The sequence below is a fragment of the Rattus rattus genome, chromosome 15, assembly GCF_011064425.1.
Source record: "Rattus rattus isolate New Zealand chromosome 15, Rrattus_CSIRO_v1, whole genome shotgun sequence".
Classification (NCBI taxonomy): Eukaryota; Metazoa; Chordata; class Mammalia; order Rodentia; family Muridae; genus Rattus; species Rattus rattus.
Genome location: NC_046168.1, coordinates 8,491,391 through 8,558,669, shown reverse-complemented (window position 1 = coordinate 8,558,669; position 67,279 = coordinate 8,491,391). Strand labels below are relative to the sequence as shown.

At 53.0% G+C, this 67,279-nt stretch overlaps 1 protein-coding gene across 4 annotated transcripts; it reads left to right on the top strand.

Annotated features, from left to right (window-relative positions):
* Positions 1–9,789: 9,789 nt before the first annotated feature.
* On the top strand, positions 9,790–40,959 carry Cxxc5 (CXXC finger protein 5). Of its 4 annotated transcripts, none has more exons than XM_032885646.1 (4): positions 9,790–9,860; positions 21,324–21,405; positions 37,664–38,741; positions 39,929–40,951. In XM_032885646.1, exons 3-4 carry the CDS (start codon positions 37,824–37,826, stop codon positions 39,971–39,973), a joined length of 963 nt encoding a protein of 320 aa, XP_032741537.1. In that variant the 5' UTR covers positions 9,790–9,860; positions 21,324–21,405; positions 37,664–37,823; the 3' UTR covers positions 39,974–40,951. The 4 variants fall into 4 exon arrangements, with proteins under 4 accessions (XP_032741537.1, XP_032741535.1, XP_032741538.1 ...); XM_032885644.1 differs by lacking the exon at positions 9,790–9,860 and adding an exon at positions 10,025–10,113 and having other exon boundaries at positions 39,929–40,959; XM_032885645.1 differs by lacking the exon at positions 9,790–9,860 and adding an exon at positions 10,172–10,270.
* The last annotated feature ends 26,320 nt before the right edge of the window (positions 40,960–67,279 follow it).

The following is a 67,279-nucleotide window of genomic DNA, read 5'->3' as shown; positions in this document are numbered from 1 at the left end:
TTCTGCTTACGGGTGAAGATACAAGCTCTCAGCTATTGCTCCAGAACCTGCCTGCTTACCTGCTGCTTCCATACTCTGATGGCTGTGGACTCCAACGCTCTAAAATGGTTCTCAGGGAAAGTTTCCTGATTTTTGTTTTAGCTAATAGAAGAGAAACCATACTACCCTTGATCAGGAACCCTGAAGAAGTAATGTGCCTAAGGGGAAACATGGCTGTATCCGAGGCAGGAAGCCAGTGGGCTTCCAGAACACGAGTCAAGGGTGCTGGGAAGAAGACAGACAAATGTAGGCAACCCAACAATGCCTACCATGAAAGCGACAAGAAGAGCATCCCTAGAAGTGGCACCATTGCTAGAGAGGAGACCATCGAGGCAGTCAAAGACTCTACTGGATGTGCTAAGAGATGTAGGGACACAACAAAACAAAAACAGGGCAAGTCGGGGTTGGGGATTTAGCTCAGTGGTAGAGCGCTTGCCTAGCAAGTGCAAGGCCCTGTTCTGTCCCCAGCTCGGGGAAAAAAAAAAAAAAAAAAAAAAAAAAGCTGAAAAACAGGGCAAGTCATAAAGGAATCATTTTCTCTGGAGAATTCATAATAAGACATCATTGAAAAATAAAATTAAAATCTTGTCCAGATGGTGGTGGTGCAGATTTTTAATCCCAGCATTCGGGAGGCAGAAGCAGGAGGATGTCTGTAAGTTTGAGGCCAACTTGGTCTAGAGAGTGAGTTCCAGGACAGCCAGGACTACACAGCAGAAGGGGAGGGAGGGCACAGCAAAACAAAATTTAAATCTTTCTTAAAAAAGACACAGTTCACAACCAACTGTAAATCCAGCTCCAGAGTATCTGATATCCTCTCTGGCCTCTACAGATGCCTGCATATAGAGACACATACACATAAATAATAAAGTAAGCCTTTAATAAAAAGTCCAGGGCCTGCACTAGAGAAATGCCCCAGTGTTTAGGACACTGGCTGCCCTTCCAGGGTGGATTCCCAGCACCCACGTGACAGCTCACAACAGTCTATAACTCAAGTTCTGAGAGGTCAGATGTGTCCCCTAGCTTCCTCGAGTACCAGGAATACACATAAAATAATTTTCTAAAATCCAGAAATCCCGTTACACAGAGTCCCAGGGTAAGGAAGAGTGTGTCTGGAAAATGGGCAATAGCTTTGTAATCAGAGATGGGCCTAGTAAGCCTAGGAGGCGCAGGCAGCAGGCAGCTTGAGGCTGGGTTCTACAACAGTGCCTCTGCATGGCCTGGGTGGAGTCCAGGTCACCCACAAGGCAGCATAGCCACTGCCATCTAATCTAGCTAAGGTTTTTGCCTTTCCTGATGATTAGGCAGTGAAGGAGGCAGTTGGGCCTTAGGAAAGGGAGCCAGGTAAGTACCACTGCAATCCCCTGGACCATTGGTCTCTCTTGTCATCCTCTGCTGGGACATGAGATAGTTATAGTTCAGGGCCATTCCTCCTCTAAGAAACGTTAGCATCAACTGGAGGCCAGACCCTGGTCAGAGATGGAGATGTCTGAGGCCTGATGACAGTCCTGTGGGTTAAATAAAGAGCAGAAACATGCTCACAGACTGCAGAGGAGACCCCAGGAACCCTAGCTGGCACCCGGGAGCCTCAAGGGGACTGACTGCAGTGGGAGAGGAGGGTTCTCAAAAGCTGTTTGTCTCAGAGCTTCCCCCAGAAAGTTCACATCCTGTTTGTCCTGGAGGAGAACAAAGAGAATGACCCCTTCCCCATCTCACTCTCCAGGCCTGGACCTCAGGTGAAGCTTCAGGACTGTATTTTGGAGCCAGGTATGGTGGAATGAACCTTTGAGCCCAGCACTGAGGAGGTAGAGGCCTGCAGAACTTTGTGAATTTGAGACCACCCTGGTCTACATAGCTCCAAGTCGCCATAGCTACATAAGGAGACCTTCCCTTTCGAAACCAGTAGTTTTGAAAGAGAGTGGGGATGGAAGATGGTTCAATGGTTAAGAATATTTTCTGCTGGGCTGGAGAGATGGCTCAGCGGTTAAGAGCACCGACTGCTCTTCCCGAGGTCCTGAGTTCAATTCCCAGCAACCACATGGTGGCTCACAACCATCTGTAATGGGGTTGGGTGTGTCTGAAGACAGCTACAGTGTGCTTATATACATTAAGTAAATAAATAAGTCTTTAAAAAAAAAAAAAAAGAATATTTTCTGCTCTTGCAGAGGAGCCAGCACCCACCTGTAGCACCTCCTCTGGTCTCTGCAGGTATCTGTATGCACAGGACATACATGTACACATGGCACATGCATAGACTAGGCACACATACATACATAAACAAGCCTTTTATTTGTTCTTATTTCATGTACATTGGTGCTTTGCCTGCATGTATGTCTGTGTGAGGTGTCAGATCCCCTGAAAGCTGCCGTATGGCTGTTGGGGATTGGCCTTGGGTCCTCTGGAAGAGGCTACGCAGTCCCATCCTGCCCCCAGATTAGCCTTTACAAAAATAACTGTAGTGATCTTCCCACCTCCTTAGGCTGACCTGAGAAATGGGGTTTTTGTTGTTTATTTTTGAGACAGGTTCCCACAGTGTAGTCCTTGCTGGCCTGGAACTCACTGTGTAGGCCAGACTGGCCACAAACTCACAGAGATCTTCCTGCCTCTGCTTCCTGAGTGCAGGGATTAAAGGCTTGTGTGTGTGTGTGTGTGTGTGTTTTGCACGTGTGTACACACGTGTGTCTCCATGGAGACCAGAAGAGAATGTAAGATACCCTGGAATTGGAGTTACAGACAGTTGTGAGCCACCATGTAAATGCTGGGAATCACTTTTTTTCCTCTTTATTTTATTTTACGTGTGTGAGTACACTGTAGCTGTCTTCAGACACACCAGAAGAGGACATCAGATCCCATTACAGATGGTTGTAAACCACCATGTGGTTGCTGGGAATTGAACTCAGGACCTCTGGAAGAGCAGTCAGTGCTCCCTCCTGCCCCGAGTGCTAGGAATCAAACTCTGACTTTCTGCTCTTAACTGCTGAGCCATCGCTCCAGCCCTTTGTTTTGTTTTTTGAGATAGGGTCTCACTATATTACCTTGGCTGGCAAGGAACTCAGAAGTCTACCTGCCTCGGCCTTCTGAATGCTGGGTTTAAAGATGTGTGCCATCACACTCAGACCTTCTCCAGTGTTTGACAAGAGCAGTCACCCTGCAGCTCCCTGTTACACCGGAGACCAAACAGTTTCCAACAATAGAATGGTCGTCTATTTCCTGTCTCACTTTCCCTTGCTGGAATTTCTGGGTCTCTGGGCAATGGCCTTTAGTGCCAATCAGGTAGGGTTCTTTCTCTCCCTGGCTCTGGACTGGAGCCAAGGCAGCCCAGAAACAGATGCTCTCTCTAGTTGGAGTAGTGGCCAGCCTTCCTGACAGAGTCATGTAGACCATTGTGTGTATTTTAATGGCTTCTCAACAGCCCCTGATTGAAGTGTGCCCAATTTAGCCATGCCGTAAGTAACTTTTTATATTTCCTTAGAGAGTCATTTCAGTATGAATCTTTTCTGAATCTGCAATCTCGATTAAAAGTTGATGTTGGCTTTTTTTTTCTTTCCGTCTCCTTAGTTTCTAAGACACCTCCCTATCAAAAAGGGGTGGCAACACCATTAATCCTCCCTCACTGGCTTGTCTGGAAAAGGCTTCTTGGGGATGGAGGTGGCACTTGAGGACGTGCTAGGGAGGGGCTCCCAGAGCTGGTGGAGGACGTTGATGGGATACATCCCCTCTTTATTCCCACATCAGAACCTCCCAACAGCATTATAAGTGAGATACAGGGCTGACTGTGTCTTCTCACCTAGAGCTTCAGAATAGGAAATGTCGTAGACCCCGCCTCTAGGGTCAAAATCCAGGCTCTGTGAGTCTGGAGAGCGAGATTAGGGTGCTTCCTGTTCCTTCAGAGGCCCGTCCGCTTCTACACCTACATCAAGAGGCCGCTGACCACTGACCACCTGTCACCCAGCTCCAGAGGATCTGATGCCCTCTTCTGGCCTCTGCAGGCACTGGCATATTTAGACCATAAATAATAAGAGCTGGAGAGATGGCTCAGAGCTTAAGCACACGTCTGCTCTCGCAGAGGACCTGGGTTCAGTCACAATCAGCCATAACTCCAGTTTTAGGGGATCCGACATCCTCTTCTGACCTCTGTAGGCACCAGGCACACACATGGTACACAGACATACACCCAGGCAGAACATTCATATATATATAAACAAATCTAAAAAATAATAATCGGTCCCCAGCTCCGAAAAAAGAAAAAAAGAAAAAAGAAAAAAAAATAATAAAATATGCTGGGCCTAGTGGCCCATGCTAAAAGATTACCAACCATCTTTAATCCCAGCACACTGCATGCAGAAGCAGACGGCTTTCTCTTGAATTCCACGGCAGTCTACATAGTGAGTTCCATACCAACCAGACTCTGTCTCAATAAACAAACAAACAAACAAACAGGTTAAGTTTCTTTAAATGCCTCAAAAAAGGCAGCCATTACTGTTCTCCTCAGAACTGGAGTACTGAGGGACTTATCTCAGTTCAGGGCAGTATCTGCTGGTTTTCCTCATCCCATTCATTATCTAGCCTTGAACACTCCTTTGAGTAGGTGGGTCTGGAATAATTATCTGGGGCTGGTAGGGCTAGGACTTGCCCAGGGGTTGTCTGGAGGCCCACCCAGAGTTCCTCAAAGACAAAGGTCAGGGCTGCAACCGGAAGACTAGAGGGCAAAATGGAGACAGCTCTCAGAATTTAGAGGAAAGGACTATTCCTAAAGACATGCCCCTGCCCTCTGAGAGTTTGGGGGAAGGACTTGCCTAGGTGCTGTGACCTCTAGCTCTGACCTCTGACCTTTGACTTCTGGCCTGTGGGTGAGCACTCAGGGCCAGAGTCATGACTGGGGGTGGGGCCCAAGGGACCCAGTGGTGGCTGTGGGAGTTAACGATTTACGAGAGGCCCCTTCCTGAGGCCTCTCTCCTTGGCCCAGCAGGCAACCCGTGACTGCCCAGGTGGCTAGACACAAAACCAGTCCCACCAGTTCAAAGAGCAGTTCATCCAGACCCCACCCCAGGAACAAACCAAGCACCCCATTCTCTGGAGTCTGAAGAGGAAGACAGTGCAGGGGTTGGTGGATGAGGTCTTTGAGCCCCCTTGTCTAATGAGAGGCCGGGTAGTTTTTAGAAACTTCAACGTGGACCGCAGCCAACGTCCTGCTTTATCCTCTGGGGCCCTCTCTGAGAGAAGAAGTCCCACCTGCAGCAGGTTTCCCCGTTTCTACTCCACCCTAGCCTTCAGGCCTCAGGCAGAACACTTACAGGCCAGACTGGCTTCTCAATGCCCAGGGCATCCTCCCCAGGCATAGGACTCTGCCCTCCCCTCCACCTCCCCTAGGCCTCTCCTTCAGTTATTCCTTCCTGACCTGGGAGCCCAAGAAACAGACTGGCCTCTGTGAGCACTCTGTCCTATTCCTACTGGACAGATAGTTGACCCATGACTGTGCCTGGGGAGAAGTACAGGGATACATGCTGTCAGGAGCATGAGAGTCATCAGACTGTCCGGTCTCCCTTCCCCCCGCCACATATACAAAGCTCAACTCCCAGTTCCTGGTAGGGGTGTAGCACTGTGTCTGTGCTTATTTACACATGACACATGTGCGTAACTGTGTCCGTGGCTGTGGGGGACTGGCTAGTCTGTCTCCAGAGCTGTTCTGTTCTGGGGCTGGAGCTCCTCCATTCTCTTCTTCTCCTGTTTTTCCAGACCAGGACCGGGTGAGCCGCCAGACTGATTTTAAAGGAGTAAGCCCAGGCCACGTGGGAGACAGGGCTGTCTTGTTTGCCATTTTCCTTTGGTTTTATAGCTCTCTTATTGTTGGTTGTCATAGGGTGGGGTAACAGAGGTAACACAGACCAGTAGTCAATGTGATGGTTGAGACTCTTCTGTACCACATTGGGATTTTGGCTCCAATCAGAATCCAGAGTGGCTTGAGGGAAAGGGAGGGAAAGAGGGAGAGAGCACAAGTGCAAGTACCTAGTACAATCTGATAGACTCTCAAAGAGGCACCATTTCCAAGGAGCACAAACACTATTGCTGGCCTTGTAGGTATGGTCCAAACTCAGGCTCGGAATGCCTCCTACACAGGGTTCTCAGAGGGGTTATACTGGGTCTAAAACAGGGCCTTCTGTGGTAAGTTTGAATCAACTGCTCTACACAGAAGAAAGTATATGGAAAGTCCTGGGTTGTAGCTGATCCCGTGGCTGTAGGGAGCCACTGCAGGCAGGACAGGAAGTATGTGAGCCCCACAATGAGTCTGTATGGAAGAAGCCTCGGGGCAGCGAAGCTCACTCCAGGTTAGAGGACAACTTTGTTACCAACCATTCAGTTTCTTCATCTGAGAAATGGCCATGATCTCAAGGAAAACCCTGATAAGCAAGGATATTTAAGAATGGGACTCGAGGGGTTGGGGATTTAGCTCAGTGGTAGAGCGCTTGCCTACCAAGCACAAGGCCCTGGGTTCGGTCCTCAGCTCCGAAAAAAAGAAAAAAAAAAAAAAAAGAATGAGACTCCAGAGGGTATGATTAGGCTGAGGTTAGCTGGGAGGTCTGAGAGGAGGAGGAAGAGGGAGGGAGAGAGACACACACAGGGTTGGGTGAGGGTGGGCAGGGACACAGTAATCTAGGGTCCTAGACTGCTGTATTCCCCCTGGATGGGCATGGTGGGTATTGAGGTAGGGGTCGATCCTCACACAGGTGCTGGAGACTTGAAGGCTGATTGGTTGAAAACTCAGTAGAAACTTCAATAAACAGTGAAAACAATATTTTTCCGAGGGGTACAACAAAGGTGGCTTCCCTCCCTCTCAGAGTGGGTGGTCTTCCCTGCCCCGCCCTGTCTCCATGTTCTCTTCTTAAGCTCCCACTCACAGGATAGATGTGTTGCAAGTAGATGGCTTGCTTGCGACAGTTCCTGTTCATATTGTATTTTCTGTGGGAACAATATTCTCTCTGGCTCCCAAGTAGATTGGACAGGTGAGGATCTGGATCTCCCAGTTGCTGAGGTACAAAATGGGAAGGCTCTGAGATCAAAGGAGGCCAGGCACTCATTTCCTCCCAAGAAGTCAAGCCCATTGGGATACCTGGCTCCCTCTGTCACAGCCCCCTTAGCCTTGGGCTTCTTCAGTTTGCTGGGAGTCTCAAAGAAAAGTGCCTAATAGCAGTTTCCCTGGCCAAATAGTGTCTGGCAAGTTAAGGACTAGATAGACTCTGCTTCAGTGTTTTTTTCTTTTAAATGCATATGGATTCATATGTGGAAGCCGGAGGCTGGGGTGCACAGAGGTGTGTGAACTAGAGGACAACCTCAGGAGTCATCGTTAGGAGTGGCTGTAAACCTTCTCAGGGTTAGTTAGGGCTTCTCACTGGAGCTCACTAATTAAGATGGCTGGCTTGTACGCCCTGGGGATTCTTCTGTCTTTGCCTCTTCAATGTTGGGTTTACAAGCCCAGGTTCAGGGGATCAAAATCAAGTCTTCCTATTGGTAAAAAGGAAAGCACTTTTGTTTACCGAGTGACCCAGACTCTCTGCCCTGAGACCTCCCAGCACAGACACCCCACCCTACCCCTCCCCCGTGTACAGGGCTTGATTCTGCACTGGTTTTAGGCTTCAAGGATGGGCAGGTTCTTTTACTTCTTGGGTCAGGGTCTCAAGCTTGCTGCTCACCCTTAAGGAGCAGGTCCCTCCTCACAGTCAGTGTCCCAGCTTCCCCAGTAAGGAGGGGTAAGTGTTAGGGCATCCTAGAACACAGAGACCCAGGATTCTGCCTCCTTTTTCCTTGTATGGTCTGTGCCAAAAAGCGCCTGGCAAGGTGAGGACCAGAATCGCCAAGTCGTCTGGGGTTTAGAATAGCAGTGTGTCCACTGCCTTAGGACTGTTTCCAGACAGGCCGTGGTGACGTACACCTTTAGTTCCAGCACGCAGAAGGCAGAGGCAAGTGGATCTCTCTGAATTCATGGCCAGCCCTGTCTGTGGAGTGAGTTTCAGACCCACCAGTACTACGGAGTGAGGCTCTGTGAGGAGAAGAAAGAGACAAACAAAAGAACTGTTTACATGGCAAGCACCTCTTTACCTCGCTGTCAGGCTTACTTGGGGCGACTGTGAAGAAACCAGCTAGAGGTTAAGGGGAGCTAAACACCTCTGGGAGACCATTCTTTGACAGTAGGTAAGAACTGGCCAGGGGATGGACTCACTCCTTGTGGTCTGGATGTCAGGAGTAGGAAAAAGGTAACACAACCCAGGTGAGCCCTGCCCTTGAACATATCACCACGCCACTCCAACTGGCCCATACGTGGTCCATACACCGCTGGCTTGGAGGGTGGCTCTAGGGAGACCCACAACCAGAGAGGAAGCAGCTGTGGGAGGCAATTTCACTTCTCCCATAGAGGCCAGACTCTGTGGCTGGCGGCACCCGGGTCACTGCAGTTAACTCTCTGTTATCTGGACTCCAACTGATTTTAGACTGTAATTCGTAGCACCAAGTTGATGCCTCTATTCCTCACTGCTCCTTCCCCACGGGTCTAGAGGCTGTGTTTTCTCTGGCCTGAAGGTCTGACTACTGCAACCCTGACCTCCCGATCGAATCCCTCGAGACTGCATAACTATCACTCCAGGAACCATAGGAGGCTCATTCGGTAGTTCTGAGAAGGCATCGGATGTAGGTAGGATTAACCCAAGCTGGGCAGATAAGGGAGGGGACTTTGTCAAAGGGCAGAGGCACAGATGGAATAGGTGCAAAGAAATGCTGTCTCAAGTCTGCTGTTCCCACCAGGCACTGACTCTTCTGCAGGGCTGAGATTTAGCTAGTTATCTACTTAATGTTGCTTGGTTCCAGGTACTATTACAGGCTCCCGGTTCATAGGCCACGGCTCTAGAGCACCAGTGTAAATATGCTTTAGCTCCGGTGTTGTAGCCTGCCTCCTAAAAAACAAAAACAAAAACAAAAAGAAAAAAAGAAAAAAAAAAAACTCCAAACAAACCAAAATGTTCTCTTTCTGATTAGTTTCTTCATCTGTGAAATGGGAACAGGACTCTGCCTCCTTTTCTTCCGGTGGAATTAATATCTATTGAATGCAGGAAAGTGTTTTTGGGAAGGGTGCGGTCTTTGAACTGAGAGTCTGGCAGACTGTACAGCACCTGAGCTGGGGGGTGGGGGATGAGCAGCCAAACCTTCCTTCTCAATCCCTGTAGCTTGTTGCCCCACTGAACAGTTGAGCAGGGAGCAGAAGGTCTGTGGATTTTCCACGGAGGTGCGTCTTCAAGTCCAGGCATCGCTTACAAAAGGGCCGTGTGGTATTTATTTATTTACTTATGTATTTGTAAAGTTGCATGGAAAAAAGGTGCAGCTTGACGCGCGAGGGAGCTCAGCCTGGGAGGCCCTCGCCAGGACGCGGGGATCTTGAGGCGCAGCGGCTGCGACTCCTGCTTCAGAGCCTGCGGCGTCCAAGTGGCCAAAGCTGATCTGGGAGGGAGGCCGCGGAGGAGGGAGGGAATCCGAGGTGGAGGGGGGGTGTGAGGGAGCCGCTAGTCCGGTCCGGGTTTTGCCGGCAGCCCCCGGGCAGCGTTCGGAGCTCCTGCCCGGGCGGGCGCGCGGCGCGGCGGCAGAGGCGGCGGAGCCTGAGCTGGGATGTAGAGGCGGCGGCGAGAGCAGGCGTCCGAGCAGAGCCAGAAGAGGAGAGCCTCACCCCCCGACAGCCCGGTCCCGCGTCCCAGCCAGCGCCTAGCCATGCGCGCCGCCTGCTGAGTCCGGGCGCCGCACGCCGAGTCCTTCGCCCGCCGCGCCGCGAGGCGCTGCGCTCCGGGGTGATTAGTTGCTTTTTGTTGTTTTTTAATTTGGGCCGCGGGGAGGGGGAGGAGGGGCAGGTGCTGCAGGCTCCCCCCCCCTCCCCGCCTCGGGCCAGCCGCGGCGGCGCGACTCCGGCTCTGGCCCCGGGCGCGGCGGGCGACTGGAGCGGAGCGCACCGCGGCGGTGCCCAGAGCGGAGCGCAGCTCCCCGCCCCGCCCCTCCCCCTCGGCCTCGCGGCGACCGTGGCGGCTCGGACGACTCGCGGAGCCGGTAGGTGTCGGGCCCTCCCCCGCCCCCCCGGGAGGCCAGCCCCCTCCCCTTCCCCGCCTCCCTCCCTCTCCTCCCCCGGGGCTCCGTGCGCGGCCGGGGCCGGAGTTCGCCGCAAGTCCGCGGAAAGTTTGGCGGCGCGGGTTCCCCCGAAGTTCAGGTGCGGAGAGCCAGGGATGGGGAAGGAGGGGTCGGTGTTTGGGAGGGGCGGGGGACGCCCGCAGTCTGAGCCGCCGGGGCCTGGGAGACCTAGCTCCGGTGATCGCTCGGTGGCCGCTGCTATATCCAAGCCTTCCCAAGCCGCAGTATGCTCGGTCGCAGATCACTGAGTTCAGACAAAAAGAGGGGTTTTAGGGTCGAGGACGGCGGGCTGGGAGCGGAGGAGCGGGGCCGGGGCTCTCCCTGCGGGGGACGCTTCCTTCCCCATCGCTGTAGCTCGCGGGCGCCGGGGGTCCTCACCTCGCAGTGCTGGGCGGGTGCTGCGCCTGCGGGGGCGGCTGCTTGCAGGTCTGCGGCGCACACTCCCCGCATCAGACCCCACTCGCTGCCCTGTTTTCAGGGACGATCGTAATTGCCCCGAGTGCTTCGGACCACGAGTGGCCTTGCCTCCCCTTAGACTTTGTAGAGGTAGCGGCTACTTCTGTTTTCCCCCTCGGGCTCCTCGCCCCCGCTGCCTGCAGGGTGCCTGGCGGGCTGATCAAGTTTGACCTTTTTTTTTTTTCCCCCGTCAAAGTATATCACCTCCACCTCCGCCAGCTAGGCCTCCTCTCTCTGTCCTTTACGGCCTTGGGAGTCTCAGGACTGCCTCTCCGCGTGTGCCCAGCTGCGTGCAAAGCCGGGGACGCAGAAGCCGGGGGGGGGGGTGTTCCTCAGCTGCAGGTCTGCAGGGGGCGGGCATCCCAGGCTCCTGCCACGCTGCTCTGGCCCCGAATTTACCCTCGAAGTCCCGCCCGAGCCCCCTCCCTTTCGCATCCCTGGAGCCGGGGTTGAACTGCCGCGAGAGGAATGTGTTAATTTTCTTACTGGGGGAAGTTGTCCTCGCCCGGAATGGGCTGTTTTCCGGCGGGGAGCACGGGGTGCGCCTGGCTTTGTTTATGAATAGGTTGGACCGAAAGTGAGGGTCCCTGTTTCTAAAATAGGGGACCTGTCACAAGTGCTAGGGCGCACCGGAAAGAGCAAGCAATTTTTCCTTTTTTTTTCCTCCCTGGGGAATCGTAAGGGGTGCGCAGAGTTGGGTTGGTGCCATGGGTTGCAAGGAAGTACCATTAGATTTGGGGGGTTCTGTAGTGACTCATCTGGAAATACTTGCTCCCCTTGTCTCCTGAAAAGTAGGGGGAATGAAGGTTTGGCAGCCGCACCCTACAATGCTCCCCGGGACCCTGGGTGGTCTGAGAGTTGGGTCTTCCAGATGGGAGTACCCAAAACGAGATGCGGATTAGGCCCTTGATCTCGCCTTTCCTTGTGTCCCTTGCTGTTTGGAACCCTTGGTTTTGTAGCGCGTCCCCCTCCCACCCCCCCCCGCCGCGCGGGTTTGCCCAGGAAGCACTAGGGAAGGGGGCGTGTGATCGCTGGCCCTCGCCCCGGCCCCCGCCGGAGCCGCCCCAGGGCCGCGGGCAAACAGAGTCCCTTTCAAGTTTTCCGCTGGGGCCGCCTGGCGGGGGCTGCGAGCGCGGTCGCTGCGGACTTGTTTGGAGCGCGGTTTGAACGCCCAGCGCCACCTCAGTTGCCCCCATCCGGGGGGTTCGGGGTGTACGGTCCTAGGGGTGGACCATTTAAGTGAGATGGGTAGGGAGCGCCTATTAGCCTAAGCTTGACCTGACCCTCTCCTGAAAGACTACGGTTCCTCAAGTTGTTGGTGGAAACCCTTCCCATCTCCTTTTTGAGAGTAGTAAGAGGAGACTGTCCGTCCTCGTCTACTTCGACTGTAACTGCATGATGTTGATTTAGCAGTTCCTTAGATGAGAGTCAAGCTGGAGCTTGTTGTTGGGGGGGTAGCGGCGCGCTCTGCAGCTGTCGCCCCCCCTCAGAACGGAAATTGTCCTCCTTAGGGAGGAGGGAGGGGTGACAGTTTGAATTTTTTTTTTTTTTGCCCCGGGGAGGGGTGGGAACAGCTGAGGGAGGTTGGCCTCTGGGTTACTAGTCAGTCCTGGTAGCCCTGTAGGTGCCTCCCCTTGCGTCCTCGTAGGAGCTGGATTCTCTGGGGGAAGCCCCTAGCTAAGCTTGAGTCGTCTCCCCCACCCCCCTTCCAAGTTGGAGCAGAGGGTCTTCTGCAGAAGCCTGGCCCTTGGCTGGCCGGCTTGTTAGTGCTTATTTATGTGTTGTGTTTGGGCTCGGTTTCCCCGGCTCAGCAGGTGACCCTGGCCTGGGCCTCCTATCTCTCCTGTTGACTTACCGGAGGGCCAATGGCCTCCCCTTTATCACGTGAGGCCTGGAATGTCCACCAGGCTGGGCTGAGCTTCGCTGCGCTGCGCTGCGTGGGGGAAGGGAAGGAGGGAGGGCTCTCAATCCAGGGCTCAAGCCCCTCACGCTTAGGTGTCCAAGGGCTTCCACCGTGACCCTTTATTTTTTCCTTTCTGATACCCAGTTAGTTGACAAGTGTGAAATTGAGGCCCATTAGTATGGGGGCATGCATGTCTCAGTAGGTTAAGTCCTACCTTTTTTAGGTCCCCACCTAGATACTCATGGGAGCATGCAATGCTTCTTCCCAGGAAGAGGGAGAGAGCTTTGGACTGAGTTAAAGCCAATTGAGTTCCTAGGGTGCGTGGTGAGGTAGAAAAAATGGAGGAATACACTTGGGACAGACCTGGTTCTGCTCTTAATTCTGTGGGATGCAGTAATCATTTAGTTGCAAGTAATTCTCCAGCATTTGCCTTCAGTGGTCTTGGATGGGGCAGGTTAACCCACTGTCATTTTAGGTAATAAATTTATTCAGCCTCTGATGGGTACTGAGCACCTCAACATTCTGGAGTGCACATTCTGCCTCCGGTCTGGAGGTGCAGGAGAGTGGAGGATCTTCCAGCCCCTACTCTCTTACCCCTACCATTGGTCTCATTCTAGAGCTCTGTGTGTGTGTGTGTGTGTGTGTGTGTGTACACATGTGAGTGTGAAGTGTCCTTGATTGAGTATATTAATAGTTAAACTCTCACTCATAGCTGGAACTCACCAGACCACAAAAAAGCCTCCCCCGTTACTCACGCGCTACTGCCCAACAAGAATATCCCACTAAAGTTTTTTTCTGCATTCTCATACTTCCCTCTTGGTCTGTCCGCTCTCCTCAGGGCACAGCCCACCTTCCCAGGCTGCTGGCAGTGAGAAAGGACTGCCCATTCAAAGATCTTGAAAGCGCCGACCCTTCTTCTTCTGCCCCTAAAATCCAGAGGCGGTTATCAACTGGCAGAAATGGGGTTGTGTGGCACTGTGTCTGATCTATATGGCAACCTGGATGGTAGATCTCTCTTCAAGTCTGTGTTTAGAATGTGTGTGTCTGAAGATGTGGAAGAGTAAGATGTATGATTTTATATAAATGGATGGTTATGTGTCTATGTTGTATACATTTTATATTCTAATGTTATATATACACCTCATGCACTTAAGTCTGAAATTGTATGTCTGTAGGTCGGCCATGTCCCTATGTAATAGATACGGTATGTTTCGAGTACTTGGAATTTTGTAGAGTTTGTGGTTTGTATGTGTTTGTTTTGAGATAGGGTCTTACTGCGTAACCCTGGCTGACCTGGAACTTACTATGTAAACCAGGTTAGTCTTGAACTCAAAAAATATCTGCTTGCCTCTGCCTCCCAAATTCTGGAATTAAAGCTGTGCCCTACCTAACTCCTGGCTCCTAGCTCGTATCCATGTATCTGATAGATATAGATAGGTGGGCGGGTAGACAGATAGTGTCAGTCCACTCCTTCAGTGGTATGTGTCTGGATTGTATCTGAGTAAACCTAAGAGTAGACATTTTTAAGCTGGGTGGGCAGTTAGTTGTCAATAGCTAGTGTCTTTGTGTTTCTTGTCTCTTTCTATAATCCGTTGGCCATTCTGACTTTCTGAGTCCCTTGCTCCCTGCTTGTGAAGCCCAGAGACTCAAAACCTTCTCCACTCAGCTGTATTCCCCTCCCCCCAGCAGTAGTAACCAGGCAGTCTCCTGGTCTGCCTGCCTCTGGGAGTTTTGGAAGCCGTGGCGGGAGACAGGCTGGGGCCAGGGTGACAGCACACATCCACAGCGATGGCAGCCTGTGATTATAAGAATAAAAGGATTTTAAGGTCATGGGTGTTATTTTATGTTTCTCCCCTGTGCTGGAGCCGGCGGCAGCAGAGGTCCACAGTAGTGTGTCTGCAGGTTGGTGTATGCCCCTGTGCAGGTGAACATCAGTGTGTGTGTGTGCTTTACCCTAGAGCATAACCACATATGTACATGCATGAGCAGAACCTGTGCCAGTCCTTGGGCTTGCCCTGGATTTTCCAGGGGGTGGGGAGTGATTCCCAGTTAAACTTCCTGCTGTCGGGCATCCCACAGAACTGAAACTCTTTACAGTCTTCTAAGGGAGAGTGGTCTAGCCTCAAGCCTTGCTTACTTAATTTCCTTTCCTCTAGTTGAATCCTTCAGGCTTCAAGAATAGCTGGGCCCAGTCACCTGGACAAGGCCACATCTTGGGGTGTCACTGCCTGCCCCTGGCCCGGCTCCAGCCTCTGTAATTGCATTCTGCGGCCTAATCCCCCGCCAGCTCAATTAGATTGCAAATTCTTCTTCATTTCCTGCCTCTTGATGCTGGCCTCCCTCTGGGTTTGCAGGGATTGGGGGTGGTAGGCAATCCCAACTTCCCTTCTACTAGCACTAGGGAATTTGGGAGAGTGATTAGTTCCTAGTACACTAGCCCTGGAGCTGAACTCAGAACCCCCGGGGACTAGACAGGGTTCCACTAGCCCTTTAGAGCCAACTACAGAATCCTTCTGCCCAGAAGAGGATCTCTTTTAGCTGGTACAGGCCTACCTGTGGAATAGGCAGATCCCTTTAGCCAGATTCCTAGGCTGTACCTTGTCCCTGGCCTCCGTAGGCTGTGCCCCCCTCCCACAGCAGCTACCACTTACCTAGCACAGCAGTTAGGATTTACTACGTAGCTCAGGCCAGCCCTTACACTGGCCCAGACACTTTGCCTTCCCAAGTACAGGGACAAGTGTGGCCAGTTCTTCAGCCATAGCCTCCCTTTCCACCTTCTTCTGATGTCTGTTCCCAGCCATAATACTTTTAGGGGCCCATAGGTCCACCCAGGCTTTCTACTGGCTCCCCCTAATAACCATCCCTGGACTCATCAGACCTGGTTGTGAGTCCTGACCGCTACATGGTTGACTATATGGCATACTGACGGACAGATTTTTTTTTTTTAAGGTTTATTCATTTATTATATATAAGTACACTGTAGCTGTCTTCAGACACACCAGAAGAGGGCATTAGATCTCATTACAGATGGTTGTGAGCCACCATGTGGTTGCTGGGAATTGAACTCAGGAGCTCTGGAAGAGCAGGCAGTGCTCCTAACCACTGAGCCATCTCTCCAGCCCTGACGGACAGATTTTATCTCTACCAACCTGTTTCCTTATCTCTGAGATGGGTCAATAAGTAGCTCCTTCCTCATGAGACCAGTTTTAGATTGAATTACAAGGATTGGGCATGAGGAGAGGACCTAGATTCGTCCACTCAGCAATCACAGAAGTTGACCCCTCTTGGTGGGGGTCGTTTGTTTGTTTTCTTAAGACAGGCTCTGTAGAGATAGCCTCGGCTGCCCTGGAGTCACTATGTAGAGATATGTAGACCAACCAGGCTGACCTCAAACTGGAGGAGATCTGCCTGCCTCTGCTGGAATTGAAGGCTTAGAAGTGGCATTTATAGTATTAAGAACCATTTTCAGTGAATTGGGGTGGGGAGGACAACCTGTATCTCTAATAATCAGGGATGTGACCTTGGCTGCCTTACTCTCTCCACACTGGAGTTTATCTTCCCCATCTGCAAAGTGGACCGATGGGGCTGGCCTCAGGGCCCCCAAAGGCCTGTGGGATGCTTAGCCCCATGGGCTCCCACATGGTATTTGCTCTCTCCTTTCTTTCCCCACATTAAGCCTGGTGTGGGTGGAACTACGCAGACACAGAGGGCAAGGGGCTGGCCAAGGTCATGAGGTTGGTAATGGGGCCAGGGAATGGCCTGCTGGCTCAGCTGAGCTGTGAGGCACAGCCTTCCCTCCCCGCTGGTCACTGAAAAGTGGTATGGTAGCTTGCTTGCCTGGTTGTTGTTGTTGTTTCTCCTCCTCTTCCTCTTCCTCTTCCTCCTCCTTTCCTTTTTTTTTTTCCCCCTGGGAAGGGGAGTCCACCCCCTCTTCCCCCAAGAGACACCCATGACAGCCACTGAGCTGACAGTCCTCCTGGCTTTAATACTGGGGTGGCTGGAAGCTCTGGAAGGCTGGCTGGGCCCAGCTCAGTCTGAGGGGAGAGGGAACTATAAAGTTCTTCCTATTACCAGTCCCCGTGGCCCCTCCCGCCCTCTGCGTGTCCTCTGTTGGACAGACTGTGACAGAGGTGGGGGCTGCTTTCAGCCTCAGGCTCCCCTATCGCTTACTGGCTAGTCTTCTGAATTCTATGACCTCTGTCACTCACTGGCCTGGGCTCTTTAATATTTCATAGCCCTTCAAGTCGACCCCCTGCCCCAGCCCACAGGGCCCCCTTTGTCTGCCCTGCCCCCCATCTTTGTCACTGAGTTACTGACCCAGAGGCTGTCTCTACCTTCTGGCACTGTGACCGCCCCTGTTGCCTTCCCTGTCTTTCTTGACCCTCCTACCCTACACCTCCACTGGCCACACGCACACCCCTCTGATCTCTCCCTGGCATCTCTGACTGTCTCATCTGCTTTTCCTCCATTTTCCTCTTTTGTTGGTCTCCCCTTCCCAGTGGAACAGAAACCGTGGCAACTGGTCTGCCTGCCTGTCCTTGCGCCCTCCGCCCCTTCCTGCCCCCTCCTCCGGCCGGCCGGTCTGGCTGGCTGGCTGGCGTGAGAGCTGGTTTTATTTATTTTTCTGTTTGTTTGGGAAGAGGGCAGTGGCAGCCCGAGGCCTGGCTGCTGCACTCGCTCCGCTTAGAGCAGTGGGCAGGCAGCCCTGATGGCCTCCCAGGAATGTGGCTGGGACGCCCAGAGCTGTATTTACTCCCCTCCAGCTGCTGGGCTCAACAGGGCAGAGCCAGGCCTGCCCAGTGGCCCCTGGGGAGCCTTGGACTCACTCTGTCCTGTCTGGCAGACCCCACGTGGCTTTTGGGGGGACCAATCCCTCCCTTGCCTCTGACCTCCTCCGACCTCCTCAGGCTCTCCCAGTCTGCCAACAGGAATTCTTGTTTGCCATGCTGGAATAAGCCTACAGTGAGGGTACTGGGGGCCTGGTACCCAACAGCCACCCTATCTCCCATGGAGGGGCCTAACTAACCCTAGGCCTGTAATCTCCTGGCCAGAACTATGCAAAACATCACTCTCTCATTGGGTTTAGTGCTTGTGCTTGGCACAGTCCCCCAGCTCTGCCCAGATGATGGGCAGGGGTGCGTGAGGAAGGTACAGAGCCAGAGTAGCTGGACCCCTCAGGGCCCTCACCCAGGCCCCAAGTGCACACATCTCAGTGGTATCCACACACACTTGAGCAGTGAGACCTGCTTAGTCACAAGCACTACTGGGTTGTACTTCCTGTCAGTAACTCCCTCATTCATCAGATGCTTACAAGGGTTTTGAGCCTGCTCGCTGCCAGCCTTGCAAATGGGTTGTGGCAGTGGCTTCATTGTGTACCCCAGTGCCTGGCACCATGTAAGTGTTTGAAAGGTTTTAGCTATTGTTGTCATCAGATCCTGGCCCCAAACGGATATGAGAAAGCCTAGCCCACCCTAAGGCCCTGAGTGATGCTACTGTGTCAGCATCCTCCTGGCCTTTCTTTGCTGTTAATCCCACTGTAGACTTGGGAGTTGGGTGTTGTTTGTACCTAGCTGTATACAAATGAGGGAAGTTAGAGTCTGTGACTTGACACTGACAACTGAGTTGGGTCTGTCAGAGTGTATGCCAGGCCGTGAGGACCCTAAGGACCCTCGAGTTGGTCAGTGTGTGATAGTTTTTTCTGCACCTTCCACTCTGCCTGAATGTTTCCCAAACATGAGCCTGCAGTCCTCTCCACCACCCTGACTCCATCAGCCCAGCAGGGAAGAAGGCTGGATGAAGAGTTGGGTAAATGAATGAATGAACTGGCAGTGGGAGTGGACTTTCCCAACGTACACTGGGGTGCAGGGGTCGGGGTGGGGGTGTAGATGGGCGGTTATGTGGCTCAGTGAAGCATTGTGGGAAGTGAAGTGCTGAGTGGCCAGGACTGAAAGATGTGACCAAAGACCAACAACCTGCTGGGCGGAAACCGGTGTGCAAGTCACAGCTTTTCCTTGGACCTCAGTGTTTCTGTCTGTCAATTGGACTCCAATTTGGAGTCTTTTTGGCTGGCGACCAGCTGGCCTAGACTGGGGCCAGCCTGGGAGGTGAAGGGACTGTGGTGGGAAGCAGGAAGCAGTGGGTGGTGAAGACAGGAAGATAAAGCCAAGAGCTTGGCTTGGAACCTGAGAAGCAGGGAGACCAGTACTGACCTGATGTGGGCTTGGCCCTCCCTTTGGGGGCGAGCACAGGCTCACAACCCCCCAGCTACGAACTCTAGGCCCAGCATAAACGCATTTCCTGACATCTGTGCAGTGAGTGGCCCTGTGCGCCAGGAGGAGGTGGCCTGTCCCCTGGGGTTAGACTGGTTCCTCCCCCAGCCCATAGGGCACCCCAGCTTTGTCACCTCCTGATGACCCAGCCCCTCTCCTGCCTAGCCCTCTTCCCTAAGGCTTCGTGGGAGATTGGTAGGAGATGGAGGTGGGTTGGGCACAGCAGGCCCTTCCCAGAGCTGAAGGACTCTGGCAGTCTAGGATTTTAGTGACAGGAGGCTAGGATTCTAGACTGTTTGCAGTGAAAAGCTGTTTTAAGTTGGGGCTCTTGTCGTGTTGGGGTTCTAGAGTCACCAACGAGTAGGTTTTCCCGTGGGAAGGAGGCACGAACGGTCATGCTCTGAACACTGGAGCGTGGGGCTGGCATTGGGGGCTTTCCTGAGGTTGCTGAGCCAGGAGACCTCAAGGGACACGAACCTATCCCAGGGACTGAAAGGCCAGTTCCACATGTAGCGGGTGGGCCCTGGGCCCAGTCAGGCAGCAAGGGGCTGTGGCTGGCCTGCAGACACAGGAGGGGCCCTCCCTGTGGCAGCCTGCCGCCTGCTGCCCACGCTTGCTTCCCGAGGCACCAGTGTGAGGAGGAAACTCAGGCTGTTGCTTCCAGCGACAGCAGGCAGGGCCGGGCGGCTTCCCAGCTCCCCCTCTGACTCATGGCTGCCTGCAGCTCCCCTCCCCTGGGGTCCTCAGCAACCCCATCTGTGCAATGGGGAGAGGAGGCTTTGTCCCACAGTATGTGGTTCACTGCCACGGTGAGGCCAGAAATCTTCCCAGGACCACTGTTAGGCTGTGGGAAGTGACAGAATGGTCCAGAAGAGCCTGGGACACTGGCCTTTCTCCAGCCACTGAGGTCTCTCCTCTGTTCTCCCCGTTAGTTTGGGAAAGGTATGGCTGGATTCCTGAGCGAAAGATGTAGGTTTATGGAGTAGATAAGAAAGAAAACTGATCGGTTTCACGGTAAGATAGGTTAGGAAGCCTGCCCCTCCCCTTCAAGGGACTCCTTCGTGGCTTCAGTATGCCCATCAGTGAAATGGATCATTTTATCCCACAAGTCAATGTCTACAACTAGGTCCAGTCAAGTGGCACATCTCCCAGGGAGAGGGGAGTCCTTGGCTGCAGGAATGGGGTAGGGGAATCTGATTGGGTCACAGGGGTAATTCCTAGGCAGTGGCCGAAGGAAAATCCCAGCTGCCGTCCTAGAAGACTTGACAAGCTGGACAGGAAGCAGCATCGAGCAGACTTGCGTCCCCGTCCCCCCCTCCCCCCCAGGCCTACATGGAGTCATCCTGAGCCTGGCAGCTGGGTGGGTGTGCCCCTCACGGCAGGAGAGCTGGAACGCACCCCCCCCCATGCTCTGTAAAGGGGGGCTATGACTGCCAAAAGGGGTTGGGCCCTCATCCAGATTTCAGAGCCTTCTGATGCCCTCAACTATGTCCTGAGGTATTACTACCTGTGTGTGGGGGGGTAGCGGGGTGGCACGGAGTGGCAGGTGTGGTTTCATTTGTCCAGGAGAATGGGAAACCTCTGGAATGGCCTCCTAAGAGGGTGAGAGATCAGAAGGGATGTAGGCAGCTGCCACCCAGACAGACTGGCTTGCTCGCAGTACCCTCCCCTGTCCCCCACGCTCAGGACCAGGAACTGGGGATAGCGTTGTGTGAATTGAGACTGGTCTCTCCGGTCCTCTCTTCCCCGCCCCAACTGTCCACCAGGCTCTGGGCTCTGGTCCCTTCGCATCCCTGGCTGCGTCTGCAGAACCCCCTGGGAAGATGGGAGGAGGCACAGCAAGCGGGCGCAGAGCAGCGGGCGCCTGCTCAGCCAAGTGTTTTGCACGAGCTGTCAGAGACAGACAGGCACGTGGGGAATTCGGTGCATGTGGGGCTGGGGGAAGCAGCGGGTGGGCAGGAGAGGAGCTGTGGCTGCCTCTAGGCCTGCTGAACCCCGTGGAGATGACTGACCCCCCCCACCCCAGCTATACCACAGCAGTGTGGGTTTGGTAATGGACCCTCTGCAGGGTCCAAGCTGGAAGAGGCTCCTCTGCTGAAGTTAGGGTCCAGACAGGAATTCTGGCCCTACTGACTGTAGCCTCCAGGAAATAGCGGCTGTCACGTGCACACACACACACACACACACACACACACACACTCACTCACACACTCACTCACACACTCCCCCCGCCCCAGCCTGGCACAACTTGTCTCCTGGCCAGAGTCTGCTTTGGTAGATTGGAGAAGCTTGGCATTGCCCAGTCTGAGCAAGGGAAAGGCAGGATGGAGGAAGCCGGGTTTATGAGCTAAAGTTGATACTGTGGGAAAGGAACCTCTCAGCTTTTGTAACCACTAGGCAAAGACCCCAACTTAGTGCTCTCGTGAATTATCCTTAATAAATCCTGCTAAGCAGGACCGAGCCCAGACCTGAGTAATACCTGATTTTTTTTTTTCACAACTAAGACCCAGAGAGGCGTTCACTGGCCCAAGGTGACACAGACCATCCATCCTTCCCTCTATCCCCGTGTGGAGCCAGTATGAAGAGGTGAGCTTTGGGGTTTGCTGGGGGTGGGGTGGGGCTAAATTTAGTCATCACTGCGTAGCTGAGGCCTCTGGGAGCAGCTGTTGGTGCACAGACAGAGGCCTAAAGCTGCATTTAGTCTGGACAGAAATATCCTACCACCCACCCACCCACTGCTTGGGCAGCCTGGCTGTGGGCTTGCTCCCTGAGGGGCAGCTTGCTGGGTCGCCCGACAGGCAAGATGACCCGATAGGCTTTTCCCAGATCAGGTTTCTATGAAACAGGAACCGAAGCGAGAGACTGGGCCATGGGGGCCAGGGCAGTCAGAGCCCGGGGGGCCAAGGACGCCTTTCTAGCCTCTCTCTCCTGCTCCTTGCTGATGCAGCCTCCCCTTCACCGAGGCCTGGGGAAGCAGCAGGTTATTTATCAAGCCAGCCTCCCCGCCGAGCGTCTGCCCGCGCGCCTCCTCCCCACCTCTTGTGCTGGCGGCCATGAGCCCAGCAGAGCAGGGTGAGCAGGGCGGGCGGGTGGCGAGATTAGCTCAGGAGACGTGAGTCACTCCATCCCTAGCAGCAAGCAGAGCACACACTCAATGCAGTCCCACACTCAGCACAGCCAGGGACCTAGAGGATATATCTGGCTTCAGCACACCTAATTCCGCCGGCTTCAGCAGAACCCATTGCCCGCCTGCTCCAGACTCACTCACATACGTGAGTACCTGGTCCCGGTACATGTACATGCTAGCACGGATTTGGCACTCAGGCATGCCCTGTCACCGGCAGGCATAGGTAGGAAGAGAAGCCACACTCCCCCTCACGGACCTTGTATACCTCCCCATCCAGGGTCAAGCAGTGATCTGTAGGCCGTGGCTTGCACCTTTGAGGCTGCAGTGTTAGGCCTGGAGCGCCAACACAGCAGTGCCTGTTGTACGCACTTGCATGTACACAACACTCGTGTGGTTAGACTGCTTATCTCCAGTCGTTTTGCCTTCTGATTCTGAGATGGGAGTGAGAGAGTGCTTTTCCTATCATTAGGCTACTGTTGGCCCCATTGGGGGACCCAGTTGCCCTCATCGTAGGGATCTGTAGCTCAAGCAGTGTATACTCGAGGGTAAGCAAGGAAAAGAGGCAGACGGGCTGGGGGGAGGAGAGGACGGTGAAGGAATGCTGTGGAAAATCCATTTTCCCAGAAGTGTCCGGCTCTCTCCCCACTCAAGGTGGGGTCTGTGAGAGATGGGAGTGTGCCAGGGTCTGGGGAAGGAAGGACACATCTTGTCAGTGAGCTCTGTCCAAGGAGTCTGTGCCGCTTTTCTGTCCCCTCATTCCCCTCCAGCTAGCACCCTGAGACTTGCGATTTGGCCACACCTCCTAGCCTGCACGGCGCTGGTCTGACAAGAGGGCCTGGGCTCTGAGGTTGGCAGAGCGCCTGCAGTGGTGTCTAAGCCTTAGCTCCACTGGGGCCAGGGCCTGCCTGCCCTCCCACACAGAACCAGAGACATACTGTTTCTCATACAGGAAGTGAGAGAAGTGAGCTGGGTGGGCACGGCCTTACAAGCAGGAGGGGTATTGACACCACTGGCCAGCACCTCTGTCACAGATCACTTAGGGTGCAGCAGGTTCCCACCTTCTGGTCTCCTCTGTATAAGATGGTCAGGGCGAAGGAGAGGGTTCCAGAGAGGCTGAGACACTCAGAAAACTAGACTCCTCCCTGAGCTGGGGACTCTGATTTTGGCTATTACCTGTTGTGTCGTGCCCAAGCTTTGTTTTGTTTTGGTTTGGTTTTTGTTGAGACAAAGCCTCACTGTATGTGTAGCCTTGGCTGCCTAGAACTCAAGTATGTAGACCAGGATGGCTCCAGACTCATAGAGATCTGCCTGCCTCTGCCTCCCAGATACCGATATCAAAGACGTGCACCACTATACCCCGCCTGCCAGGTTCTCTGTCATCATTTCTTGTCTATAAAACGAACCAAGTGCCATCTTGGTATTACAGTCGCACTGAGGAAAGTGATGAGGGCTGAGGGGTGCTCTCCAGCAGAGCCCATGCCTGGTACGTGTGAGTTTCTGGGTTTAGTCCCCATTGAGCCCTGTGGGCTAGTGCTGAACCCCTGTCTGCTCTACCAAAGCTAGATTCCCCTCCAGGGGTGTGGGGGACAGCACCCTCAAGAAGCATCCTTAATTAGGTCGTCATGGTCTGGAGCTGTTCTCAGATGCACGCAGAAGTGAGCAAGCTCAGCTGAGCGGCAGGAGAGAACAGGGTAGATTCAGAACAGAGGAACTTGGCGCCTCACATCCTGGAAGGAAAGACCCAGCCATAATAATTCCAGAGCTACTGACACAGTAGTGCCAACACGGGGTGGGCGTGGAAAGGGTAACCATATGTGTAGGTGGGCTCTTCCTGTGGTCAGAAGAGGCACGGGCCCATCTGGCTGATAAGCGACCTTCAGACCCAAACTCGCACGTATCTCCTGGGGTCTGCAGCTCAGTGAGTGGGGACTGCTGTGTATGGGGGTGGGAGGAGCAGAAGAGTAAGGGAGTGACAGCTTACAGGGAAACCAGGGCCTTGGACATCCAGTATCCATGGCCAGTATCACTTGATGCCAGTAAAAATAACAAGCTAGCCCTGTATCAAGAGCTTCAGGTGTTTGGTCTGCAGACCCCATGAATTGGAGTTGTTATGTGTTGTGATCCAGACTAGGCTTGAAGCTCAGCAGCTTGCTTGTCTGGGATCCCCTGGGTAGAACGGGGATAGGACCTGACTCCAAAGGCCAAGTGTACCCTTTAGCTGCCTGAACCTATGCTTTCCCAGGGCAGGGATGCTTCCCCACTTGCAGAATCTCAGGTAAGGAATGAGTAATGGTTGCTGTTGAGTCTGCTGGTCCTTTGGGCCTAAGGAGAGTTAGCACCCACGAGGATGCAACAAGGCTGTGGCAAGCCCTGGGAAATTTCAGCACCAGGCTCGAACCACCTAGGCACCTGCTTGAGGGTCTTTCCCCTCCCCCAGTTCCGTCTTGCTGCCTCTCTTTTCTCTGAGAAACCTCTTTAGAGAGAGGTTGGGAGGTCCCTTAAGCAAACATTTCCCTTTGGGTACACAAGGGCAGTCCTGAAAACGCCCCTGTCTCCCATCGCCCGGTTGGTTTGCCGCTTAACCAATCAGAGCCCCCAGTTCCACGTGGTCACGGGTGATCACTAAAGCTTCTTCAAGTTAGGTTGACTTGGCTGCAGGTTGGTCCCCCACCTCAGGTCATTTCCTCTTTTTGGTCAGAGTCCCTCTCAAATGACTGACTCCTCTCCTGGCCGTTTCAAAGCAGAAGGTAGATTCTCTCATAGGTCCTGTGCTAGCATTCAGTTGTTGCTGTCCCCATGCTAACGTGGAGACATGGGGCAGCAGGGTGGGCTGTAAAGTTGGACCAACCAACATTGATTAAAAAAAAAAAAAAAACCTTAAACCTTTGCTGCCCAAGCCTGAGTGACCTTGGCCACTCACTGCCCCTGTCTGAGCCTCAACATCTTTATCTATGAGGTGGAAGAACCGTGCCGCCCTTGTCTCTGGGCTGCTGTGAAGATCAAACGGGACCTTGTGAACAGTACCTAGCTAGACTTTCACAGATGATGGTAACCGTAAGCCCCTCCCCCAGCCCTGGCCTTCTGGTTTCCATCCCTCCAGCCTTGGTCAGGAGGATTCTGGGAAGGAGATGGTGCCAGTCTGCTAGCTCAGCCAGCTTGGCCACTGACCTTCAGAGCACCCAGGCTGTCAAGGCCGCCTGCCCGCCTGCAGGTCGGGTGGCGGGGAGCGCCAGGCAGCTCCTCGCCTGACGCCACCCGCCCCTGCTCCCACTCTCCTCTCTCCCTCTCTGCGCCTGTGTGTGAGCTAATTAATCTCAGCCCCTTTGGGAAATTAGACCGCAGCCGCGTTCTCAGCCTCATGGAGCCCGTGCTGCTACTGGGCCAAGACCTGCTATGTTTGGGGGCACTGAGATGTGTGTGTTGGTGGGATACCAAGAGCAGCAGCAAGGTGAGCTCAGCAGGACACAGAAGTCTCTGAGAACGCTTCAGTTTTGGGCTGAAGGGCTCTGGTCTTCATTCGTCTCTCCTCAAGACAGTTTCCATAAGGACGCTAGGCAAACTCCCAGTTAATAATGAAACCAAACCTCCTGTGTCCGTTTCAACTCCCAGGTTGTCACAGTCATCCCTCACCGTGCTCCACCTCAGTGTGGGGTCATCCCTCACTCTGTTCCACCTCAGTGTGGGGTCATCCCTCACCGAGCTCCACCTCAGTGTGGGGTCATCCATCCCTCACCGAGCTCCACCTCAGTGTGGGGTCATCCCTCACCGAGCTCCACCTCAGTGTGGGGTCATCCTTCACCATGCTCCACCTCAGTGTGGGGTCATCCCTCACCGTGCTCCACCTCAGTGTGGGTCATCTTATTGCTTACCCAGCTAGGAGGCTGATGGAGACAGATGTAATTATGGAATTTTGCTTGGGAAATTAATTTGAAAAAGTTAATTAATTGGCGGTTCCGGAGGTGGCAGGCTCCACGCCCAGCTGGCTTTGTTGACGTCAGTACTGACCCGCTGGAGACATGCAGCTTCCTGGGCAAGTGAGGAGAGGGGCCCCAGTGACCCCACTATACAGCTCTGGGACAGGTAGATGGGAACAGAAGGGCGCTCGTGCCTTGGCCCATGGTGGGCGTCTGGGCAGCAGAGTTTCTTAGCTAGGTCTATTGAGGATGACTTGCAGTCCTAAGAACTGGCCTCTTGTCTGAATGTTAGTGGCCATGGTCAGCTTCCCTAGTGTACTGATCTCAGTGCCACAGATGTCCAGTTCTTCAAAGAACATATCTTTTGAGTTTACACTTTTTCCAAGAGTGATGTGGTTGTGCCATTAAGCAACCCAGGTTGTTAAGCTGGTGCTACATTATGATGGGGCATTGGATAGCTTAGTCTTCCTCTCAGAGAATGGGCTCAGCAATGGATTCCTGCAGACACTGTCCATGGACCATAGTCACCCCCCTCCAGCCTGTCACCCCTGGTGCCATTTTACTCTCTCCTGCCATCCCAGCTTCTTGTCAGAAGACCTAGCTGAATGAGATAGGCTGGAAGCCCTGTGCAAGCCACGGTAGTAGAAATCTCTATCCAACTTCAGGTCTCCTGTGAGGCCGTTGACCACATGGGACTAAGTTCTAATGTCTGAGGAAATTTGGGTACTCTGTAAAGAGTGATCGGGGCTGGGGCATTTCCTCATTGCCCCAGACCATCACTGGGGTAAGGGGCATGGGCTCCATAGACCCGTGAGCCCCAAACTGCATAGTCTTGGGCAAGCCCCTCATCTTCCCTAAGCCTCGTTTCTTCATCTGGGAAATCTGAAACCCGTGGAAGGGTCTGGACAGCTGTAACCAACTGCAGTGTCTCCTATGCCTGACTGGTGGTCGGAGAGGGACTCTGGGGCTGTGCCGCCCAGCAGGGTCTGGAGGATACATGGTGTACAGTGCACGAGATATGTTTGTGAGGAACCTGAGACCAAGCATCTAGCTAGCAGGCCTGGACCTGGGGCAGAGTCTACAGTGTACTCCATCTCTAGAATTCCTGGGGGCCTATCAGGCCCTACTGTAGAAGTGGCTCAGTGGGAGGCACATATGCTGTGCTTCCAGAGGACCTGGGTTCAAGTCTCAGGGCCCTCATCAGGTAGCTAACCACCTCAGTAGATAACCTCAGTTCCAAGGGATCCAAAGCTTTTGGGCTCAACGGTCACGAGTGTGACACACTCTCACTCTCTCTCTCTCTCTCTCTCTCTCTCTCTCTCTCTCTCTCTCTCTCTTTAAAAAAATGTTAAAGACATATCAGGTGTAGTGCTTTAATTGGGAGGCAGGGGCAAGCAGCTCTGGGGTCTGCTTTTTAAGAAAAGAAAAGAAACAGTGTATTTAGTAGCAATTTGCATCTCAATGTCAGTCTGGTGTAACTTGTGGGTCTAAGTTTCTTGGAGATCTGACCCAGGGTTTGGGTTAAGTGGACCACATCCTCTCCCTGAGCATCCCATAGGCTAGCCAGAGGGAAGGAGAGCCTCACCATGGACCTCACTTGTTGAAGACCTGTTACTACCCTACCATGTTAGCTATGGGATGTGTTCACATGTTCTCTGGATGAACTGTTACATGTCTCTGTGTGTCCCTGAGACCAGGAGCTCCCAAAGGGTGGTGTCTATAGCATCTCAAAGCATCCGGTCTGGCCCAGAGTTATCACTCCATTAGGGACTTTAGGCTTCTCTATTCCCATTTTACAGGTAGGCCAAGGCCCTGCGAGTACAAGAACTCTTGAGACCTGAAAGCTCTGGGTGAGGGCTTCTAGCATTGAGGGTGGGGTGGGGCTCAGAAGGAGGGTCTTAACCTTGCTGGGCCTCGGTTCCTTTGAAAGCCGTGATCTTCAGTACTTCACAGTACCCTGTGGTGCTGGGGCAGTGAGTGGTTAAAAGAGCCTCTGCCGGTTCCGGTTAAAAGCGTCCTTAAGCGTTCACGGTTATTACCATTGATGCTGTAGGTTGTTATCTTGGTGTTATTCATGCTTCCTGGGTCTCCCAGCAGCTGCTGTGGCTGTGCCTAGACTCAGAGCCTGAGCCTGGTCCACCGAAGAGACGTTGCAGCTCCTAATTAAAACTCCAAAGAGACGGCCTGGGTGTTTAAATTTTGCTACAGGGTCCCACCCGCCAAGTACTTCCCCCAGTCCCTCTTCTCCACTGCAGTGGGTTCAGAGTTCTCTCCCAGTCTCAGGTAGAGGGACTGGCCCCAGGCAAAAGCCTCCCCAAATTTCCCCTGCCACTCCCTCCGCCTCCCAGACCTCTGGGGCCATGAATCATTTATGAGGCAAAAATGAAACCAATTAAGGACAAACTTTGAAAGCCTCTAATTGCCGCGCCTGGTGGCATGGAGGAGTGAGGGGCGGCAGTACTGCTCACTGCCGAGTCTCCTTGGCCCCAGCCCTCCTTCCCAGGCTTCCTGCCCGCTGCGTCTCGGGTGCGTCTCCGGGCGCCACCACCTCCTGGCCGCTCTCGGACGTGCCTGCGCTGCTCTGGGCAGCCGCCTGGCGCCCGCCCCGTCCTCCCAGTCCGACTAATTAGACCCGGTTCCCTCCTGCGCTGCCCGCTCCAGGCCCGAGGTGATGGCGGCTCAGCCTGCCCTTCTGGGGCATGTGCCCCAAAGCTGGCCGCCTTTCCCAGGCTGAACGGCAGCCCGCCTGGCTTATCCTAGACAAGCCTAGGGTGCCTGTGTCCTCGGAGCCTGGGGTCCACGTAGCTAGGCGAAGGGCTGGGCAGAGACTGATGAAAGGCGAGCTGGGGAGAGGAGGGAGACTGTTGAGCTTCAGGGGTGTTGCATTGGTGAGCAGGATACTCAATGCCTGTCAGAGACCGACAGAGCTGACCTTATGCAGATTCTTGGATTTGGCGATTCCAGCAGGTGGAGGTCAGAATCTGAACCCAGCAGGACCTGCCTCACTGCAGCGAACCAGAGGTGCCAGCCTTACGTCCTGTCCTGCTAGCTGTGCTGGGGGCCATGCAAGCCCTGGGCACTCCGGCACACTGTTTGCTCAAACAGAATTTCCGTGCTTGTGTTTTTCCATAATTATATTAGCAGGTGGGATTTTTCCTCGGGGAAGCACTTTGAGGGGGAGCGCTGTGGCTGTGTCCCCGCCTGCTCCAAGCGTGAGCTCACACTCAGCTCTGCCCGCCTGCCTGCCGGAATGATTTTTTAATTATGCAGCCAGTGCTCGGAATTGCTAATCCACCTCTAGCCCAGCGTCCCCTGCTGCAGCTCACACCCCAGCCCCTTGCTGCCATCCCCCCAAGGGGCAGTACCCAGCTATACACCCATCATTGCATACTGGGGGACACAACTGCTACAGCGAGGGAGCGAGGTCCAGAGTCGCGGGGGAGGCAGCCGAGCTGCTCTTTGTCTCCCATTCCAGCCCTATCCCAACCTTGCTTGCATTGGCCGGCTGTGTCTCTGGAAGAGGGTAGGGCAGTGATTGGTACCTATCCCCGAGAATGTGTCATCAACAGCAGGAAATGTTAGTCCATCCGTCCTGCTTCTGTGACCCCCGAGGACATGAGCATACAAGTACTATCTTTGTCCCTGTCAGACTCGACTTTGCTTCACTTCCACGCTCTCAGACACACAGCTAAGCTGCAGCACAATGGCCAACTCCATGCTGCTCACATTTGGTCACACCTGAGGGCTGGAGTACCCTCAGGAGGCCCTGTGGCTGGATCCCCTCCCAGTCACCTCCACACCCAGGGCTTTCTCCTTTCCCATCCCTGGTGGGGGTCTGCCTGTGGCTGGCCTGTAAGAGCCTCAATCGACCCTGGCCTGGGGAAGGGGGGGCAGGCTGCAGCACAGAGGCAGCGGGTGGCTGTAGCTCCTCTCCAGGCGCCCAGCTGTGGCATCTGTCAAGGTCAGATAGCGACTCCGGAACCAGCCAGCTTGGCCCCACGGCCCCTCTCGCCTCATTATTTTTGTGTTCTGGGGTTGCGACGCCACCTCCCTCCCTCCTTCCCTCCCACCCCTTCAGTCTCCTGCGTCTTGCCTGCCTCCCCCACGCCTCTGCAGGGAGGGCCTGCGGTCTAGGGGCTTTTGTTTTCCCGTCTTTACCACGCTAAGGCCAGGCAGGCTGGCGGCTAGATGCTGACCAGAGCTGTTAGACCTTGAACAGCAGACAGGTGCCTCACCCGTGGTTGGGATTCTCAGCTAAAACAGTGACTTGGCTTCTCAGAGGGACACACTGAACCTGGGTGCAGCCCAGCCCCCACCACACCGCAGGCACACCTGTGGGCAGCTTCCTGTTTCCACAAGGGCCCTGGCAGCTGGCACCAGTTCCCAACTGCACCATCCCCATCACACTCAGGCCCCGCCTGGGCTCACAGTGCACACACTGCTGTCTCACAGCTAAGGCAGGTTAACACGCGGGCCAGAAGAACCTGCAGACACTCAACCCACCATAGTTAATGCTCTACTTGCAAACCACACTAATGGCTGTGTATGTCCTGAGGTGTGGAAAGCACGCCCCTCCTCCTTGCACACTGGGAGCTTATATTTCAAATACCTCCACCTGTGTTGGTGCATAGCCATGTGTATAATAGCACTCTTCGTCCTCAAAGGTTGATGCCTTGGACTTCGTCTGCACCGGGCCACACCCACAGCCACCAGATGCAGGCCCCAAACCTATGTCTGACATGCTTCCCTTGGTAGATACTTAGTCCAGCTCCCCAGGACACAGATTCTGCTTCATACTCCCTTCCCAGGTACCTTATGTTTCTTAGTTACACACCCAAGGGGGCTTTTATCCCCTGAAATGCTGGGAAGAGGTGTCTGCTTGGTGTGCCCTGTCCAGAGTGTGGGAAAGGGTGGCTTAGCAGTCATGTTGCCTCACCCACCTGGCCCAAGAGCATCCTGGTGGAGTAGGATGGGGGTGGTTCCAGGTGGGTCATGACAACCTAGGTGCCACAGTTTCTGGTTAGGGTGTATAAATATGGGGGGTTGGGATGTGGGCCTGTTTTGAGATCCCCTAGAGTCTCCAGGGCAGCCACAGCCATCCACTCACTTCCTCCTCCAGCTGTGGACTGCTGTGGTTGTTACTGGGAGGGGGAGAACCTAGAGGCTTAGTGGTGACTGGACCCCCCCCCACCCCCAGGAAACTCAAAACCCTGGGCCAGCCGGGTGGCGGGTTGGGGCAGGCACAAAGAAGGCCTCTGTGCAGCCTAGCTGGGCTGCCCACAGGATTCTGGGGGAGGCAGCAAGAGCCGGTTTCCGTCCCCGTTCTGCTTCCTGCGGAGGCTGCCGGAATGCCCGGAGCTCTCTTGCCCAGCCAGGCTGGGCCACCCCACAGCCCCTTCCCCTGTCTTCCCCTGGGCTTGGTACAGTTGCAGACTTCTCAGCAGTAGTACTTGGTATGACGTCCCTAGAGCCACCAGAACAACCCTTGGGATCCGCCTTCTCCTCCTTAGCCAGGGTTAGAAGGCCAGGCCCTGGAGTCTGGGTTCAAACTGTGACTCTGTCACCTACTGACCTGGTGACCTCAGGCAGTTAGTTAGTTAAAAGGGCATCTTTTAGTTAAAAGGGAGTAGACAGAGTCCAGTAATAGGCTACAAGGCCTGGGTGTGGTGGCTCATGCCTTTTACCCCAGCTCTTGGGAAGCAGAGGCAGGCAGATATCTTGAGCTCCAGGAGAGACCGTGTTTCAAAATAGCTACAAGGAAAACAAAGTATAAGAAAAATGTTCGGCAGTGTCTGACTTGATGTCACATCCCCTTAGGCAACCAGAGCTAGAGGGCACCATATGTCTTCTTGCCCCTCAGTAGGCCAAATTCCATCTGTGGCCTTGCTCACCTGCAAATCCTGTGACTTGCACTGGCCTCCTGTCAGGCCTCTAGAGCTCTACCACTCTGGGTAGCTGGATGAGGAGTCACTTTTCCAAACTTTTTTTTTGTATCTGTCTTCTTCCCCTTTGAACCTAATTAAGAAGGGTACTAGCTGTTCTTGCAGTGGACCCAGGATTGCTTTCCAGTACATACATGGCAGTTTACAACTTCCTGTAACTCCTGTTCTGGGTGATACTGTGTTCTGGTCTCCTTGGTCACCAAACATGCACACAGCGTTTATACTTACATAGGTACTCATATAGCAAAACAGTCTTTGGGCATTTTCTATTTTACAAGTAGGAAACTGATGCTCTGTACAGGGAAAGGGCTAGTTCAAAGTTCATGGTGAGGGGCAGGCCAGGACAAAGCCACAATGCAGACCTTAAGACTCCAGTGCCTAGCTTTATTCTCTTGACAGTTTACCCCCCTCTAGCTCCTCGACTCAAATGTCTCTGAGCTACCTCTCGATGCCTGTTGTCTGTGATGAAACCCATCAGGATAGAGGCTAAGCAGGGATGCAAGCTATAGTCTCAGGTGGGTGTCTGCTCAAATAGCTTCACCCTGGGAAGCATTTAGTTCAAGATCCAGGGACACCCTCAGACTCATCGGAGCAGAGTATCAGTCTGTCCATCCTAGCCACAGAGCATTTTGCCTACTCTGCATAGGACAATACAGGACATACTCAGAAGGTGTCTATGAGGGAAGAGTATATGGGCTGACGCATACAGAAGAAAGGTCTCACTGTCCAGTTGAAAGCACGCCGCTAGCCAGGGATTCAGTGTGCAGTCCAAGAAGCTACTCAGTTTGGGGAAGAACAGAGGCCCAGGCTCCAAGTCTGGGTTAAGTCAGAGTGAACTTAGGAATATGACTGCAGCAGACCCAGAGTTTTGTTTTTAGTTTGTTTGCAGTGGAGAATCACCGTGTCACTATGTAGCCTTGGCTGCCCTGCAACTCTCTGTAGACCAGGCTCGCCCCAAACTTAGAGATCCATCTGCTTCTGTGTCCCAAGTAGTGGGATTAAAGGGGTGTACTGCCATACCCCTCTCCCTTTCTGTTATTAACTGTCTTGGAGTGTTACAACTGGAGGATCCCCCAGTGGTGTCAAGGGCATGTCTTACCCTGGCCAGTTGCTAGGTGCTTAGGGTTGCTATGGCTGTACAGGTCTGTCCCTCCATACTGCCTGTCAGGCTGCAGCTGCACGTCTTCCTTCCTCCATGTGTATCTCTTGGGCTCAGTATTACTCCTCAACCCTGGAGACTAGGCTAAATTATGGGGATCAGAGAGAGAAACCTCTCTTCTACATCAGTGGGTCAGTTCAGCTATGGAGCCTGTGGTCTGGACTGCCTACCAACTCGCTCTGTTTGTTGTCTGTCTGTCTGTCTGACCTCCGTATTCTTGCTCATCAGCACTGCTCCCCCCATACCCCAGGTAAGTAGATATAAGAAGCTCTAAGCCAGGGCGTACTCTAGCCCACTCAAGCCATGCTGAGTTCTGCTTGGCCGTTGGAGTTAGTTCAGGAAGCCTCCCACCTTTTATAAGCAGGATGGACCTAGAAGGTTATTAAAGCCAGTGCAGCAGATGGGGCATAATGCCCAGAGCAAACCTGTCCTTGGACAGAATTCTAAAAATGCACTTAAAAATCACTGAGCTAGGATGAGTGTGGTGGTGCACGCCTTTAATCCCAGCACTCGGGAGGCAGAGGCAGGGGGTTCTCTGTGAATTTGAGGCCAGCCTGGCCTACAAAGCAAGTTCCAGGACAGCCAGGGCTACACAGGGAAAAGAAACCCTATCTCAAAAAACCAAAAAGAAAAAAAAAAATATTGAACTAGGGCCAGGAATGGTAGCCAACACCCATAACCCCAGTATTTAGGAGGCTAAGGTTGCTGCCCCCTCCCCCCAACACACACACCTAAGAAAAAGCACTGGATCGTATTGTAATGTCCTGTCCTTGACCTCAAGACTGTGATTGTGACCCGGCAAAGGTCATCCATACCTGGTGTGTCCTGGTAATGACTCCCTATCCTTTACCTGACAGCCTCTTCCTCCAAGAAGGCACCCAGCCTCACTGGTGACCTTCCACCAGCCCAGGTCTGAGACACTCGTGCAGGGAGGGTGTGTGGACGTCCTCCTTGCCCCTCCCGCCATAGTAACACAGGGCATTAGGAGGAAGAGGAGTACTGCTAAACGTTTAGATCGAGCTGTAGGCCTCCTAGGAACACAGAGCACCAGTCCCTCCCAGGACATAAGCTCCTCCCCCATGCAGTCAGGCTTTTCTGTGGCTGAGGGTGGGGTGAGGCCATCACCACTACCTCCGGTGACCTCATTGCCAGCTGGCATTATGATGTCACTGGCCTAGCATTCTGAGTTCCTGCATGTGTATCTCTAAGCCTCCAGGTGGGGCACTCCCCTGGGGGCCCGTGACAGCTCACCCCTGACCAGGAAGAAGTGACAGGCATGGTAACAATTTGGTGGGCGGGCAGTAGGATAACTGGGCCACTCTGCCTTGGGCTATTCTGTCAGTTGCCCAAGTAGAACAAAGACAGTCATAGAGCGGGTGACCAACACTTAGCTCTGGGTTCAAGTTCTACCGCTGTTGACATTAGGCTGACAGCTTGAACTTTTGTGAACCATAGTTTCTTTATTTCTGAAACTGATTAAAACTTCCTGTGTCTTGGGTACCATCTTAACCTGGGAAGCTACATATACCACAGCACAATAGGTGCTCGATAAATGTGAACCCCTTTGGAAGGGCTCTTAGTTAAATGTTAGTTCAGGTACTGGTTTGAAGAGAGCAAAGTCTGCTTTGGGGGGGAGTAGAGGCTGAAGTAGCCCCCACTGCTATCAGGTCACATGACTTTCCGTCTTCCCAACAGCCAGGGTAGGACTCTGAGGCTCGGGTCTGGGACACGAACTGTGTCCCCATCCCTCCCTCCATCAATTCTCCCCCAGCTTACGTTAGACTCTTAGGCTCCTGCCTCTGTGGACATCTCCAGCTTCTTTCTCTTGGTTCTGTCCTTCCGTGCCAGGTCCCCTATGTCCCCTCTGACCTCTAACCATGATTCTGCTTCATCTCACCAGGTCCCGTTGTCTCTGACCCGTTCCTGAGTTCTGTGTCAACATTCTCTGTCCCTAACACCTGTCTCTCCCTCGCCCCCACCCCCACCCCCCAGCTCTTGGGGACCAGTTCCTTCATCCCTGGGCCCTATCCCCACCCGCAGGCCGCCGGGCTCCTGCATGGACAAAGGGGTCCTTTGTGGGCTGACCGCGGCTGGCGGGGCGGCGGGACGCTGGCTCCGCATTGCTGATGAAACGGAGCCCTTTGTTGTCCCTCCTCAGGCGCAGTATTTCTTTTTGGGGGCTGGATGCGTTCCTGGCAGGGCTGATGATGGATGTGCGTGCCCGCCGCTGCCGCCTGCCTACCCACCAGCTTTCCCTCCCGCTCACTCCCGCTCCGCTTCAACGCAGCCCGGCTCTTCCCCTGCTGCCTGGGTATTGCCAGGCCCTTCTTGGCCTTGGAGGGGTTGTGTGTGCCCTGCTGGGGCCTAGGAAAATGTCACCTCTTTGTTCTCTCCTTCTGTGAACAGGTTAGATGGAGCCTATAGTTGTTAGGGACCAGGGAGGGCATCAGCCTTTCCCTAGGTCTGAAGGGGATGACACAGCCACAAAGGCAGGGTTGGAAGAAGACTGGGAGCTGCTAGGCCTAGGTCATGAAGATTGGCTTCGCATATTTGCTGCCTGGGCTTGAGGACTGTTAGCCCTGTGGCCAGTCCCACTGTGTATCCATCCTCCCTTACCTTCCAGGGCTAACAAGCCAGTGCTCTTCCTGCAGCACCTGTTCAGTGACATATCACGTTCCCTATCCCAGGCTCAGTGTGCTCTAGGACTTGGGGACTGAGACCACGTAGGCCCTGGGAGAACCAACGTGAGAGATGAGAGATTCTAGGAGGGACCACAGATGAATAGCACACAAGGTCTGTTCTCAACATAGACTGGGATGGAGACAAAAGCAGGCGCTTGCCCCGAACCACGCCGCTTACTGCGTTGAAGGGAGCTGACTTCTAATTGACCTGCCCGCCCTGCACGCAGAGCTGGCTCCTGGAGCTGGGGGTGGGGGGGAAGGGGGGAGCGAGCTTGAGCAAGCAAGAGCAGCGTTAATGCGACTATCGATTTCTGCCACCAGCCAGCAGGCCTTAGAGGCGGGGACACATGGGCTTTTGCTCCTGTCGCCCCAGCCCGCAGACCTCTTCCTTCTTCCCTGTCTCTGTAGTTGGGGGTGCTGGGTTGTGGCCCTGGGCAAGGAAGTTGAGCTCAATGAGCAGGAGGTAGAAGGGGTGCTTGGTGTTTTCTGACCCTCGTCTCTTAGCACACCCAGGGTCACTGGTGCCAAGAGGGATCCCTGGTCTCCGAGGAAGAGGGTCTGGAAAGGTGGTCTAGGCTGGCCTGTTGGGGGTGAGATAGTACAAAATCCTCAGACAGAATGATCCCCTTCCTGTTATGGCCTGACCTCTGACCCCCAGCCATGTCTGAGTGCTTCCCATCATGCTTGGTTCTTCCTCATCTAGGCGCCCTGGGTGAATGCACATCCATGGAGAGGTGAGAGCCAACAGACAGAGTGAGGCTACAGGTTGCCCCCCGCTCCACCCCACGCCTGAGCATTTCAGTTGGCTGCTCTAACCACTTTCTGTCCTAGAGCAGAGGGCCTTATGGGTTACAGGGTTCACCCCTTTGTAAATGCAGAGTCGGACTGTCTGGCCTCTGGTACAGGCCCAGTATCCAGGGCAGCCTGGTGGGTGTGATGGGGTTGCACAGGGACAAAGATCTGATGTGTTCCTAACACTCGAGCCCAGGGCAGGGCGGGGTCCACCAGATGTTCGGCTGCCCCTTGAGCCACTAGCAGCTGCTCAGGGGTTGGGCCTTGTGCTCTCTCTCACTCCTGTCCTTGGGGATGCTAGAGGGCCAAGGCTGATAGGAAATTGCTACCCGCTCCATCTGGACCTGTGAGAAGAGGGCTGGCCACTCGTGTGCCCTGCTTAATGCTTGTGTTTAGAAGCCCCCTGTCGTGGGGAAGGCCCAGGCCTCGGAACTCTGGATGTGGCCAGAAGACAAGCTCTTGGTTGCCTCCCCCCACTCTCCATCCCAGCCCTCACTGTGACCTCTGCTCTGCACCCTCCTTCCATCTGAAAGCCAGGAACAGCAGAGACCACACCGAAACCAGAGCAGGGTCTGAGATGATGGCTGTGGTTTCGGGACGGAGGGAGGTGTGCATGGAATACATGTATGTCTTCCCACTCTCGCAGAAGTGCTTCAGGCCGAGAGCCCCTGCTTCCTTTCCATAAATGAGGGTGCTGTACTCCATCAGGCTGGATTACCAAGCAGCCCGATTCCTTTACCCGCTGTCTCCAAACAAGCATCCAGGGGCTGCAGTTTGGGTGTTGTGGTCTCTATCCTACACCTCTCCTTAGACGGGTCGGACTAGAGGTCGTGAATCCACAGGGTTGGTTGGTTAGATCTCCAGATCTCCTGCCCCACCGAGGACAGGGGATCCTGTGCTCATCAGTTAGGTCTTCCAGATCTACATGGGGCAGATTTGGGCTGGGACCACCTGGTCTAAAACCTCCCTGTGCCTCTCGGTGGCTATGTGTCTTTGAGCTAGTAACTCTCATAATAAACCTTGCTCTCCCTGGCTAAGAAATAGAGGATTACCACCTACTGCTCCCTAAGGTTCTTCAGGGTCTTAAGTGAGATAATACAAATAAATTCTCCACCAAGATAGGCTTGGCGCCTAATGCCTCATCAGACTTCTGGTCGTTACCATGGCAGTACGGGTGGTGATGCTGAAGGAGGAGGGTTTACTGACCTTGTCCCCACCTTTCCCAACAGAGTAAAGACGATTCCACGTGGACACCTGACCATGCGCCTACCCTGAGTGAGGCCCTCCAGGCATCTGTATTGTGGGCAGCCGGGCTACACGCTCAACTCTGAGCCCCCAGCAGCAGTTTGCAGGCTCTCCCAGCAGCGGGGTCTGGGCCTCGGCCCCACCATGTCGAGCCTCGGCGGTGGCTCCCAGGACGCCGGTGGCAGTAGCAGCAGCAGCAGCAGTAACACCAATAGCAGCAGTGGCAGTGGCCAAAAGGCAGGAGGAACAGACAAAAGTGCCACGGTGGCTGCCACGGCACCGGCCTCCGTGGCAGACGATGCCCCGCCCCCTGAGCGTCGGAACAAGAGTGGAATCATCAGTGAACCCCTCAACAAGAGCCTGCGTCGCTCCCGCCCACTCTCCCACTACTCCTCCTTTGGTAGCAGTGGTGGCGCCGGAAGCATGATGGGAGGGGAGTCTGCTGACAAGGCTGCCGCAGCCGCAGCCGCAGCCTCCCTATTGGCCAACGGTCATGACCTGGCTGCGGCCATGGCGGTGGACAAAAGCAACCCTACCTCAAAGCACAAAAGTGGTGCTGTGGCCAGCCTGCTAAGCAAGGCAGAGCGGGCCACAGAGCTGGCAGCCGAGGGACAGCTGACGCTGCAGCAGTTCGCACAGTCCACGGAGATGCTAAAGCGCGTGGTGCAGGAACACCTGCCACTGATGAGCGAGGCGGGTGCCGGCCTGCCCGACATGGAGGCTGTGGCCGGCGCCGAAGCCCTCAATGGCCAGTCCGACTTCCCTTACCTGGGCGCTTTCCCTATCAATCCAGGCCTCTTCATCATGACCCCAGCCGGTGTGTTCCTGGCTGAGAGTGCGCTGCACATGGCCGGCCTGGCCGAGTACCCCATGCAGGGAGAGCTGGCTTCTGCCATCAGCTCGGGCAAGAAGAAGCGGAAACGCTGCGGCATGTGTGCGCCCTGCCGGCGGCGCATCAACTGCGAGCAGTGCAGCAGTTGTAGGAACCGAAAGACTGGCCATCAGATTTGCAAATTCAGAAAGTGTGAAGAACTCAAAAAGAAGCCTTCCGCTGCTCTGGAGGTAACAGCACCGTAGAGGGAGGTGTGCGGGCTCTCCCATCTGTCTGGCGGTCCATACCTACCCCTGAGTCCTGGAGCCCACCTTTCCTGCCTGCAAGTGTGGGGGATACCCAGCCCCTAGGGCCTGGAGGTCTGGCTGCAAGATACCTGTTCACTGCCCTAAAAGTCAGAGCCACATCCTGAGATGCCAGCAAGCCATGGTTTGCAGGTAGGGGCCTGGCGTTCCCAGTGAGGCCCTGGGACTCTGATGCCCCTCCTAGGGCCTGTGTCAGATATCTCCACATAGGTACCAAGTTTCTATCTCCTAGACATGTCCTAAAGCATCTAGTCTGTAACCTAAGACTGGTTTTGTCCCTAGCCCCATCTGAGGGGTTTTATCTATGGACCCTGTGGCCTTGAGAAAGAGTCATGTGTTGTTAAACTCCCAACCCCACCCTGCCCCCACCCCCAACCAAAGCTCCCCAAGATAGCGCAGTCTCGGTGCTGGCTGCCCTGCCTGCAGGTGGGAAGAGGCAGCTCATTCATAACTGAGCTCGGTGTACCTGCAGGGATCGCCTGCCCTTGTAGCAAGCAGAGCCTGGCTCTGTGTCCCAGCTGGGGTAAACTAGCTGAGTTCACAAGCAGCTTTGCAAGTTGCCATTCCTGCCCACCAGTCTCCACTCCTCTTGCAAGTAGGCCTGACTCCATAATGGTTGGAACGGCATCCTAGTCAAGGCCTTTTGGCCACCTTTCTGACCGCAGCCTCTCGTGTGTCTTGCTTACCTACCAGCACACCGGGGCACCCACTCCAGTGCGGACACCCATGTGGACACCCGCCCTGTAGGCATCCCCTCATCATAGACTTGGCTGCTTTCCCGTCACATGCACAGAGCAGTGCTCACACTCACTTGGCAGACTGCAGCTGTGGCCCCAGGTAGACTACAGCCACCTGGTGCTAGGTGCCTTTGGGCACCTGAGTGGCTCAGGAGGCCTCTGGGTGCTCTGGGCCTTTGGGTAGCCCAGCGGGTCATGGCTTCTTCTTTGGCCAACCTGGCCTGGCCAAGATGACAGGAACTCATCCGGGTAACTGGCCATTCGTTCTCCATGCCCGTTCCTCCGTCATTGAGCCGGCCACGGGGAGCATCTTGCACCAGGCCCACCGGGACCCTGACTGAACTCTCTCCTTGTTTTTGTCTCCCGCCCCGCCAGAAGGTGATGCTTCCGTCGGGAGCTGCCTTCCGGTGGTTTCAGTGATTTCAGTGACGGCCGGGAACCCAAAGCTGCCCTCTCCGTGCAATGTCACAGCCCGCGTGGTCTCCGGCAAGGGATTCGGGCGAAGACAAACGGATGCACCCGTCTTTAGAACCAAAAATATTCTCTCACAGATTTCATTCCTGTTTTTATATATATATATTTTTTGTTGTCGTTTTAACATCTCCACGTCCCTAGTATAAAAAGAAAAAGAAAAAAAATTTAACTGCTTTTTCAGAAGAACATCAACAAACAACAAGAGAGGTAAAGACGAATCTATAAAGTACCGAGACTTCCTGGGCAAAGAATGGACAATCAGTCTCCTTCCTGTGTCAATGTCAATGTTGTCTGTGCGGGAGATGCTGTTTTTGTGTAGAGAATGTAAATTTTCTGTAACCTTTTGCAATCTAGTTACTAATAAGCACTACTGTAATTTAGCACAGTTTTAACTCCACTCTCATTTTAAACTTCCTTTGATTCTTTCCAACCATGAAATAGTGCATAGTTTGCCTGGAGAATCCACTCACGTTTATAAAGGAAATGTTGATCGCACCGTGTAGAAGCCCCTCTGTATCCGTCCACGTGTGCAGAGCGGCCAGAGCCCACTGGGACTGGGAGTTCCTGACCCAGGCCCGACCATGTCGCACCCATCGTCCCCTTACTGGGACGCCCCTGCCCCAACAGTGACGGATTTTTGGAGAGATGAAAATTCTATTCATTTGTTGATCCGCTGAGATCTGGGAAGCCCACATCTCAGTATTTCTGATCCTGGCTACTTCCCCTAGAAAAAATGAGCCCTCTTTTTCCAGCCTTGCTCACAGCAGCAGAAGAAAGGGCTTCTTTGCGTGGTCCCCTGCTGGTAGGGGTGGGTGCCCAGGGGCCCCCTGCCCGTGGCCAGCTCCCTGCTGAGGAACATGCTGTTTGTATTGTTTTAGGAGACCAGGCTGTTTTGTGAATAAAACTGAATGCATGTTTGTGTCATGATAACACTACTGGCTTCTTGCTCTTGGGTTTTGGAGGGCTGGCTTGGGACTAGGGCTGGGCTGGGGAGAGAGTCTCTCGGAAAGGAAGAGCCTTTGGGCCCAGGAGGTACAGAGTTCCTCCCGGAGCAATTTTCCCCTGGGTTTCTGGACTGCAGCAGGGCCCTCTGTATGTTCTGGTCTCGGACCCCTTCCATTCCAGCCCAGTTTTAAGAAGTGCACTGCCTGCTCTGACCTCCAGAGGGTTTTAGAAGAGGTGGTCTAGAACCTCAGGAGTCAGCTGTCTGGGGAAATCCTTACAAAGCCCCATGGTCTTTGCCAGCCAGGGTGACTTTAACAGAGGTATATGATTTGAACGCTGCTTTGCACACAACCTGAACGATAAGGCCTAGCCAACCACGGAGGAGTGCTCTTCCCCATACCCTCATCCGCTCTGAGCCTGGCAGAGATGGAAGCTAGACTTGCAGAAGGACTTCCTGACACGGTTTCAGGTGCGTGAGGGCTTTCAGAACAAAGGAAGGTGGGGCTTCTGAAGCGGAGTGAGTGGTGAGGTGGGGGAGATGGGCTGTCCGCTATTGTTCCTGGAAGGGGAAAGCAGGGAGGAGGGATTCTGACCCCAACCCTTTCCCTGTGTCACAGGCTCCCTTGGAGCACCAAGGGCTCCGCAGCCTGGCCTGGCACAGCAGGGGTAGGCAGGGGCGGGGGAGGTAGCTTTCAACTCCATCCCTGCCTGGGAAAATTCCCTTTCATGTGGCTGCCTGTGATCTCTCCAGGCGGCTCTGCAAAAGGGGGGTGTCCAGCAGGGAGCAGGGGGAGGTGTTACAGCTGGGGGCACCCTCACTCCAGCACGAGGCAAACTGCAGCACCTCCAGAACCTCGGGGGAAGGGAGGGCTCAGGAGGGAGTGGGGAGCCTGGCCAGCAGGGGGCACTGGGCTAGAGGCCTTGCTGGCAGCACACAGACTGCAGATGGCCTAGGCCGGCCCTCTGGCACATCTCCAGGTGTGGGGTGGGTGGCTCTGGTGCCAGCCTTAATGGGAAGGGATGTTGTGACTCAGTTGGCCTGAGCCCACCCCACAGTGCAGAAACCCAAGGTTCAAAGCCCCTCACTTCCAGTCACTGCCTCTTGATGTACCCGAGGGCATAGTGCAAGTGGACTCTAGCTAATGTTTCCGAAGGAAGCAGAGGGAAGGGATTGCTTTGCCCTGGAAAGTGATACTCTCCCAGAAAATGGTTAAGGAGGAACCACCGTCCTGAAGGTGGAGCTTGGTTCTTACTGAGCAGTGAGTGGTCAATGGCAACTTATTTTAAAACCATTCACAGGGCTGAAGAGATGACTCACTGGTTAAGAGTACTTGCTGCTCTTGCAAAGGACTAGAGTCTGTTTCCCAGCATGTGCCGCTCGCAGCCACCTGTAACTCTAGCTCTCCGGGATCCAACACCCTCTTCTGGCCTCTTCAGTCACCAGCACATAAGCACACACATACACGTAGGTTAAGAAAAAATATATTTGGGCCAGCTCTGGTGACACAGACCGACCTGTAACCCCAGCTGTGAAGGCTGAGACAGAAGGACAGCCCTGTCTGAAATAGAACAACCTGATAAAGTGGTTACATCCCCTGATCCCAGCACTCGGGGGATGGGGAAACCAAACGCTTTCGTGAGTGTGAAGTTATCCTGAGCTACATCAGGCACTGGCTCAAAAAAGGGGGGGGGGGCTTATGGTGGGATGTGCCTTTAATTCCAGGACTCAGGAGGTAGAGAGGAAAATAGATCTCTTATGAGGCCGAGGACAACCTGGTCTACACAGTTCCTGGACTCCCATGGCTGTGTAGGAAGACCTTGTCTCAAAACGAAGATTTTGAATGTGTGCTTTCCCCGATTGAACAGCCCACTCCCACTCTTCGGAACGTCCATTGAACTTCACTGTATATGTATGTATGTGAGTGTTTTGCCCCAATGTAGTCTGTGCTCCACATGGGGGCCCAGTACCTGTAGAGGTCAAAAAATGTCAGATGCCCTGGGACCTGTTATAGACAGAAGCCGTCTTATGGATGCGGAAAATTGAACTCTCCCCTAGAAGAGCAGTGTTTGTAACTGCAGAGCCACCTTCCCTAGCCCCACAGTGGACATTTCTTTAAAATAAAGTAATTCGGGGTTGGGGATTTAGCTCAGTGGTAGAGCGCTTGCCTAGGAAGCGCAAGGCCCTGGGTTCGGTCCCCAGCTCCGAAAAAAAGAACCAAAAAAATAAAATAAAATAAAATAAAATAAAGTAATTCACCAGACCCCTCCAAAAGGCCTTTAAGGGTGGGCCTGACCTTAGCATTCTCCCTAAGACTTTTTCTGCCGTATAAACCACCTCTACCGTATGGTCCTGACCCTCGCTAGATGGCCTATTAACCTACTTCTTGGCTATCTGGTTTAAAGGTCTCAAACTCCAGAAACCTAGTCTGTCTTTACAGATCTTTGAATCCTCATATTGTGACCAGTCTTTTCTCCTGTCCCTTTATCTCTGCTTTAGACCTCTCTCCTGCTGACAAAGGATACTCTTGGAGGAGTGGGGATGGTTCATTCCCTCCCTTGTCAGGATGGGAAGTGTGGCCTCCTGGGTTAGGAGCCTTCACCCCAGCATCCTATATCCCTACTAACAATCGAATGAAATTTGAGGGTGGCAAGGTATGAGTGGAGGGACTAGGCACACTCCTAGAGACAAATCCAGTAACACAAAGACTGTGTGTGTGTGTGTGTGTGTGTGTGTGTGTGTGTGTGTGTGTGTGTGTGTACATGAACATGTGCAAGAAAGGGAGAGGGAGAGACAGACTTAAAACCCAGAAAAACCTCACGAGGCTGCGTCCAGGAACATGACTGTACCATTGGATGTGACATGAAAGTGGGCTTGAAATGATGTGGAAGACATTTAAGATGTCCTGTGGCCACGGATTCATGTATGAATGATGTCATTGGGATATTCAGTGATATTGTTTGTGTGATCCTGTGACCATGTACAGTCCTGTAGCAGACACAGGCTGATAACAAATGTACAACTGAATAACATCGAGTGATTTTGTGTTTGTGGTACTGAATATACAATACTGTTTATAGCATGTGACCCTGGGACAAAACTTCACAATACTAAGTGTCCATGACTCATACACGTGGCCCTGAGACTGACATCAGAGAGAGAGTGTGTGTGTGATGTGTGTGATGACGACCGTGTTGAAACCCTGCATGTTACCTACATAATGCTGTGGATGTGTAGTAAACATACATGTGTCAGTGTGCCCATGGGATTCCAGGGGGTACAGACCCGTTCATGTGTGTCTGTGTGTCTTCCTACAACAGTTCCTGCTCCTTGCCCCTGACAGCTATACAACTCTAGAGAAAGCACAGGGTTCTCAAGACAGTTCATTCTCCAGTGTGGTCCAGAAGCCCTGCTGCACTGGGTGCTAGTGTCAGGGAATGGGAGAACGGGAGACTTTTCCCACAGCTGAAATGCCCCTCTCCCAGACCTTTCACTGCTGGCTTCAGCTCCACAGAATACCTTGGCAACTCTGACTCCTTTGTTCTCTGTGGCCGCCAAAGGCCTCCCATTTCAACCCGAATGTCCAGTGCCTGCCAGGCAGGCGACCCTTCTTCCATGGCAGCTTGGTATGACCTAGTCCCTACCCACTGAAACCACCATCACCAATACACACTATACACACACATGCACACACACACACACACCACAAACACACACACACACACACACACACACACACAAAGTCTGTCCAGTGCTCTGGGTCTACACAGAGCTCTAGACTGGCCCTGAGCAGTGAGCTTGGTGTGCAGGAAGGAGGAAACACAACAGTTCCTGGGGCTGTGCTGGGTGATTATGGGTCAGCATCTGGGTTTTGGAAGGGTCCAACTTCCCCTTGGCACATGGCCGAGCTGGAAGCTCAGCCTTCCGTCCAGACTGGATTCCGTTTTGAGTTGGTTGATGTTTCTTTGGCTGAGGTAAACCATCGGAATTGGGCTTATGACCCATTTTATAGATGAGGGACACTGCATGACTCACCAAAAGCAAGACGGCAATCAGCACCCAGGCTTCTGGCTCTCTTGGGAGGAAGACCAGCTGCCTCCAAAAGAGTTGGCAGGGGGCCTGGGAGTCTGGACATATGGGTTCCTCTCTATGTACTGGTCATGATGTGTCACAGCCACCATGTTGCGTATATTTCTTCTTGTTGGATGACCTTGGTTGAACAAGTACCCTTGCCTCTGTTCTATATTCCTAGGGAAGACACAGCACAACCGGGAGTTGTAGAGTAGGGCACTTGACAAGGTCACCTCACAAGTTAGTGCCAAGACCCACAGCAGGGACCCTGGGGGTAGATTTGAGGCTCAGCCTCCACTCCCAGCTCAACCTAGCTCACACTGCTACAAAGAAAGATGTGATATCTGCATGGCTCAGTTGTATCAAGGCCATTTGAGTCTGACCTGATTGCACTACCAGCTCCCTCTCCCTCCCAGGTGCCAGAGATACACAGAAGGAGGTCATTTGTGTACAGCCCTCCCTGGCCCCCAGGCAAAAGCTGTGGAAGGAACAGGCAACGGTAAAAACATAGATCTCAACCACACCACCTTGCAGATGGGAACTGGGCACAGAGAGCCTTGTCGTCCCCCACAATCACATAGCTCTGGTGTGTCCTATTCCTAAGGGCCCACATCTGCCTTGAGGTCTCTGCTTTCGAGGAAGGATAGAAAGGTCTCCTGAGATTGCTGGCCAGGGTACCAACCGGACCCGTTTTCTCTGCTTGAGACCTACCACCTCCCAATAGCATTAAATTATCCCTCCCTCAGGCAGAGGACAGGAGCAGGCTTCAGATTCCAGGCAGTGGGGCAAAGAAGAGGTGGACTAGGTCCTCCCCGGCTACGACAGACTCTAGGATACACATCTGCTTTCTGCTTTCTGAATGATCCTAACTCACCTTCCCCAACACACACACACACACACACACACACACACACACACACACACACACACACACGAGCCCTCCTGACCCCCCCACTGGCTCAGGTGTCCATGTTCCCCCTATCACAGTACTAGTCACTCTGGGTGAGACTGCATTTGTTCAAGGCTGTAGTCTCGAGTTCATGAAGGGCACCATTAGCACCTAGCACATAGAAGTATGTTGAGAAACATCTGTGGATACAGATGTGTGGAGCATGCCTATAATTAGCCCTGGGAAGGTGGAGGCGAGGGGATCAGGAGTTCAAGGACAACCTGAGCTTCATGTCCAAGACACTGTCTCACCACAAACCTGTGCGTCAAATAAAAGCCATCTTCCCTTCTTGGGTACTTTTTTCCTGTGTGAGTTTTTATCACAATTGAGGTACTATCCATACATGAAAATTTATTAAAAAAGAGCCTCCTTGGGCAGCAAGTGTGGCTCAGTGCCTTAAGAGGCATCTACAGGGGTTGGGGATTTAGCTAGGCAAGTGGGTTCGGTCCTGAGCTCCGAGAAAAAAAAAAAAAAAAAGAGGCATATACGATGCATTGGGTTCAGTCCCCATAGCCCTCAGTAAGAAATACTAAAGGTGGTGATGAAACCCTCCCGCCTCCCAGGGCACTGAGCTTGTGACCAGTGAACCAAGCACTGGGCCAATTCACTATATTCATATGCCCAGGACATCATGGGAAGGGCATTGATCAAATATCTGCACTTTACAGATAGCAAAATTAGACCCAGAGAGAGAGAGAGAGAGAGAGAGAGAGAGAGAGAGAGAGAGAGAGAGAGAGAGATACACAGCTGGTCTCTTAATCACCTGGTTATGCTTCAGACTTTGTCAGGAAACAAAGCTGACCTCTCCTGACAGGCACTGCCCACTGGAGCCAGTCTGGGGATTTGTTTGTTTGAGATGGAGGTTTCACTATATAGCCCATGTGGGATACCCCTGCCTCAGCCTCTGAGTGCTGGGATTACAGGCATGTACTACCACACCCAGCCCATAAAATTCTTTAACCAAACGTTTACAAGTCCAGGAAGGTTTAGAAAGAAAATAGAAGTACTGCATAGGGAGTAGGAACAGCAAGAGGAGAAATTCTGGAAGTGCAAACAGGCATAACCTGAGCCCACACAGCCCCCATCTTTCCTCACCCTGAAGGACCCCCGCCACCCCCCCCCGCCCACAAATAGGATTGACACGCAGCTGCTGGGGGCCCAGAAGAGTGGCTGCTGTGACGGTGAGGGCAAGGGCAGTGCCCGCTCTGCAGCCGTTGATAAGGTGACAGAGCCCTCGGGAGCAGGGACACAGTGAAGCCATGGAAACCCGGCTGAAGTGTGAGGCTGGCTCAGCCGCTTCCCCAGGTGGCTGCCTCCCAGGCCTGGCAGGGGTCCAGCAAGACAGGTCCAGCCACAGGCTATGTCTCCTCCTGCCCTCCCCGGGGTCAGCCTGGGCTGGTGGCTTCAAGTATCACTCCAGTCTGCTTTCCTATGGTGAGACTTGGGTCAGCCTTTGGGCGTTGGTATGGAAGACCAAGGGCAGACAGGTGCTCCACCAAAGCCTCCTTCCTCACTTATTCATGTCCAGTCTACTACCCACTCCTCTCCTCTAAATATGTGGTGCATTATTTACCTTAAGCATTCTGATAAATCATAATAGCAGAGACATCTGCTGTCAAAACTGCAAACTGCATTTGGGGCTCAGCTTGTGGACTATGGTACAGACCAGGGGTGCATAGACTCTGAGAATATGAAAGGAATGTTTTGGGTGTCCCATACCTCCCTTCAGGGCTGGGCCTTGAAGGGGACACTAGCTCCATCTTTTGGGGTGACTCCTTACTGGCTGCTAGTCACAAAGCCTTCCCAGGGGAGGCTGTCCATCCCCTCCACACACACTGTGTTTTTAGCTTCCTGCCTTCCTCGGAATTATTAATGCAGCAGCAAGAGCCTCTGAGAAGTCCCTGGAGCAGAGATTAACTCCTGGGGCAGTGCGGGTGGGGTTGGCCCTGGGAGGCTAGGGGGTAGGAGTGTGTGTGTGTGTGGGGGGGAGTTGACGTTCAAGCCTCACAAGATTAATCACCCTGCAGCTGGCCCCATCAAAAGGGCACCCAGCTCTCAACACCCCACCACCACCACCACCACCACCACCACCACCACGCCCCCCAGGAGGGACTCTGCCTTCTCTGCCTTTCAAAGTCCCTACACTCTAACTTATGGGAGGATTTTGGGAGCTGAGGCCAAGTTCCTTTTGCCCTTTCTGGTTTCTTCCGGGTAGCCTCAGGGACCCTGAGGACCAAGCAGTAATCCTGTGGTCTCCTTGGTTTTAGTCAAGCTCTGCAGCCCTGAGAGGAGGCAGCCCTGGCCTGCCTGCCTACTGCCAGGCAGTACCCCCAAAGTAGAGCCAGAGTGAGGTATCCCCAGGACCTGTTCACAGGGGGAACTCGAAGGAAGGTGTGGTGGATCTGAGGTTGTGCTCCTCAGCCTGCCCCTCCCGCTCGCCCTGGATGGCCTAGAGATGGGGAACAGGGGACATCCTGGGTAGAAACACAGAAGTGCAGGCTTCTCAGCCAGTCACTCCACTTTAATCTTCAACTGCAGCAAGTGGGACTCGGGCTAGACCAGAAGCTAGACTGAGTTGCCCCCTGCCTTCCTCTGCTTACCTCCCTCCATCTAAGAGTCCCCTGACCCCACAGAGATGCCACTAGGTGAACTAACTTGTGTGCTTTGCTGGGCTTCCTGGGTAAAGAGCCCCGTGGTGAGCAGGCAGGGCCGGCCTCTGGTGAACATCAGTTGCTAAGTGGTGTTGGGAGTTGCTGCGGCAAACAAGGGACTAGAGCAAAACCTGTTAGATCTGAGCTTGAGGATCCCAACTCTGGTGCCATAAACTGGCAACTACCAAGAGCTGGTGCAACAAAGGGAACCAAGAAGGGACTCCAAGGAGACACAAGAGAAAAGCCCAGTCAGGCACTCTTGGATCTGAACCTTGTGTTGCCAGTCCCCTCAGTCGACAGCACATCTCCAGGATACAACAGAAGGAAAAGCTTGTGTAAAAAGTCCTTGAGAACTCCCTCAACTAGCTGTGTGTGAGGATACATACCTATAAACCCAGTAAGGGGTTGCTGCAAATTCAAGGTCAGGCTGGACCTTAGCATAGCATGACCCTGTTGATAGAGCTACAGAGACAGAGAGCACTGTCCCTCACCCTCACACCATGGAGCACAGAGATATGAGTGGAAAGGAAGAGGCAAGAGGCAAGAACAAGGATGGCTTACCTGGAGATGAGCAAAGGGTCAGGCTTCGTTTTTTTGTGTAGGAATGACGCTTGCGTGCGTGCATACGTGTTGATACGAACCAGTGCATGTGTGGTCACATGGAGGGCAAAGGTCAAACTTAGGTATCATTCCTTAGGATTTTGACTGTTTGAGATAGGATGATCAGGCTGGCTTTGAGCTTAGAAATCTGCCTGCCTTTGCCTCCCAAGTGCTGGGATCAAAGGCATGTACCACTTTGCCCAACCACACTTTCATGAGAGCCTTCGGAACTCCTTGGGTTGTGAGAGCATGCTAGTGGGAGCCCAGGCAAGGGTTAATGTCAAAGTTGAGAATATAAGTTTACCTTGGGACAGTGGGAGCCAGTCATGGTTCTCAAACTTCAGCAATCTTGTGGGATAACTAAAACATTCCATTCCATGTTAGGTTAAGGTTCAGGAAGTAACCTGTCCTCCTAGGAAGAATCCCAGTGACAGATTAACCAGGCTAATTGGGAAGGCTTTAGGACCCTTTCTGGATGAAAATAAAGAAATGTCTGTGTCTCAAGAGATACTAACGTAGAAGCAGCAGAATGGTAGACTGAATGGTAGGGTCTAGGATTTCCATCTGAGCCCTCCCTCAAGCTGGTTTCATGATTTCAAACAAAGGCCTAGCCAGCCTGACCTTCCTGTGCCCAGCTCTCCTCGTTGGTCTGTGGAATCCAACAGCAATCAGCCTTGGCTCTGGGCGTTTCCAGGGCATCCAAGGCTTGAGTGGGCTTTAAATTTAGAGTTCTCCAACCTTCGCCCATCCTCACGTAGGCTACCTTTCTGCTCTTCTATCCACACCCCTTTCACCTCTGACCTTGAGGCCAGCAGCCCCTACTACTATCATCTGTTGTCATGGGAACCCCACACTTCTGACCTAGCATGGGCAAAAGCAGGCCTAGAGCTCACAGCAAGGAAGGCTGATGGTACTGGGGTGGGGAGTAGGAGTCCTTGTTCCTAGCAGCTTGGCTTTCTTCTTGGGAAGAGGATACTAGCAAGATGGATGACCCGAGGCCAGAAAAATGGTTCAGCAGCTCACTAAGCCTAACAGTTTGATCCCTAGGACCCAAATCCTGGAGGGAGAGAGGCAAGTCTGGGAAGTTCCCTGACCTCCACACAGATGTCGTGGCATGCACTGCCCCCCAAACAAACAAACAATGTGATTTAATTTGAAAAAACAAAAAAACAAAAAAGATCCGGGTGGTGGTAGCGTGTGCCTTTAATCCCAGTACTCAGGAGGCAGAGGCAGGTTGACCTTTGTGAATTCAAGGCCAACCTGGTCTACAGAACAAGTTCTAGGACAGCCAGGGCTACAAAGAAACCCCATCTGGAAAAACCAAAATTAAAAAAAGAAACCTGAACGGGGATGGGCTACCGTGCCGACCGTCAGGGCCTAGGGTCCCTAGAGTCTTGTACTTTTCCAGGCTCACTCATACTCTCTTGACTCAGCTTTAGGTTGGTGGTGAGAGGGAAGGTTGGTGGGGACCTTCCTATTTCTCTCACTGCCAACAACAACCAGAGCTCAGAGCCCTGAGCTCAGCTCATTCTCAAGGCTAAAAATACCAAGAAGGCGGCGGCTGCAGCTCCCTAGACACCCCATCCACCCGCCCCTCACTCCCAGCAACGCACGCACGCATGCACGCGCGCACACACACACACACACTTGCACTCACCCAGACCCAGCCTGGACCTTACTCCAGGGAGCTGTCTGAACTTAAATCACACAGTGCTCTGTCTGAGCTTTCCAAAGTCCCCACTCTGGGCGAAACCAAAATATGGATTCTGACCTCAATTTGCTGTGTGATCTTGGAGTAGTCTTTTGACTTCTCTGAGCCTCACCTGTCCCTTTTATGAAAAAAAGAAGCTGGATGGGAGCTCAAGGACCCGGCGGCGGTCATCTCTAAGGCCCTCAAAGCTCCCATGCTCTCTAAGCAGCGGCTGAGCCCTGAGTCAGAGCATCCTTCTCTGCATACCCACTGAACTGGAAAGGATTGCTGGACTCCTCACACTCAAGAAGCAGAGGCAGGGGGATCTCTGTGAGTCTGGTCTACACAGTAAAAACCCTGTCTTCAAAAATTAGAAGAGGAGAAAGAGGAAAAGTGGGAGGAGGAGGAAGAGGAAGAGGAAGAATCAGAAAGAAAAAGAAGTAGGTACAAAGATTCAAGTCCCGTAAACATGGCACACAATCTGGATTTCTGGAGACATGGAGACATGTTCTGAAAGGATTCTGGGGTGTCTATTCTAGGGCAAGGAACTAACTGTTGGCTGTTAACTGTTGTGGCCCGAGACCCCGGCTGGAATCCACTCTGAACTAGAGCATTCTTTCCAAGGGAGCCAATGCCCAGTAGTTTTGTGAATGCGTTTTTAGACCGTGGAAGGGTGCTCTTAGGTAAAACATTAATAAACTGCTTCACATTGGTGGAGAAGATTAAATGTAAATTAGATAATTAAAAATGAAGCTGATGCCTGCTGCTTGGTGCTATTACCTCTTATTAAAAGTTATGAGAGGTGGCCTTGGGTGGCGGCTGGTTGAGGGTTTCTGAGGAGGGTAGCAGAGGCAAAGGGACCCGGTTTGGTCTTACAGGTCCAGCAGGTGGGGAAACAGGACGCTCGGCATCCTATCTACACAGAGAGGGCATGGGTGTTCACAGCCCTGAATACGGACCCAGGTTCTCTTCCTAGAGTTCTCGTGTTTCTTCATCTGTGAAAGAGGTGAGAGCAACATGGTCCCCACAGCTCTGGGGAGGATCATGGAACTCCAGGCCAGCCTGTCTGAAAAACAAAACGAGGGACGGGCGTGAGATGCAGCTCAGTTGGGAGAGTGACTGGGAAACCCTGCATCGAGTCCCCAACCAACCTTAGTCTGTAAACCCAGCACTCCGGAGGAGGTGGAGGCAAGAAGATTAAGAAATTCAAGGACATTCTCTGCTAGTCACAGGCCAGCCTGGGTTACAAGAGTCACCGAATCTACAAAACCACACGCATACATGCTTGCACACAAACATATATGCATACATACTTGTCTTGAGCTAGCCAGGAGTAAGGCCACATAGTTTGTTAAATAGCCTTGATTACTTGTATCACCCAAATCATCAAGATATTTCTCAGCGGCTGGCTCCTAGCCGAGGACTAAGGCCTTCCACGATAGGCTACAGGGAATGGTTACTACGGGTTGATCAAAGCTGGGATAGAACAAGGGAGTAAGGGTCCACAGTCATGCATTATGAGGTTGAGGTAGGTCGATCTGGGACAGTCCTCCCACGCAAGGATCCTGTTTCCTGATGTTGCACTGCCTCCTGGTTATTAATCTACCCTGTGTTCCTGGCTTTGTGCTGAATGTGGGGATCCCGGGTGAATGTTTCCGCAGTGAGAGAGGCAGCCCTGGGTAATAAGTCCCTAAGGGGTGGCTATTCCGAGCAAGCCCAGAACAGGCAAGCCTGTGTGGAGGGGGAGGCGTGTGTGCGTCCCAGGACGCCCTGGAGGAACTTTGTGGCTCCTGATTTCCCCGACCCTGGCACAGTGGAAGCTGGGCGAGGCAGGTAGCCGGCCCGCAGCAGCCGAGGCAAGGAGGCTGAGCGCGTTGGCCAGGCCCTTGGTGGGCTGTTCAGGGTGCGCGCCGAGGGGGTGGGAACGCGGAGCGTGTGAGTCACCATTTCTGGGCCAGGCAGGCGGCGACTGCGGAGCGGGGGGCGCATTCCTGGCTGGCAGGGCGGCCGGCACTAATGTCTTTCCCACATGGCCCCGAGTTCCCCGCTCGGCACGATCACACGGGCAAGACGCTCCCGCGGCCACCCCCGCCCCAGCTGCCTTCTTCCCACAGAACCGTGGAGGGGGAGGGCGGCGACGAGGCGAGTGCAACTGGGCCTCCCGAGGTGGCCGGCCCTCGCACGGTGCCGGGTGCACTGGGAGCCACTGAGGCCGGGGCTCCCATGGATTCCCGGCCAGTTTCAGTCTACCCTTTCCTGGCCTGCATACAGCTGGGTGTCGGAGAAGCACTGGCAGCGAGATCCCCAGTAACTTCGGCCCCTTGGGACTGAGGCTGCCGCCACCTCCTCCTCTTCTTCCCGTCGTGGCCTCTGGGCCAAGCTCTAGGCTAGGGCTGTATGAAGCTGCAACGCATCCGGAAGGGTCTGGGGAGGGTGGTTCCTGGAAGAGGCCACACCCAGTGCCTCATTCCTTGGTTTGGAGGACAGCCCTTGCCAAGGCCAAAGGGACTGTGAGCATTGCTTCCCACGCAGTTCTTGTCCCTGGGCCAGGCCCCTAGGGGGAAACTGAGGCTGCGAGGGCGGCCCACCCAGAGCTCCCTGTCTGCTGGGGGAAGTTGGCGGTTGTCCCTCCAGCTGGGCTTAGAAGCGCTAATGAGAGTTAAATGTAGGTCGTGAGTCACCTCGGAAAGGGGGATGGGACCACCCTCAGATGTGAAGGGTGAATAGCTTTGCCACACTGCTTATCCCCACCCCTAATCCCCACTTCCTCTACACCACATCCCCTAGCCCTTGGGAAGGTGACCCTGTCATCCTAGGCCTGCCTTCCCTAAAAGATGGCTGTCTCAGAAGTAGAGGCTGTGGGGCCATAGAGAAACTCCACATCTAGCACCTGGGATCTCATGACCGTGAGTTCTGGGGTTTGGTCATGAGTTGGGATGGGGGCTGGGCAAAGAGCCCAGGCCACCCTGAAAAATCCCCCTACTGGCTGTCTGGCCGTCCTCAGGCCACCAGGCTCTGACCACACAGGGTGTCTCTCCTACACCCCCACACCCAGCTCCCTCCAGCCAGCACAGGGACTTCCGTTTGCAGTCCTCATGACATGGCAGTGTGTGCGTACATACTTGCCTCTATGACGGGGTTTGTCACTGCGTGTGACTAAATGTGCACTTGAGTATATTTATGTATGACTGTCAGTGTCCAAGTGGACCTCGGGGTTGCAGGGCCCGGGGAGGGAATGGTTTCCGCATGCTTGTCAGTTTTATTGGTTGTGTCTTACCGTATGACTGTGTGTGACTGTGTCAACCTCACCCTACCCACGAGGTCCCTTGCTTCTCCTTAGAGCACACCACTATCACCACCAAGAGAAACAGGGTTTGAGTCTGGAGGGAGCTGCAGGGGGACAAAGTATTTCTGTTGCCTTCTGAAATGACCAGGCCGGGTGGTCAACACTGGAGGTGGGAGGGTGGACAGTCAAAGGAATGAGACCCCCACCCCCGAAGAAGGGATCCCGGCTCAGCAGTCCCCTCCCTGCTCCCTCTACTCTCAGCCCAGCACCTCCTGGCAAGAGCTTATTTGCATGGTATTTACATTTCATTTGCATCGCGTTCAATTAAAAACCTGACCAGCTCCCGCCTGCCTGGCGCTGCCTGCCCAGCCTGGTGAAAATGTTGGTTGGGCACTGTCGCCTGCCCCCCCATGGACTGACCCATGTGGGAGGGGTCCTCCCTTCAGTGAGATCATCCTAGTCACCCACTCCATGAGTGTGAAAGCTGGAAGGACAAGTGGAGAAACTGAGGTCCTGAAAGGACCACCTAGAACTGCAGGCTAAGGGGTAGGCTCAGAGCTTGAGAAATCACAGCAACAACTGCCTCTTTAAGGAGCAGTTGCTGCTGCAGGAGCATAGCCAGCACCTGCTGTGCACTATCTCAACACTATGGCACTACTCTTTAGTAACCATCCTTGGGTTATCCCTATTTCACAGATGGGAATGCCGAGGCTGAAGAGAGCAAGCCTTAGGTCCACACAGCTAACGCAGAATTTAAATATGCCATTTTTACTATCCAGATGCTAAGGGGAGCAGAATTGCAGGAAGGTCTCCGCTGTCCTGGTGAGCCCAACATCATTAACTCTGGGTGGGCCTGCAAGCTGATCCCCTATCCTGGGGCTGGCCCTGACTGTTCTGCTTCCTAAAACTGACAGCTGTGCCTAACTCCTGGCTAAAAGGTGGGGTGCACTTGGCCATGGTCTTCCTCTTGGAAGACTGGCCTTCTTGGGCTCCAGTCAAGGCTGGTAACTGTAAAGGGCACAAACGGAGAGCAAAGAGTTGAACTACGGCTGAGAATGGATGAAACCATCAGCTGGGCCCTCATCGAACTTTGTAACTTGAGAGCCTTCCTACAGCATCCTCTCATAGAGGTGGGCTATAGATGTTACCTAGGAGCTGAGCTCTGAGAAACAGTATGAGGTCCTCAGCTTGCAGGTGGAGGAGTCATGCAAGGTCCAGGTTCTGGCCATGAGACTGAGGTAGGCTGTTATTGACAGGCACCTAGTGCCTCCACGGGTATACATTATGCATGTGCGTATCATACGTGCATGCATGCATGCATATACACACATATGTACATACACACCCATATGGACTGAGACTGCTGGCGTGCCCCTACCCAGCTCTCACGTCTACGTCATCACTCTTGGTGGAGGAGAACAAACCCCATCTCATATGGAATTTAATCCACATTGGAACTGTAAAGGGAGGTCCCAGAAAAGGGACTTTTCTCACCCATTTCCTTGGGCTCTAGGGGGTTCTTCCCACCTCTGATTCTGGGCCACACTGGTTGGTTCTGAAATAGATATGTGACTTGGGTCTAGCCAATCAGGCTCAACCCCAAGGCTTTAGTTGAGGGAGTTCTCTGATCTAGCAGTTGGGGATTTGGGGACCACTGCCTTGATTTATTTTTTTACTTTTTTCCAGACAGGATCTCATGCCACCCAGGCTGGCCTCAAACTTGATATACAGCCTAGGATGTCCTTGAAATACTCATCCATTTGACTCTGCCCAACAAATGCTACCATTACAGGTGTGAGCCAACACACCAGGGTCCAGCATCAGCAGTTGGAAGAGCGCTGTCCAACAAGCCAGCGAAGAAAAGACCTTGGGCTGGTGTAGCTCAGTGGTAGCACACTGGCATACAGCTTTAGGGACTGCATCTGCAGTACCTTAAGAAGTATTCTTTAGCCTTGGAGTGAGCCAGTTGGTTGGCATTTTGTTTGAGCTATGTGTGTTAGAGTTCTGCATTTGTAGCCTGAGGATCTGCCAAGATTGTACAGGCCTTGCCCAGTTCTCCCTCCAAGTCTTTATCTATGTGTTTCTGCCTAGAAGTGGACTGCCTTTCTCTCCTCATTCTCCACTGACCAGCCAGACATGGGTGTGGGAGCCCAGCTTGTCAGCCCTTCTCCGGAAGGCTCACTGCCCTCTGTTCCTTCCTTCTCTCTGGGCTGCATTCTCTTGAGAGTTACCTGGAACTTCTCACACAACCCTGACACTCCGTGTCTATGCCTACAACAGCTTTGCTGACTATGCTCTGTTCCAGCACTCAGGAGAATTAGGAAGATCACCACCAGTTCCAGAGTAGAATGGGCTACAGAGTAAGACCCTGTCCACAAGATAGACACATGCATGCATACATACATACATACATACATACATACATACATACATACATACATACCCTTTTTCAGGGGCCTTCTACATCATAGTCCCATAGTCCAGATTCCTAAGTGCTGTGGGCTGTCTTCTGTGCCACAGATAACACAATTGGCACTACTCTGTAGTCAGTAGCTCAGTGTAGGCATTAGACAGTCTTGGTTCACACTCCAGTCCATGCAGAGGTCAGGGGACCACTTTGGGGAGGTGGTTCTTTCCTTCCACTTTTGGGTCATAAGAATCAAACTTAAGGAGTCAGGCATGGTAGGGCAAGCATCTTTACCTATTGAATCATACTCCTTGTTGTCATAAAATCTTTGAAATTAGTCCCTGCCTCTAGTGTCCTGTCCTTTACAATATTTTAAGAAAAGATCTTCCTATGTAGTCAAAGCTGGGCTTGAACTCCCTCAGCCTCCTGAGAGCTGGCACAACTAGTCTTGTTTGAAGATGTTATAGCTGGGCCTCATGTTGCAGGCCTACCATCCAAACTACTAGAAGAGTCCTTGAAGCAGAAGATCCCTTGAGCACAGTATTTTAGGGTCAGCCTGGGCAATAGTGAGAACCCCCACATTATAAAAATAAGCAAAGCCAGTCAGAATCATGACTTCCTGTAATCCTAACTCTTGAGGTAGAGGTAGAATGATCAGGAATTCAAGGCCAGCATAAGCTACACAGTTCTGGGCCAGACTTAGATGTTTGATCCTGAGCACAGACTGCTCCATACACATCTGATACACTTATAACTGAAAAATAAAAAGTATTGGGCCGGGGTTGGGGATTTAGTTCAGTGGTAGAGCACTTGCCTAGCAAGCACAAGGCCCTGGGTTCGGTCCCCAGCTCCGAAAAAAAGAAAAGGAAAAAAAAAAAAGTATTGGGCCTGAGGATATAGCTCATTGGTAAGGAACAGTTGCCTAGGTTACCCAAGGCCCTGGGTTCAATCCCCAATATCATATACCCCCCAAACATGGTCAAATGTGGGTGTTAAGGGGATTAAGTGACCCAGGAGGTGACTGTACACACTTTTAATCCCAGCACTTGGGAGGCAGAGACAGGCAGATCTCTGTTAGTGTGAGGCCAGCCTGGTCTACATAGTTTTAGGGTAGCCAGGGATAAACAAACTGTCTTAAAAAAACCAAAAATACCCAACAACAAGAATTAAATGAATCTGCATAAAAATACTCAATACGGACAATACACTGATTTTGTTTTGTGCTTTTCGTTTGTTTGTTGTTTGTTTGAGGTAGGATGTTATAGCCCAGGCTGGACTCAAACTCCTTATGTAGCCTGGGATAACCCTTAACCCCTGATCTTCCTGCCTTCATTTCCCCAAAATTGGGATTACAGGTGTTACCCACTACACCTCCCTCAAAGCCCACAGATAGTTATGATGCTTGAAGCTGAGAGCTCAGCTGTGAAACGTCAAAGTCCCCGCCCTGGGAGAAGAGCGAAATGGAAGTTGAGGCAGTGGCGGCTGCAGCTTGGAGCACCCAATCAGGAGAGTGGGGTGGCCCTCCCCAGCCAGTCGGAGCTCTTCTTACAGGGTCAGATCTCCTTAGCCCACACCCCTTCCTTACAAAGCGCCTTTGGTAGGGGGAGGCTTGGTCATTCCCTCCCCCTTCCTTCCTTCCCTGTCGTCCCTTCCAGCCGGCGCCTCTCTGAGTTAATCTCCTCGCCCGTCAGGGGGTGACAGGAGGTGTCTGTCATTCGGAGCCGAGGCAGTCAGCCTCGCTGGCTAATTGGGGCGCGGGCGCCCGGAGCACGGGAAATGGCCGGAGGGAAGGAGGGGGAAGGAGGGAAGAGAAGCCGTCCTCACCTCCTCGCAGCCGGCTTGGGGCTGATCCACATGGCTCCTTAGGGGGAAAGGAAGGCAGAGAAGAATGGGCTCTGGGACAGGACTCTGATCTTGGACAAATTGCTATTCCTCGCTAAGCTTCGTATTAATAACGTTAACAGTAAGCCCTTACAGAGCAGTTGCTGTGTGGATCAATATGCCTATTGAAAATCTCCAATGGGGTTTTTAGAGTAATTAGAATTCAAGGTACACCATTCCGAAGGACCTGAGCACCCCCCTTGTACCTCTCTCTGCTGTGCCTCTATTCTATGTTCCCCCAGTTCCAGATCCTCCAGCTTTACTCCCACTAAATAGTTCCTGCCTCAGGGCCTTTGCACGTACTCTTTCTGCTCTGTGGAGCATCTTCCTCTATCACATCCTGGACCACATCATCCAAAATCATTTCCAGTTCCTGTGTTACATCGCCCTGTTATATTAGCCCATTTCATTCACTGACATCTATAATACGAAACCATTTACATATGTGTCTGTGAATAACTGCTGAAACTTAATGCCTCAAACAAGGCTGGGCTCATGAAGACCATAAAGAGTGATTAAATGAAATTAAGTCCTTCATCTTCTCACATAAAGCTAAAGATCTTGATAGTGCCCCAGTTTTTCCCGTTAAAAAGTAGGTTTATATGCATGAGTGTTTTGCTTGTATGAATGTGTTTATTCCATGTGTGGAAAATGTTTTAATTTGAATGTTTGTACGTGCACTGTCTTTGTGCCTGATGCCCAGGGTGGTCAGAAGAGAACACCAGAGCCCCTGGAACTGGAGTTACAGTTCTTTGTGAACCACCACGTGGGTACTAGGAACTGAACCCAAGACCTCTGCGAGAGCAGCCAGTGCTCATAACCACTTGGCCATCTCGCCATTGTGTGTCCCCATTTTAAGGTGAGGGAATGGAGGATTAGGGAGAGTATAAAGTCGGGTAATTTGAAAAGACCCCCCAAGGCTAGGGGGTCGTGTGGGTTTTAGGACTGTGAGTTCCTGGTCACCTTGCCATTCTCTTGCACGTGGTGTCGATGCGGGTAAATGCTGTGGACCTACACCAGGCGGGCAGGTTTCCCGGGAGCTCCACTTGGCAGCCTAGGGAGCTGCTCCTGGGTTTGCTCTGGGCAAAGTGGGCAAATGAGTTCTAAGGGGGCTTCTAGCAGGCCAAGAGGGAGGATGCCAGTGGAGGGGCTAGGCAGTCCATCTTTTTTACCTGTCCCTTTCTACCTGGCAGAGCACTGCCTCCTAGACCGGGCTCCATCCAGCCCTTTCTTGTCCCTACCACACTGAAGGCTCTTGTCCACTGTGCCTAAGTCGCTCACCCACCATGTTCTTTTGCCACCCTTTGAAGCCTAGCGTCTGTTGCCTCCTCTGGGAAGCTGCCTGGGCTAGTGTCGGTGTAGGGGCTTCCAGCCAAGCAATCAAGTGTTCTACGTTACCCACCACATGGTTGATGCAAAGCCACTCATGAAGTCTCCTGTCCATCCATGAACCCCCCTGTTCTGGGTCCATGGATCTCTAATTTCCCTAAGTTATCTACTAGGTGTCCAAGCCTAAAATCTCTACCTGGAGTGGGCAGCAAGATGGTCTCGGCCAGGCTCAGTCCACACCTGTTCATACCTCAAGGCTGGTCAGACTCCAATCAGTCTATAAGACAAAACCTGACAATGACCCTGGGTCCAGACAGGACAGGCTATTGGCTTCTGACAGCCCATTTGGGCTACTGTCCATCAGCCAATCACGTGGGTGCCTACTTCTTCAGTTACCATATGTCAGGGTGGCTAAATGTCCACGTTACACACCAGCTTTCTCTCTCTTTATCCCCAGGGTCACAGCCAGCTTTCTCCCTCCCTCCTTCCTTCCTTCTTCCTTCCTTCCTTCCTCCCTCTCTTTCTTTCTCTATTTCTTTTTTTTGTTTGTTTTTGTTTTGTTTTTTTCCATACAGGGTTTCTCTGTGTAGCCCTGGCTGTCCTGGAACTCACTCTGTAGACCAGGATGACCTTGAACTCACAAATATCCGCCTGCTTCTTCCTCCCGAGTGCTGGGATGAAAAGCATGTACCACCACCACCTGACCAGCATCCTTCTTTTTAGACCTCACTACCTCACTTCCCATGACATCCTGCCTTCCCCTCTTCTCCCAGGTCAGGCTGGCCTCTCAGGAGGGGCTATAGGTGGGAGGTGGGGTGACTCATTCTGAGAGGACAGCTGAGACAGCAATGGTGACACCTGCAGCAAATGACTCTTCTCCCTTCTAACCCTTTGTCTGGGGCTGTAGACCCCAAACATTTCTGCATGCCTGTGTGCACACATGGTTCCAGGGATGCTTGCTGGCTGGCTCCCTCATCTCTCTCACTGCCTCAGCCACCTCAAGATGGAACGGGGAGGGGGGCAGGTGGGAGACAGGCAAGAGCCCTCTGGTCCCCCTCTCACAATCCTAAAAGTTCGCCAGAACCTCCAGCTCATGCTGGAGATCAGCAGGTAGTAGAGTAGGGAGGCCAGGAAGTAGGGTGCCAGGGCCTCCGTGCATTTAATGTCATGTGGACAACACAAAAGGCAGATATAAATATTATGCAAAATAGAAATTTCCTATTCTAGTCAACAGCTCTGAAGTGTTCTGAAATGGGCTGCAGGAGGTCCGGAAGCCAAGGGGAGATGTGGATGTGCGCAGAGGCATCATGGACGCTTTGTGGAGAGGCTTTCACATCCAGGTGGCACCCACTGCTATAGCTCCAGGCTCTGCTCCTGGAATGTAGGTGAATTGCCTGTCCTTGATTCTGCTCTGCAAGTAGAGAGGGCAATGGGCTCACCCACCTCCAGAGTCTTAGGACCTTTCCGAGACATTTAATGATGTGTGAAGCAGACTGCAAATCTGCAGACTAGCTAAATTCTTCTGTCCTGGCCTCTGCCAGACCCGGGTTTGGTTCCCAGCGCCACCACGTAATCATTGTGTCCTCCGGCAAGGCAAGTCACCACGTTGCGTCTGGAAGCTTCTGTTTGTTTGTTCATACATTAAGAACAATACTTGGACAAAGCTATTGTAGAGTGTTTGTAAGGACTCACTCAGTGACATATGAAGTGTGGGGTGAACCAGGGCACATGCCTAGCCCTGAGTAAAGGTGCCACATACTCCCTTCCTCAAAGTACTAAGGATTGAAGCCAGGGTCTGTCTTCCACATGCTAAGCAAGGGCTCTACCATCACATATATTATAATAAACATAAATAAATATATATATATAAATATATATGTTAAAGATTATTTATGTATGTGGGTATTCTGTCGCTGTCTTCAGACACACCAGAAGAGGGCATCGGATCTCATTACAGATGGTTGTGAGCCACCATGTGGATGCTGGGAACTGAACTCAGGACCTCTGGAAGAGCACTCAATGCCCAGCAACCACATAGTGGCTCACATCCATCTGTAATGGGAACTGATGCCCTCTTCTGGTGTGTCTGAAGACAGCTATAGTCTCATATACATAAATAAAATCCTTAAAAAAAAAACCAAATTGACTAATTCTTATGTCATGTGTTTGAGTGTTTTGCCTGCATGTATGCATGTGTACCACATGTGCCTCTCATGCTCTTGAACATCAGAGGAGAGCAGCAGACACTCAGGAATTGGAGTTACAGGCCATTGTAGCCCCAGGTGGCTGATGGGAACTGAGCACAGGTTATCGCAGGAACAGCAAGTGTTCTCAGCCATTGAGCCAGCTCTGCAGCCCTGTTTATTTTCAATGATGAGAATCAAACCTAAGGAAGGCCTCATATCACATATGCTAAGCAAGCATTTTACCTCTGAGCTATTAAGTCTGTAAATATCAATTATAACTGTAGTATACTTCCCCTAGGGTACATGTGCACCATGCATGTGTGCCTGCACACACACACACACACACACACCATCCTGCTTTCTTCCCTTGATCTTGTCCTTCTGGGAGCTCAAAGAGGACAAGATGTCACACCCAACACTGGTGGCTGTTGAATTCCAGGCTTCTGTCCAAGAGTGGGTTGGGCCTGGGGCCACTGTCTCTATTCTCCTAGCTTGGCCTGAAAGAAGACCACTCCTCTCCTTTGGGGAGGGGGAATAAGGAAGGGCTCCTTCAGAGATCATCCGGGGATTCTCTCTCAGAATAGTATCATGCACGACGATCCCAGCAGACAGTTTATAATAGAGCACGCTATGTAGACTGACCTTCGCCTTGCGAAGGCAATGTTAATAGAAAAAGGAGTTAAGGACTTTCTGTTTCCAAGCAAGTGAAAAAAGGTCTCAGTATCATGGAGGGGTCAGGTAGTGCACGAGGAAAATTCTGGTGCAGAGGCAGGTCTGTAGGGATAGGTGGGACAACGCTTACAGGACAAGCTAAATTTTATGAGCATCTTGAGATTTTTGCTGTGTTTTTGTTTTCTAGGATAAGATCTTATGTAGCTCAGGTTGACCTTAAACTCCCAAGGTAGCTAAGGATGGCCTTGAACTCCTGATCCTTGTGTCCCAGCCTCCAGAGTTGTCCAGAGTATATCCGTAAATGATGCTCCATGCATGCTAGCTACTTTATGATCAGTTGTTACATCATTATTATTACTTCTATTATCGTATGTGTGTGGGTGTTTTGCCTTCAAGTATGTCCATGCACCAAGAAAATGACTGATGTCTCAGGCCAGAAGAGGGTATCAGATCCCTTGGAAATGGAATTACAGATGGTTGTGAGCTGCCAGGTGGGTGCTGGCAATCAAACCTGAGTCCTCTGGAAAAGTAGTTAGTGTTCTCAGCCATCCCTCCAACCATCTCTCCAGCCCTAAGAGCATCTTCTTTTTCTTTTTTCTTTTTTTTGGAGCTGGGGACTGAACTCAGGGCCTTGCGCTTGCTAGGAAAGTGCTCTACCACTGAGCTAAATCCCCAACCCGAAGAGCATCTTCTTGTCTGTAGCAGTATTCCCCAGGTTGAAACTTTCCATCCTACAAGGAAATTCATTAAGAGAGGAAGTAAGCAACTCAAAGTAGCTCAGGAAGTTACTGAAACTGATCAGATTCACTTGGCTCCCCTTCTCTCCAAGAATATATAAACAGTAAAACTTGCTTATTGTCACTCTCAGAGAAGACCAGCCACCTGGAAGAAATAGAAACATGCCCATCTTCGAAGAAGAGGTTCAGACCAACTAAGCAACCAGGAAAGAACACTCTCCAACCTCTTTAGCTGCTAATGGTTTTTTTTTGTTTGTTTGTTTGTTTTTGTTAATGATTTTCTTTGTTTGTTTTTCAAGACAGGGTTTGAGCCTCAAACTCAGAGATTTGCCTGCCCCCACCTCTAGAGTGTTGGGATTCAAGGTGTGTGCTACCACCCACTAAATTGCCTATGGGTCATAATATGTGCTCCAAGTACTACGCCTTCATAATGTCTTCCCATGCTGGAGAGGTCTTTGGTGATCTAGCTGTCTTTTAAGTCATTTCCAGTCCCAGTAAAACTAATTGTTTCAACAAATTGGACTGTTGTGGTATCCATACTTTGGTCTATCTTTGGTCCTGTGTGGGGTGAGAAGGGGTGCGTGTGTGTGTGTGTGTGTGTGTGTGTTGCTGAGTCTCCTCAGGCAAAGGCTTACTAAACACTTTGAGTGTTGCGTCATATTTATTGTACCCAACAGTGACACTCTTAATGGCCATTCATTTCTTGTCTTTTCCTCTAAGGCAGGGTCTTAAGTAGCTCTGACTGGCTTTGTAGCTGAGGATGACCGTGAACTTGATCCTCCTGTCTCTAGTTCCTGTGTGCTGGGATTAAAGAGTGCTGGGTGTGTGCAACTCCATCTTGTTTATACAGGTCTCTGTGCATCCTAGGTAAGCATTCTATTAACTGAACAACGTGCCAGACCTCCCTTTCTTTTTAAACCCTTAAGGAAACTGATTAAGATGCTAGCTCAGTCACATACCAGGAACAGAATCGTAGTACAGCTGTATCCTCAACCTCTAATCTAAGAAGCGTCTCCATCTTCCCCAGGGCCAGCCTACAGTCTGTCTCGTTCAGTTTGCCTTACCTTGAATCCAACTCACCTGTCAAATTACCACAGAGCCAGCGACCTCTTGCCTTCCTCCTCAGACCTCTCTATCCCCATCATCTCCTCTCTGCCAAAAAACGTTTACCCCCCACCCCCATGAGTATAGGTACCAGGAGGACCTTTTAAAAAATGAAGTCAGTGCTAGGCGTGGTGGCACAGGCTTTTAATTCCAGGATTCTGGGGGCAGAAGGAGGAGGATCTCTGAATTTAAGATCTGTCAGGAACCCACTTCAGGCCAATGGCCATACTCATAAAGGCTTTCCCCTACCTTCCGCAAGGCCAGTTCTTTTCCAGCTTTGATGCCGTTGCCCTAAATGAGCCTCCAACAAGATTGCTACACCTCTCCTTTGCTAGACTGGCTTTTTCCTGATCTTTCAGGCCTGAGGTCGGACGCCACGTCCTGTGAGAGGCCTTCCCAGATTACAACAGCAGTGTGTACTCTGCCCGAAGTCAGTGTACGCGGCTTACGTTATGGTCGTCTTGGCGCTTCAGCGATTGTGTTCAACGTTATTTGATTATGGTGTCTTGCTGAGCTAGAATGTAAGTTTTGTGAAGCTGGTACAAGACTGTTGTTCCCATGGAGTTTAAACAGTGTCAGGCCTTTAGTAGGGACTCAATAAACGCGAGATGGTGTGTGCTTGGTGTGTGATGTGGATCAAGAAATCCCAACTGCAGCCGGGAGGTGGTGGCGCACACCTTTAAAACCAGCAGTCGGGAGGCAGAAGCAGGCAGATCTCTGTGAGCTGGAGGCTAGCCTGATCTACAGAGTGAGTCCTAAAACAGCCAAGGCTACACAAAGAAACTCTGTCTCGAAGAAAAACCCAACCAACCAACCAAAAAGTCCCAATCACTTCTATACGTCTATGCCTCGGTTTCCTTTTGTCGTTGGCCTTCGACTCATTCGCCCAGCCACACAGAGAACCTCTACATGAGATCAGAGATGGCAAAATGTTCCTTCCGGGGGAGAGAGGGCACAATGCCCAACTGGAGATGAGGTCAGTTGAGGAGGCAAGAGGAGCCGCAAAGATCATCTTGGCCAGAGCACTGACCTGGCCCGACCCAGGATCCCACATCGCTCGGGAAGAGCGTGCAACCCTGCCTCGGGTGGGAAGCTTCTCCCAGCGGGGCCTCCTCTCCCCTCTCCTCCCCCGGGAGGCAGGTGGAGCTGCGTCCTCATCTTTGTTCCCATCTGGAGCGCGTTTGGCGCGGCGTGGCGGGGGCGGGGCTGCGCCCCCGCGGTGCCCAGAGAGACGGGCCCGCCCGCTTATCTGATCTGCAGCTAATTGAAACTCCCTGCTCGCGAAGGTCAGCTCGGTCCCCTGACAGCTGCCGAGCCGAGCCAGGCCGGATGGAAAACCCGGGCTGTGCAGGGCCGACGGGGCGCAGGGGGAGGGGTTGTGGGGGGGCTGCCTCTGCGGCAAAGTAGACAAAGGCGGCCCCTCCCTCTTCGTGCGCGCTGCTGGGGGTCGCCAGAGGTAGCGGCCTTCGCCCTCACCCTGCAGGGCGCTCCAGCCAGAGTCACATGGCCTAGGGCTTCAGAGGAGGGGGCGCCCTTAATCCCTACGCTCCCGCCCAGCCCGCTCCCACGCCGGGGCCCGTCTGGGGTCTCTGGGAGAGTCACCCCCAACTTCCTGCCCCCACCCCGCCTCCACGCCCCGGCTCTGAGACTTCCTGCCTCCCCGGCTGCGGGCAGCTTAAACTGTGGGAATCTGGTGGGGCCGGGGTGACCCGGTCCCCTCCCCCTGTGCGCTCGACGGGGCGCAGGGGTCCGGGAGGAAGTGTGCGCGGTGGGGGGCACCGCCCGGCTCCCGGCCGTCATCCGGTGGGGCAGGTGCGGCCTCAGTCCTGCAACGGAGGGCAGGCCGGCCTGTTGCAATTGGTGCTGGAGCGAGTGGGCGGGAAAAGACGCCACGGGGGGCGCGTTTCCAGGGTTCCGGGTGCGGATGTGGCGAGCGTCCACCGCTTGGCCCGGCTCCCCACGCCCCAGGCAGGCCAGCACTCTATGCTGCCCGCATGGGTCCCCTCACCTGCCGCCTAGGCGCCTAGGCAAGGGGTGTTGGAGAGCTCTCAGAATTCCCTCTTAGCCTCTAAACTGAGAGCGCTCTCCTAATCAGAACCTTTCAGAACCTTTGCCTTAGTTTTTCCAGCCTGTTTAAAAAAATAAAATAAAATAAACTGACTCCAACCACAGATTTTTCGGGACCACTTGGCAAACACTGTGCTAAGCAATTAAACGTACTTCGAAAGTATTTAAAACCTTACACGTCCATTTTGCTGATGAGCAAGCTGAGGCACACAAGGCTGGGACCCTAAATCAGCTAGGCTCTGACGCCAGAACTGGCCTTTTTAGGTACCGGAGGTCTCTTTTTGGCAGGGCCTGCGGAGTTGTGCACCAAATATAGGTCGATTCCCCAGGGCAACCATTAAGTGCGGAGAGCCCCTCGGCAAGAGAGGCACATGTTTCCTAGCTTGGTTATAGGCACGTGTTACATGGCGCAGTCCCGCGTGCCAAAGCGGGGAGTGGGCGGCAGGGGGGTGGGACACAGCATAGCTGAGCGCACTGGCGCCCAGGTGCGACATTCCCAGTTGGGACTCCGCAGAGTCCTGTGGAGGGGCCTGAGCTCTAGGCAGGGCGGAGCGGGGGCGGAGAGCTCGGAGCTGAGTCCACGCGGGCCACGGCGCCTGGGAGGCCGCAATCCCGGCGCCTGCAGCCGGCGAGGCGCGGGGTGACGCGCGGGGGCCCAGCTACCGTGACCTCCTCCGCG

What these genes read in the sequence shown, in the direction of transcription:
- Cxxc5 (XM_032885644.1), top strand. Translation starts at nt 37,824, where the DNA reads ATGTCGAGCCTCGGCGGTGGCTCCCAGGACGCCGGTGGCAGTAGCAGC. An exon ending in AGCCTTCCGCTGCTCTGGAG is followed by an intron (nt 38,742 to 39,928) that starts GTAACAGCACCG and finishes CCGCCCCGCCAG; the next exon opens with AAGGTGATGCTTCCGTCGGG.